The sequence below is a fragment of the Polypterus senegalus genome, chromosome 6, assembly GCF_016835505.1.
Source record: "Polypterus senegalus isolate Bchr_013 chromosome 6, ASM1683550v1, whole genome shotgun sequence".
Taxonomy (NCBI): domain Eukaryota; kingdom Metazoa; phylum Chordata; class Cladistia; order Polypteriformes; family Polypteridae; genus Polypterus; species Polypterus senegalus.
Genome location: NC_053159.1, coordinates 116,210,707 through 116,271,654, shown reverse-complemented (window position 1 = coordinate 116,271,654; position 60,948 = coordinate 116,210,707). Strand labels below are relative to the sequence as shown.

The following is a 60,948-nucleotide window of genomic DNA, read 5'->3' as shown; positions in this document are numbered from 1 at the left end:
AACAGACCGGAGTACAGAGGGTGACAAGTCAGCCCCACACTGACACAGTAAAATATTTCAGGTTTTTGGTGCATAACAGCAAAAGGTCACTTAAAACTTACTTTATGTTTAACTCTTGGGATAACTAGAAAGCCGCTACTAGAACATCAAAGATTACAACTTAGGGGTCTTGTTCAGAAAGCGGATGCCACTTGAGACGACCTTCCCCTCGCCCAAACATTAACCTTAAGGTCAATGAAATAGGTCCCTGATGTTAAAGCACTATTTTAGGACTAAAATGTTAACAAAAATGTGAAACCTACTTATATACCCAATCTTAATTATTGTGAAACAACCAAGTGGCTTCTGCTTTCTGAACAAGAGCCCTATTTAAGGTTTTACATGCCTTTTGTAGAAAGACCGACCCAAGGGCATATGACGCCCCTAGGCAGGGTGGCACAAAGGGTTTCCCGCTTGAAGGTATTAGTGTTGACTAATTGAAAAATATAGCTTATCTATTAGCTAAATCCCTTCAAATTTAAAGGGTTTGTCATTCTGCCTCGTGCATGAGCAGCTCATTTGTGATTTAGAATAAACACTTCAAGCAGTTTTCTACTTCGAATTCGAACCATATAATAATTAGTTGTCACATGAACTGTTACGAACGACGTCGAGAAAAGAAAAGTCGCATATTTTAATTGCAAAATTCCACTATGCCCTTCTTAAAATAAAGCCACAATAGATGTTTGAAATCAAACGTCGATAGATATATCGACAACTCCGCTAAGTTGGCAACACAAACACGCTGGTCGGCCCGGAATTCACATTAATATTCTTCTTCTGATTCTTCTTTCGGCTGCTCCCGTTAGGGGTTGCCACAGCGGATCATCCAAAATTGTTGTCCGCATGTTGATTTGGCAAAATTTTACATCGGATGCCCTTCCTGACGTAACCCTCCCCATTTATCCAGGCTTAAGACCGGCACGAAAAAACACACTGGTTTGTGCTTCCCTTGTCGTTCAATAAAGTTACATTCAAAACATTAGGAAGTGCACCAACACACCCATCCGTCTAAAATAGTTGCCTGAATACTTTGTTCCGCCTAGTATCTAAACATGGCGGGACCCATGCCTATCTCATCGCTGTTACTTTCGGAACTGAAAGAGGACCCCTTGTACAGGGAAGAAGGTCTTTGTGTGCTGGGAATTTTCGGGAAGAGCACTCTGCAGGCGGACGCCGCAAAAGAACGCTTGGTCGCTTCACTAACGGAGCGGCATGTATTCCCCTTGCTTGGGCCGGAGGATTCTCCTGCTGATGATGGGCTTATTCAGGCTTATTACCAGGCTGAGAACCGGGTCCTGTATCTTATGCTCAACTCTGTGTGCGACGGACAGCAGCTTCTACTAGCATGCGAGGCCCTGGAAGCAGGTTGTGGACATGCTGAAGCACATGAACGTTGGAAGTCGGCCGAAAGACGGCTATGCCTGCGGCTTCTCTACCTCTTTTCGTTGTGCCACATTCTGCTACTTGTCCACCCAAGTTGCGGATTCGATGTCACCTATGACCGACTGTTCCGAGCCCTCGATGCTTTACGCCAGAAGCTGCTGCCTCTGCTACGTGCAGCAATCAAAGACTGTCCGGTGTCCAAGGAATGGCGGCTCAATTGCAGACCCTGCCCGCCTCGCCTTCTCTTCGTCTTTCAGTTGAACGGTGTCTTGCGAGTCAGTGGTGCAGGATCATCTGCACCTGCAGATGTCACAGGGAATAACCCTGAGAAGCCCAAAAAGCACTCCCCGCGGAGGCGACTCCAGCACGCACTTGAAGACCAAATATACCGCATTTTTCGCAAGAGCCGCGTCCTCACCAACCAGAGTATCAACTGTCTCTTCACAGTACCGGCCAACCAGGCCTTCGTGTACGTGCTGCCTGGACCAGAGGAAGACCCGGTGAGCGCTTTATTGGGTCAGCTGCGATCGCAATGTTCCTTAAGAGAGAGCGAGACACTAACGGGCCCCAGACGCTACCAGCAGCTGCGCCATTTAGCTCGCCAACCGTCCTTCAGCGTGGAGAGCAGCCCTGGATCACCAGGCAGCGGTCAGTTGGTGGACTGCACCCTCAGGGAGTTCCTTTGGCAACATATTGATCTTGTTCTGACTAAGAAGGGCTTTGATGACAGCGTTGGTCGCAACCCACAACCCTCTCATTTCGAGCTACCCACTTACAGTAAGTGGGCACAGGTGGCACTGCGGCTCTACCATGTGCTACTGGATGACAAGGATGAAGAACTGGCTGAGCTGGCACACAAAGTTCAGGGGCAGTTAAAGGTGCTGGAAAGTTTTCTGGATGCTGATGCTAAGTTTTCAGAGAATCGGTGCCAGAAAGCCTTACCGCTAGCCCACAGTGCCTATCAGTCCAATTTACCCCACAACTATACTACCACGGTGCATAAAAACCAGTTGTCCCAGGCCCTGCGGATATACAGTCAACATGCCCGTGGGGTGGCTTTCCAGAGGTATGCCATGCAACTTCATGAAGACTGTTACAAGTTTTGGAGTAATGGACACCAGCTCTGCGAAGAACGCAGCCTTACTGACCAGCACTGCGTGCACAAGTTTCACCTTCTTCCCAAGCCAGGTCAGAAAGTGGCGTATCAGCGCACTTCCATCCTGATTATATGTGTGTGTATATAAAAAAAAATATATATATTTTTTTTGTAAGCCTTCCTTGGTAGTGTGGGAGTAAAAGATGTGCATTGATTATTCCCTTAAACTTTATGGAAAGTCTGTTTGGATTGAACTTGTGGTGGCAGGGAGTTACAGAAGTTTAAGGCAATTTGTCTTTTTTTGTATAGTTATACATTTTTCATAAGTAGACAAATATGTAGTAGAAATTACTAGGCTGGCATGTGGTTGGCAATGGTGTTAATTGCCCCATATTGACAAAGAGCAGGTGAAATACCATAGAGACAGAGAGTGGGAGCCATACTGGTTGTCAGAGAATGTACCCAAACATAAGACATCTGAGAAACAAGAGGAGACCATTCAGCCCTTTTAACTCATTTGTCTAATAGCTAAGCTATAACAATATATCATCCAGATACATCTTAAAGGTTGTTAAGGTTTCTGCTTCATTTACATGGATTGGTGGTTTTATTCCAGTTTCCCACACCTCTTTGCATAAGGAAGTGCTTTCTGGCCTCAGTCCTAAATGCACTCACCCTTAATTCTGTTTGGGACTAAGTGGGTATAATTCTCTTGAGTTTGTCAGAGTGCAGCATGTCCTTAAGTCTGATAATGTACTTGGTTGCTCTTCTCTTAACAGCTTCAAGTGCTGCTATGTCTTTTTTGTGCCAGATCTGCATACATTACTCCAGATGCAACTAGTGCATTATGTAGTCCAAGTATAATGTCCCTCAATTTATAGTCAAAAAGCTTTTATGATTTAACCAAACATTTCATTTGCCTTTTTGATTGCTTCTGCACATTGCTTACATGATGAAAATGGTGTGTCAACATGAGCCCCTAAATCCTTTTCAGAGTATGCTTTCTTTAGGGCATTGTCTTCCATCTTGTATTCATAATTGATGTTCTTTTTGCCCACATGTAGCACATCGCACTTATCTACATTAATCTGCATTTTCCAAGTGTTCACCCAGTTTTAACGCTTGTTCAGTTTTTTACCACCACAGTGTCTGCAGTTCCTTCAACTTTCATGTTATCTGCAAATTTCACATATTTACTAACCATATATACCAAAATCAATGTCGGTAACATAAATCAGAAAAAGTAATGGTCCAAGGACAGACCCCTGAAAGACTCTGCTGATAACCTCACTCCACATGGAGCATTCGCCTCTTATCTGTACCCTTTGTATCCTGCTGATTAACCAACTTGAGATCTAGTTTTGTAGGTTACCTCTAATACCTACAGCTTTTAGTTTCAGCATTAATCTTCTGTGTTGGACTGTGTCAAAGGCTTTTTGAAAGCCTAATTAAATGATGTCATATGCTTTGTTTTTGTCAACTGCTATAGTTGCCTGTTCAAAAAAATCTAAAAGATTTGTTTGGTAGAATTTTCCTCTCATTAACCCATATTGGCTGTTATTTAGTTTATTATGTTCATATTGGTACTTTTCTAACTTGTTTCTTATTACAGTTTCCACAATTTTGTTTGGTAAATACTAATGTGAACAAACGGCACAAGTTAAAATTGTAATTACAGTGGGGGACCAGAAAGTGTTCTTACAATTGCAATGATGTAAAGTGACAGGAAGGACTTGTGCAACCAAGGCAACTAACACAGGCCATTAGAAAGAAATATAAAATTTCTGATTGGGACGCATGCATTGTTCACAGAACTCTTCCTTTATTATTTCCTTCATGCATTTGTCACCATACACTTTTGTCCTGCACACTGTCTGCCTATTTTATCCCTTCAATTTTCTTTAATTGCTAAACAAGTATAGCATGTTTTAAAATTCTGTTTGTGCCTTTTTTTTGAAGGAGAAAAGCCAGAGATGGACCATAACCCACCCATTCTCTTCCACAACAGCCGAGGAAGATCAACTAGTGCTTGCAACTGTGGTCGCAAACAAGCGCCAAGGGAAGACCCATTTGATATTAAGGCAGCCAATTATGACTTTTATCAGGTCAGCTGGCTGGGGAAATTCTTTAACTGGTTTTCTTTTAAAAGTTGCACAGGGTTTTAATTTGTAAGAATTTTAAACTTCAAAGTATTTATGCCTTTTTTTTTTTTTTTTTTAACTTATTTGTTACGTCAGAATATTTCACACAAGGTACAATAAATACACAAATAAATGAATGTATTATCAAATGTGACAATAAATAACACAACAATATGTGAACATAAATAATTAACTTTTGGAAAATGTTTTTGTTGCTTATTTATTTATTTATTTATTTATAAACTAATTATTTCTTCATTTATTTGTTTCAGTAGCATCACGCACAATATGAAATACAAAATTAAATGAAAGCTGTCATTTTCACCCATCAAAGTTAGCAAGTACTGTTTCTTGACCTGTGAATTCCTGGTACTCAAAGTGGGGACTGTGTGTGTCCATAATAGATATGAGTGCAGGAAAAACATTGCCCAGAATTACTGTGTGAACTGTCTACTTTAATTCAGGATGCTCGGGAGTATGCTTCTGAAGTATTTGCTTATAAATGTGGCACTTGATGAACGAAGATTTACAGGCATTCTATTGACAATTCACCTGTCAGAACACAGTGCTCACTAGATGCCACAATCTTAGATTTCACACTCGAAAATAACAGTTTTCATTTCTTTTCATGTTGCATGTGGTGTCACTGAAATAAATGAAGAAATAAATACATAAATAATTAAACCACAAAAAGCATATTTTAGTGAGGCATTTAATTATTTGTATTCATACATCATTGTGTTTTTATTGTCATATTTCAAAAAGAATTTATTCATGTGCTTGTTTGTTTATTTAATTTTGTCAAAAATATTCCCCCATAATGTGTTACCTAGCTTAATGTGGTTAACTTATTTTGCCATTGAATTACCAGAGAAGATTTTTTTTCCTTTAAGATTTCGTTATGAACAAATTAAAATTACGATCGTAGATGTTTTCAATCTGTTAAGGCAATGATGCAGTAAACATTGATTGGAAATCACTATAGTGTTTCATATCTGAACTACCCATATAAAGTAACTTTTATCCTATGTTGAAATTTTATTTCTGAATGAGATTTGGCAAATAGGTGCAATTTGCAATGCATCTTAATGTCGTATTTATCCATCCATGCATATTCTGTCCACACATATCTCATTGAGACTTGTGGGTTGTGTGCATAAGTGTGTCTTGTGATAAACTACCACTCTGTGTATTATTGATTCCCATCTTGTGCCAGGAAAAGCTTCAGCAGCTGTAAATCCCAATGAGATTCCTAATTTAATGATATTTAGGATTATGAAAATGAAATTAAGCAGAACACATACATTTAATCAGAAAAGTGAAGTAAGTATTTCACTGTACTCTGTACATGTGACTATAACTTTAAACTGTAACTTAAATTTCTGTTACTACAGTCTTTGCAAAATGTCCTGGAAAATCTGACTGTAGGAACACTTATATGATCATATCAATTTACTATTGCTTTTGTCTTAACAAAAAATCAAAAACACAGTTCACCAATAAAATCACAGAAAAATTAGTTGTGTATTTTGGGTTTATGTGATCAATTTTGTCACATGTACCGAGTACAGTGAACATGTTACTTGCATGTGCTAATAAACATGCAACACATTGCCACTTTCATTGTGTATAGCAACCATAGCACAAAACCTCTGCCTTCCCTACCTGAAATATCTCAGAACACACTTACTGCACTAGCTATTAGTTCAAATTAGTCCAACTAACTGACAGTCATACTAACATTTTGTAATTGTGACCTCTTATTTATATTATACTTAGGCTGTATTATTCTAATAGCAGGTTTTTTTTAAAAAAAAAAAAAAAAGGTACATTTTTGCAGTGTGTGAACACTTTCAAAATGACTATTGTGGTGCTGCAGTAACTGGTTTTGGCAAAAAAGTAAAGATTATGGGTAAATATTTTATGCAAGAATCTGGAACAAATTAGCATCATGCATGGTATGTAATATTTGACTGATGCCTTTATCAAATGTGATGTACTATGCAAATATCTACTGTATGGTATAGCCAGTGTTCAAGTAATGCCTGCTTTAACATTCTGCCCCATAGTGATAAAACAACAGAAACAGAGCCATCGTTTTGGTTCTTGATGTTGGTGGAAAACAGGCATTAGTAGTCTTCTACTGATTCTGTGGTAGTACTATACTGTTTTATGCACAGTGCAGCTGGACTTGAGTTTCCATGCAGGTGTCCCAGTCATCTGAATTATTTTTTTCTTCCCTGTGTGATTGTGTTACAATGGAAGCGTATTAGGGCCATGAAGAAGGAAAAAAAAAATATGGACACCGTGGAAAAAAAAAACGGTGTATGTTGAGAATAAAGTGAACATGTCAATTTTATTTTCAACATACATTTTTTTTTCACTGTGTCCGTATTTGTTTTCCTCCATGGCCCTAATACGCTTTTGTAGTGAGACCAGCATTGACCAGAAAAGCAGGAGACAGAACTGGAGGTAGCTGGGTTAAAAATGCTAAGATTTGCATTGGGTGTGATGAGGATGGATAGGATTAGAAATGAATACATTAGAGGGTCAGCTCAGGTTGGATGGTTGGGATACAAAGTTAGAGAGGCGAGATTGCGTTGGTTTGGACATGTGCAGAGGAGAGATGCTGGGTATATTGGGAGAAGGATGTTAAAGATAGAGCTGTCAGGGAAGAGAAAAAGAGGGAGGCCTAAGAGAAGGTTTATGGATGTGGTGAGAGAAGACACGCAGGTGATGAGTATAACAGAAGAAGATGCAGAGGACAGAAAGATATGGAAGAAGATGATCCGCTGTGGCAACTGGAGCAGCCGAAAAAGAAGAAGACCCTAATATGCTTCTGTGTGTTGCAGTGTGAAGGTTTTTTCCACAATTCTTCAGGTCCTAGTCATTGCATTTTGAATCAACTTAAAATAAAAGATAAATGAAGATTAGAAATAACACAGACAAGCTGTCTCAAAATAATGCTTGGAAACAGTCCCCCTCATAATCTCTATATTTTTCTCTTCACTTAAAAATAGTTAAATAAGTATGCATTGCTATCCTTGTGAGATGGCAAATGTTGTAATACAGCTTACGTTAATAAAACTGACCAACATCTATGTTTAGCATTTATTTATATTTCTCCATATAAAACTGGTAATTAAACAATACATTTTCCTTAGAGGAGATATGTTAACATTAGCCTATGATGTGTGCTGCAGATCATATTATTTGATTTTTAAAAGATGTCTCATGACTTAAGTCATGTCCAGTTTAATGTAAATGTAGAATAAAATATATAGGCAATAAAAAGAAAGATCTTTGTGTATTTTATATGAAATAAGTTTTTATTCTGCGCAGTTTATGAGTGAAAAAATGTGTTTGTTTTTGACAAGTGAAATGTGAACATTTTAAATTTACTGTAATATGTGTTCTGATATGTGCTGTGGCCGTTGTTGCAATAATTCATCTCCAAAAGTCTTTCAGTGCTGGTTAATTCTGTACATTTTTTGATTAGTTTTAATGAAGGTGATCCACACACACTGTAGTGTGTGCCTCTGTAGACCATGCTATATCTTATTTGTCTTTTTTTTTTTTTTTTACTTTTTAGATGTTAGAAGAGAAGTGTTGTTGGAAGCTTGAGCATATACACTTTCCGATATTCCAGTCAAGCACTTTGGATCCAGAGCCTGTTCATAATGAGGTTTCCCCAACTATAGAGCCTGAAGCTGAAGGGGAGCCTGAGAAGATCAAGGACAAAGAAGCTACAGGTCACTCTCCAGGAGAGGGAACTAACCTAAGTTTGGCACTAAGTTTGGGCCAGTCTGCTGACAGCTTAGGACCATATGGAGGGGTTGAGGGTTCAGAAGGTCAAGAGAAGAGACCTGGTTTAGTAGACAGACAGCCTTCCACAGTTGAATATCTTCCAGGCATGATAAACTCAGGGTGCCCAAAAGGACTGCTTCCCAAATTCTCTAGTTGGTCTTTAGTTAAGCTTGGTCCTGCCAAAGCCTACAATTTCCACACTGGTTTGGATCAACCTGGCTTTTTGCCTAATTCTGCTTTTCTTCTGCCATGGGACATAATGATTCGGCGTTCTGAGGAGGACATGGGACAAGCTGAGCAATTTGACAGTGGGCCTTGCTCCTGGCCTGCACCAAATAAGACACTGCAAGGAAAACGTGGAGGCTTAGGCCTGGGAAGAGGGCGTCGCCGTGATGATGTAGCAAGAGCTTTTGTCGGGTTTGAATATGAAGATGGTCGAGGCCGCCGTTTTATGAGCTCAGGGCCTGACAAGGTGATGAAAGTTTTGGGCCCTGGTGGACCCAAAGAGCCAGCTGCTCGTGTCCTTAGCTCCGACATGCCTCTATACATTCCTTCTCCATCTCAAGGCCGTGGTCTTAAGCCACACTACTCACAGCTTGCCCGGCTGTTCATTGTGGTTCCAGATGCACCTTTAGAAGTCGTCCTTACACCACAGGTAGTAAACAAGACAGATTTTGAACTCTAAAAGCTTTTTTCTTTATGTATGAGGTCTGCTTGAAACGTTTAGAGATTACACCAGTCTTTTTTTTTTTTTTTTTCCTACTATACGCTTCTTTCGGCACTCCTAAAACCTTTGGAAGAAATGTAGAATCAGATTTTTTTACATTGTCTTAAAGAGAGTGGTCATAGGTGTTATCACCTTTCTATCATATGAAAATTTCCTTAACTGAAAATTATTTTGGAGTTTAGGAAATGCCACATCAGCTGAAGGCTGCTGCCCTTCTGTTGTCCTTCTTACTGCTCCTTATGCCTTTTATTTCTTTGCTGTATGGTCGAAGAAACATCATTTGGAGCTACATGGCAAAATGGGGTTTAAACCATTGGGCATGATAACTCAAGGACTATACACAAATTAGTTGTGCTCTTGGAGTGTAGTCACACACATATGAAGTACACGTAGTCTCAAAACTTTTTACTCAGTCCTCATAATAGATTTATCGCTTTTGGAGAGTTTGTAACGGTTGTTTATTTATTGGCTAATTATTATTGTAGGTACTGTATTGGCAATGCTCTAAATTGTCAAGTAGTATTTCCCTTGTTAGTGGTCTGACAAAGCATATATCGATATATATGGTTCAGTATATCTGACATGTTGTGTAAGGAAATAAGGGTAAAATATACTTCCACAAATGATTTGAATATATTTACGTACAGCCATTTATCATGAATCTCCAGGAAGCCACTGTTCTGTATCCATGATGTTGACTTCACTTTAATGAATCAATTATTTTCTCAGTGATGATGTGAGGAAAGGGAATCCCAACAGGTAACAATGCTTTGCAAAAGTATTCAGTTTTCTTTACTGAATAACATGAAATTTGTTTCTCTGTGATATTTATTTCAAAGTGCTAAAAGTCATTTTTTTGCTCATATATTTAATTTTAGAAAAAAAAAATTAAGAAGTGGGAAAAGGGATTATACTGTTTTCATAAATCTGAAATGTCCATATTAGAGAGCAGCAATAACAACTAAGTATTTTAGAGTTAGAATGTAGCAGATTTGCTCCAGATTGTTCAAGTTAGTCAATCACACTTACGCACCACAGTTTTTTTAGATACGTAGTGTCCAAATCATAGAGAGCAGGGTTTTGAACAGACTGTTGTAGGATTTTCAAATATTTGTCCTTCAGAGTTACCTTGAGCTTATGTTAGAGGTCACTGTCCTACCGAAAGATTAACTTTCACCCAAGCTTCATTTTTCAGCATGCTAAAACAGATTCTTTTACAGTATTCACTTATATTTTCAACCATCCATTCTTTCTTCTGTTGTATACTGATGGCCAGTGTCTCCTGATTAAAGGAGCTTAATATTTTCACCTCCTCCACCATAATTTACTGTAGGCATGGTATGAACAGTGTTACATTTGTGCTCCATACATCTCTTTGGACTGTGGCAAACATTTTGGTCTTGTTTGATCTTGCAGCTAGGTATAGAAGTATTTGGACAGTGATACAATTTTCATAATTTTGGTTTTGTGTGCCACCACAATGGATTTGAAATGAAGAGATCAAGATGTGATTGAAATGTAGACTTTCAGCTTTAATTTAAGGCATTTAACAAAAACATTGTAGGAGCTATTTATAAAGGACAGTCAATTTTTATACATGGTCCCCTCAGAAGTGTTTGAAGAAACTAATGTAATCATAAATATTGCAATCATTTTCAATATTTGGTTGAACATCCCTTGTAGTCAATGACTGCTTGAAGTCTGGAACCCATGGTCTTCTCCAAGTGCTGGGTTTCCATCCTACTGATGCTTTGCCAGGCCTTCACTGCAACAGTCTCCAGTTGCTGCTTGCTCGTTGGACTTTCTGCCTTCAGTTTTGTTTTCAGCAATTGAAATGCATGTCCAGTTGGGTTGAGGTCAGCTAATTGACTTGGTCATTGAAGAATATTCTATTTGTTTGCCTTGAAAAACACTTGGTTTGCCTTTGCAGTATATTTTGGCTAATTGTCAATCTGTAGTGTGAAGTGTTGTCAGTTTTGCATCATTTGTCTGAATATAAGCAGACTGTACAATCCTGTATACTTCAGAAATCATCCTGCAACTATTGTCAGCAGTCATATCATCAATAAAAACCAGTGACCTACTTTCGTAGGCAGTCACGCATGCCCATGCCATTCCACTGCCTCCACCATTTTTCAGAAAAGATGTGGTATGCTACAGATCATGAACCGTTTCTTCTCCATACTCTTCTCTATACATCATTCTGGTACATATTGATCTTAATTTTATTTATCCGAAGAAAACTGTTCTAAAACTGGACTGTTTTAAAATAATTTCTGGCAAAGTCTAATCTGGCCTTCCTATGCTTGTGGATTACCAATGCTTTGCACCTTGTGGTATACCCTCTGTATTTACCTTAATGAAGTCTTCTCTTGATTGTAGACTTTGGCAATGAAAGGCCTACTTCTCAGAGTGTTTTCTTGGTTTGGCTAAATGTTGTGTAGGGCTTTTTCTTCACCAAGGAAAGAATTCTGCGAACATTGAGCACAGTTGTCTTCCGTAGCTGACCAGGCCTTATGGTGTTGCTGAGATCACCAGTTCCTTCTCTTTAAGAATATGTCAGCAACACTTCAATCATGTAATTATGCCTTCATTTCAAATACATTGTGGTGGCATGTATACAGCCAAAATTATGAAAATTGTGTCACTGTCCAAATACTTACAGATCTAACTGTATATCCTTTTTCCACATATCAGCTGGGTCACTGTCATGCTTTTGTCAAACTCCAGACATGCTTTCACATGTTTCTGTTTAAGTAATGGCTTCTTTTGTGCCACCCTCCCATGCAGAGCCCTTGATATGTTTGATTGGTGCACCTTTACACCGGGTCTCTGCTATTGAATTCTGTTGCTTGTCTAAGGTGATTGTCTCTCTGTGTCTTCTGTCATTATCTCCTACTTGTTTGTAACAAAGGTTTTGAGGGATTACTTTTTCCAAGATAATGTCTCTGCTTTTTAAATATTGAACCAACAGTACTGACTGGGATATTAAAATATTTGGATAATATTTTTTACTCTTTTTCTAAATTATACATTTTGTTATTTTATGTCTAATGTCTTTTGCTTGCACTTTAATTGTCTTTTTCACAGTTGTCCTTCAGATACACAACCTAAATAATGATTCTTTTAGTTTGTGGGTTTTACTCTGAAAATGTGACCGTTATTATAATGGTTCACTAGGAAGGCCAATTGTTTAGGCAGTTTTTTCTAAGCTGTGTAAACTTCTGCAACAGTGATTGAATGCTTGTGCAAAACCCTTTGAAATAGAGGTAGTCATGCAAAAAGCAAGTTGATATTTTTCTTAGGATTTTTTTCTAACATAAAACAAGGTCATATCAGAAACAATTTTAAGTTTCAGTGCTTTAAAATACAAATTATCACAGAGGACAAAATATTGGTGCTGAATTTGTTATTAAGTAAAATTAAAGAATTGGTAAAGAGACTGAATAATTTTGATAGATAATGTATTTCAGAATTGTTAAGATGTCAGAGTCGTGTTTAAAGTTCAAGAAAAATCTCCTCATACATCAATAATTATGGACTGTAGATATAATGTATTCTGTAATTTTAGGTGTATTTTAATTCTCTTTTCTCTAATGCAGGTCCAGCCAGGGCCACCTCCATGTCCTGTGTTTCATCCTGAACAGCCAGAGATCATCTTGCCCCCAGATGGTCTGTGGGTCCTACGATTCCCTTATGCCTATGTAACAGATCGTGGCCCATGCTACCCTCCAAAAGAGAGTCAACCTTTGTCCAGCTATCGGGTCTTGAAGGGCATATTACGAGCCAACACCAGCAGCACACCACCACAGTGAGCACCTAACAGAACAGGAGAGACAGAGCCTTTTCTTACCAGGATTAATGTGTGTTGCTAACTGAATGACACAAAGATAACAATTTATACTTGATGCAGATAGCACCAGCTAACCACTTTTGAGGAAGAATGTTTTGCACTTGACTAGTTCTAGCCTCATGAGTTGGCTTTGGTTTTCACCTTTCTTTGAAGTGTACTAGTAAGTGCTGACTCTGTTTTCCTCACATTTGTTTGCATATCTGAAGTTCCAGTTATAAACTGGCATATAGAGTCCTCTAAAACAACAGGAGAGGAGACAAATTGTTTGATATAGTGTAGATAGGTGAATTAAGCTCTGAATGATGTAATACTATGTTATTGAATCTTTAAAGACCAGCTACTGTTCAAAAGAAAGAAGTGAACCTCTTACAAATTAATTGAGTAATGGCAACACACCACATTTATAGGAGGTATGCATGACTTATGAAGGCAGGTACTTCTAATTTGTGCTCTTTAGAAAGAAAGTCAGATCAAATAAAGGTTCCAGTTTACACATTTATCATAGAATGGTTGATAAATTGAGATTGAAAGAGAGAATAAGACAGCAATGTGCTCACTTAATGACCATTCAAGAGTTTGCTGTTAAAGTGCAAGTGATATAAACCAAAATTTACCTTGTTTAATGTGTGTTTGTCATGCATTATATTAAATTGTAGTAGTCTACCTACTGTTTAAAAATTGGGGAAATTGGCTATTTTGGAAGTAGTGTAAGGATTTATGAATGGGAGTTTTCAGGACTGAAGTTGGTAAAGCCTGTTCTTGGGGTCATGAAAAAGCTTATGGATCTTGTCAAACATTACATTTATATGTCAGCAAATGTGTGTGCCATGGTTTTTGGCTGAATGCAAGACATTTTGAAATATTCCACTTCTGTTTATTTGGAATATTAGAGGCACTAAATAAACATATATGGTGCTGTTGCTTCTGTTTTTTGCCAGTGGTTTCTTTTCTTTGGTGTCACAGGCAGTACAATTTGACTTGTATGTAGATCTTGCGTAACATAATGCCAAGTACTGCTTGTTGTCATTAACCTCTTGCTGTGTTAATGTCACAATACTATTTTATAGTTTGTAGCTTTGTAATAAAGCATTTTCAGGCATTATAAATAGATTTGTGTTTTACTACTTAGAAGAAATACTGTATATCTGGTTCAGTTACATTTTAGATGCAAAGCATCATTCAGTGAGATTGTCTTAAAATATTAAGAGAGAGAGGAAATTGCTAACTCTAGTACCCAGAGTTAAAATCTAAACCTTTCCTATCCTTGGTTAATCCTACACCTCTGTCTGTGTTCCTCATATCACCTAAGCAGTTGAACTTCTCAGCTTTCTCCCAAAACAACATCATTGAGGATACCTAAACTTACACTTGTTATATCAGTGTTCTACATACCTCTCTTTACAGGTGTACAGTTTTTATGCCCCTAATTGTGACAACAAAATTGCCATGCACCCACCTCTTACTTATTTCTTGCCCCTTCCCTTACAACCATCACCTTGATATTTCCTGCATTTAGTTTGAAGCTTTTCATTTCATGGCTATCTTTTTTCAATTCTCTTTCACTCTTTTCCATAAGTATGACATCAGATTGGATATAAACATCACATACTCAATGTTTTTCATACTCAAAAGCTGTATTAGTTGTTTTAAGACAACATACTAATTAATGTGTGTATAAAAGTAAAACAATTTTAAAAAGTGTTTTAGTTTAGGCTTTATGTAATGTTATGTAGTGTAGGGAAACTATAAGCCACAAGGGTGCCACCTCAGTCTCTACTTTTTATTCATTATGAGGCTATGTATGAACAAGTCACTTTACCTTTTTAGGACAACAGTTTCCAACATATAGATACAACTGTAATACTTTGTAAACAGTCTTGAGGATCATCTTAAATATAAAATGAGGTATGTTTGTGTTAGTGCTTTGTACAAAGTAAAGATTCAGTTGAAAAAATATAAGTAATCTTATGCTCCAGTTACAAAGAAATATTTGTAACTTCACTACTTTTGCACTTTACTCACAGTGCCTGTAGGCTAATTGCTCTGTATTGCTATGACATACAGTATAACGTCATTTATGTCTATTATTTACTTGACTAAAGGGATGTGTTATGGACAGAAGAACTGTAAGGAGATCACTCTTCACTCTCTGGTTTACTAATTGTCCCTAGTAAAATGAAAACATTAAAGATAAAATAGATGCATGTTTAAATAACATAGAATCAATAATGCATATAAAGGTAAAAGTATCTTTAAAAAATACATATTCAACTTATGTACTTTATACAATGTTTATATAGGAAGGTTTTGTGAAATGATATAGTGTTTGTGTAAGAAACCAAAAACTCTTTTGTAAAAATAAAAAAGCCTTTTTATAGTGGTCTTCCCCATTTACAAGAAACATAAGGTGCAAGCTGGAAGCAAACCCAGTCTAGTACCTGCAACCAATTAATGTTACATGAATTACTTTGGTATGTGGGAGGAAAACACATGAAAGACGAGAACATGCAAACCCTATACAGAGCAATTTCATTCCAGAACTTCTAAGCTATGAAGCTGCAGCACTAACCACTATGCCACCCATTCGAGTTGTTCCGCTCCTAATAGTAATTTATATTTGCACTTGTATAACTCCTTTCAAAAGGGAACACAATTTCAAGACACAATTCCAATATACAAGTACAGTGCTGTGTTTTGACAGGCATCATTTTGGAAGCACCAATAGTTTAAGCCGCTTGCTCGCACACTATCACACAGTGACTCAATGGTAAATAGTGATCCACGTTACTTGAATTAATATTGTGAACACCATTTTAAAACACTTTAGCAAGATTTATACGTTTAGAATGACCTTGCAGTCAATACTTGCATATGTTGCCTTACGTGAACTCTGCAATGTTTGAAGACAATTTGTCACCATTTTTGAGCCTAGAATTACTGAACTCAATATACATTTTTTTAATATTTAACAAAGCAATAAATTATATAACATTAACTAAACAGTTATGCTTCTTCCATAAATTCAGGCTGAGCAACGATGGGCTGCAGCAGCTTTTTTTTTAATCACGCATCTATTCGACACTTGGCAGGCTATCGAATAGGATGCTGCAGCCGTTGATCATTGTGGGCTTCAGGAGATTGGTCGTTTCTAACGGCACGGTTCAAGCACACTAAGGTCTGCGCGAACGCATTCGATTGGACAATACGCTGTGCGTCCCGCCTCTTTTTAATTTGCGCCTGCGCTATATCTTAGTGTCCTGTCAACTGGAGCTCGGAAGGCCGTCCGATCAACAAGAATCGGTACCGCAGCGCGGGTCGGGCTGCGGGCGGCCTCGTCCGGCACAGCGGCACCACGTTGCAATACTGGGAAAAATTTTTCGTGCAGAAGTTGTCTGACAGTTGACCCAGAGGCAAGATTTGGCGGTACCGGCTTTTTTATGATGTGCGTCGCCATGTACGTGTTATCCACCCTCGGAGGCTACGTCCTCGCCTCGGTGCTTCTACTCAAGTGCCCATTACTCCTACATCGAAGGAAACGACAGGCATTCCTCAGTCGTCATATCTCCCACCGAGGCGGTGAGTGCCCATTAAAGTGTTGACGTGAGGGGACATGTTATGCCACAAAGACCAGACTGCGGTAGGGTTTGTTTATCAAAGGCTGTACAAATCAGCCGGCGAGTCCAACAATGAACACTGTCGAATTTATATACTGATGTGCTATTCAGGACCACCCAGAAAGTCACTTAGTTAGGGAACGTGCGTTTTCATTTTGTGCACCGCGTACCTGCGGGTTGACGAGAAATAGTCCATCTGTAACAATGCCTGCAATTGTGTATATACTGTATGTGTTAGATGACCGATGTAAGTGGCGCGTCCATTAGCATGTTGGAGACATTAGACATTCAGTGGGTTATTAGGTTAATTAGACTTTTAAGGAGCACGCCTTTGTTACAGTAATTGCAGTTAAAGTAACGTATCAGATCGGTGAGGACATAATTGTCTTCCAGCAGAACAGAGATGCATCGACAGGAAATCAGTATCATCTTTCCACGTTTAAAAATGAAGTGAATGCCAAACTCATTACGTTTCAATTAATTAGGTACAGGGCACGCAAAACTTAACTTAATAAAAGATGTGGTAATGTGTAGTGTCCAGTGGGCACTACACTTAGCCCAACTAGTGTTTCCTTGCTGTAGACCTTGTACAGAATAAATGTACGTCTTTAGTACTTTAAGCTTTGAAAGCTGTCTCAGAGTGCTGACTCTATAAAGTATGTATGAAAGACACAGTAACTTAAATGGTGAGTGCAGACTCTTTTTAAATACTAATGTCAATACATTTTCTGCCAATGTATTTTTTTAAAAATGTTATGTTTAATACATTTCATACAGTTGTGGTCTGTTGTGACATATTTACAATATAATTGACTTTCTTATTAGTTCTATATAGGTTAGTTATAAAAATACTTTTTCTTCCCATTTTTGAATTGTTTTGCTATTACTCTGTATGGATAATGTGCATATCTGAATATTATATAAAGTATTGACAGATGCAAGCATATACTCTTGTCTCACATAATGTTTTTAACTAAACACAAGGTGAATACATACGTGTCTAAAGCATAGATGGTTTGTTAGTAACTTCATCTTTTAATAGGTCTTTACAGTTTGTTATTTGAGACATAATCTTTCTTTCTGCCTGCACAGGACAATTTACGTTAACCTCGGAAGCATATATTGTGAAGTTAAGGTGTTTCATAGACAATAGTAAAAGTGAATCAGTACCCTAAATTTGTAGTTCTCCTGAAAACTTAGTTGTTTTGAAGTCTGATGCTTTATCTTCTTGTTAACACTGCATGTGAACAGCCCAAAGGACAAATTGGCTCATTGGTCTGTTTGGTAAATGTCACATATGGACTGTATCTTGGCTTCCTATGTATTTTGCTCCTGGTGGTCTGAGGCCTACCCAAATAGTCAGATGTGGAATACTCAGTTATCATATGAACACCATTGTATTTGTGTTTCTCTAATTCAGAAACAGAACATGACTCAGCTGTTCACCTGGATTTGCAAAAATGATCATTTCATATACTTTCCCTGCAGGTGCTGGTGAGAACCTGGAGAATACAATGGCAGCATTTAGACAGTAAGTAAGAGGAATTGTACTGTTCTATGGTTCTTCCTGGAAAGGGCAAGAGGTTTTATTCTGCTATTCTTAAATAGAGTTTATGTTAATGTTTTTGATTGGCACAGCATATAGATCTAGCAAATTATTAATATAAAGCATACAGATTAAGGTAAATATTGTAGTTTGATTAGACTACAATGTTTTCAATTTCCTACTGGTTTTAGTTCAGTATATTCATACTCCATTTTAATTATTCATTTTTAGGCATTAAGAATCTAATGTGTACTGTATATATATACTGATGGATAAAAGAAATCCAATGCTACTGGTTGGCTTGACATTTCAGCCTTCATAGCTAAAATGACAACAAACAAATGAGAATAATATTTGAAAGTAAAATAGTACAACAATAAAAAAATAGTCATTTTTCAGTCTATAGCAGTTGGATGTGGACTGGTAGTGCCCTGCTAATGTGCTTGTCTTGAACAAATGGCCTCTAACAGGTCACTTTGCTCTAAAGTTGGCAGCATAGATCCAGTCTATCACTCTCATATAAATGATACAGATATTTCTTCCAGCAATTTCAGCAACAGTATGAATAGCAGATCTGAATAAATATCCCCAGATGGACCAGTCATTGTTAATCTGGCTCTGGTGTGCTCATCAGTAATGCCTTGTTGTGCAAGCTGTATTGCTTCTTCAAAGGGTTGAAAGAAGATAACTAATTGTTTGTTGTGTTTCATTCTCCATTAATATATTAAGGGACTGTAAAGCAAAAAGTATGCTTCTGTTTACACATCAGATGGTGTCTTGTTCAGCATTCTATTATTGTGTTTTTCTGCATCTTACTTTGTTTTACTTTACAGTATCTGTAAATGCTTATAGTTCTTTAGGCTAATAAAAGGGAATTGTGTACTGTATAAACAGACAGCATTTCCATTAAAGTGGTCACAATTTTCATTCATAGAAGGACATAAAATTAATACAAAAAACAACTCTTTACTTTACAGTTCAAGTACTTTGTACTAAAGTTGACTTTATATGGATATTTCTGGGTCAGTTTTGGGCAGCTGGAGTCCCCCATATGTTTTCAATTAGGCTTGGCCCAGATCAGATATACTGCCTCTACTTCAGTTCAGCTATGCAGAGGTGAAGCCCTGTGCTTTGCCATTTGAAGTAGGTTTAGCATGACTCTCTGTTCCAATTTCAATTACAGTATTGCTATATTGTTAAATTAGACACTATATGTGCCATTTTTTGCTAAAAGTCATTCTTATTGGGCCTTCCTGGACTGATATCTGTTCCTGCCAATGTATACTGCTGAGTGGCATTTAAGCCTCAGAACAGACCTCCAAACGTTTCTTGAGCGGCTTAGAAATATGTGACATAGCAGCAGATCTTTTACTAGTGTTGCCCAGCAACACATTTAAAGCCAATCACAATACTAGCCTTGTTTTTCTGGGTCCTTTCAAAAGAGAACTGAAAGGTCTCCCTCGGAGGATCACAAGGGAGTTCAGGATGTTTGGAGGTTGAAAGAAGGGGGGTTGTTGTTAGAGAAACGATATAGTGATATGACCAGATCAGAGTGAGGAAAAAGTAAATTGCTTTGTGAATTGTGTGAGAGGCCTGCTTCCTCTCCTTACTTTTTTATATACACCCTTGTAAAAACCTGCTAAATGAAAATGTTTTTGGTCTCACCAAATACACTATTTTTATTAGTTTTTTCTTTAGTGTCAACTATTCAAAAATCAGTTATACCAAGGAAATGTTCTAGATGGCCATGCTGGATGGTTAAAATCTGACTTGCATTTTGGGAATATTATATATACCAGTTGGTTATTATGTTCAATGCTGGGAGCTCACTGTGATGGCCGGTTTTCTCCCCAACTGTATTTTGCTTTTCTTTTTTGCATAATCTATTGAGTAGATATCTATTTGTATGCTTCCATCATACAAAACATGCATTTTGGCAAAAATTTTGTAAACCAATTATAGACCATCCTCTCTTTTTGATGACTGGGGAGTGCACTCAACCAAGAATGATCTATTGAATTCGAGACCTGCCTCCCCTCAGTAGAAGCCTATTTTGTCAGTAACTTTATCTCCATTCTCTATAAAAACATGAGATAAAAATGTTTGGGGCAATTACTGCAAACATCACGGGGTACATAACACATAAAAAATATAATTTATGGTTGAAGTATTCCTTTAATTAAGCAAGATGCTTTTTCTAGTTTCTGTTGTGAATTCTCCTTACATTAGCTTCTTTAACAATTGACAGTGCAGTAAAACTGGGTACAGACATGCTGGAGCTGGACTGTCACTTGACCAAAGACGAGCAAGTTGTGGTGTTACATGATGGTAATCTGAAGAGGTCAACAGGGGTCAGCGCCAATATTTCAGAAATGAACTACACAGTGAGTTTGTATACTGTTTTTGATCTTGACAACCCAAGATTTTTTTTTTTTTTAATGTGGTGGGAGAAATGAAGATGTTCTTTTTGTAGATTTTTCTGTACTGTTGCCTTACTGGATTTATCCAGCTCATGTGACTTATTTTCTAATATCCGACAAACTGCCCATTATGTATTTCCACAGGAACTTCCTCCATATTTGTGCAAGCTTGATGTCTCCTTCCAGCGAGGTGAGTGTCTGGGAAAGGAGATTCTAGAGGTCAGACCATTAAAAACCTTTGTTCAGTTGTTTGGAGATTATATGTGGCTAAGCAGTTGAGGGTAGGGTGTGTTTTTGGGTATCCTACTCAACCTGGGGTCAACTGTACAGGCATGACCAGTTTGTGTAGCTAGAATCCTCTATGCTTTGGAAGAGAGGGGAGGATAGGAAGTGCTTGTCTGATACTGCCTCACTCCATCTTCACGGTAGCATTGATGATCATTACATGGGGCTGCTGGAGCTGGCAGGTGGCCATCTTGGCTGGGGGGCATTGTAACTGGCATTCTGTCCCTCCAGAGTGCTGCTGTGTGGGAGGAGAGGACAGACGTGTCCCGCTGCTGAGTGATGTCTTCCAGGCTTTTCCTAACACCCCTGTGAACATTGACATCAAGGTCAACAATGACACACTTATCAGGAAGGTATGTGACACATAAACATACATCTCTGGCAAAGATCGGATGGAGATGGCTTTGTCTAATGTTGACACAGAACCAAGTTTGAGAATAAAAGCTCTTCAGGGAGAAATGTGAAGCACAGTTAGTGATAAATGCGCATGGACAGTTTTATGATTTCTCTTTGACACACATGGGTAATGTGTTCTTACTGATAAATGCACACACACAGTCTCATTTTCTCACTGAAACATAGTAATGGTGTTTAACAAACTCTATTATGCTAAGATGCAGGCAACAGCTTGTGGACAGTTACTGACAAACATCCTGATTCATTATGCACACAGACATATTTACCATCTCATGTTCATACTGATGAACGTACTCTGTCACATGCTCCTATTAATGTACACACACACTCTGACATGGATGTTCATACTGACACATATTACATCAGACTTTCCATTGACAGACACAATATCACACAATTACTTTTGCTTGCACTCCCATAATTTCTTGTCAGCATGTTTTCTCTTGCTATAAACTGCAGGTGTCTGAATTGGTGATGCAGTACAAGAGGGAGCACTTGACTGTCTGGGGCAATGCCAGCAGTACCATTGTAGACAAATGCTACAAAGAGGTATAGTCAACATTACTTTTTATAGTCTAAATGTGTTTATGAAAGGTTTTACAAACAAAGGATTCTTAAAAATGCTTCATTGTGTATTTAACCAATATATGAAGCGAGAATTGAATGCTTACTTAAAGCATAGAGCAGAACTGTGGAACTTTTTATGTTGTTCTGTCCATGGCAGTTTTTGCTCATTGGAATTCAGAGGTACTTTTGTAAAGAGTTCCTTATCTTTTGTCAAAAGCAAAACGTGTATCCTTGTACTTTTGACAGCCCTTGTTGTCTAGAAAAACATGTGTAATATCGGTGTCTCCCAGAACTCGCAGATTCCACTTCTGTTCAGCCTGCATCGGGTTCTACTTCTGGTTGGCCTCTTTTACACTGGTTTGCTGCCCTTTGTGCCCCTGAGAGAGCAGTTTCTGGAGATACCCATGCCTTCCATCATCAACAAGTAAGTGTGGGTAGACTGATCCTAACAGGTATGCACATATCGTTGTTTGAGAGAGAGAAAACATGATATTATATACGTCAGTGTGTGACACCAAAGAGAGAGTGTGTGTTTATTTGTGAGTGGGCACATGGGTGCCTATACTTATACACAAGCATAAAAGCATGTATCTACGATAAAATTAGTGTGGTAAAATTAGGGCTGTAATGTTATAGAATTTTTTTTACTGATTTTTTTATGGTTTCTGCCTTATTTCTTGAGAGAAATGTCACTCAGATCATTAGATTGTCCAGTCATTTTCTAACCTGCTTAATTGAGACCAGGATTGTTGGAGTGGGGTGGGGACAGGAGAATACCTCAGCTAGCACAGAGCTAAAGGCAGAAGCAAACACCAGACAAGGCACCACTCCTTCGCAGTGTGAAACGCACACCAAGACCAATTTAGTGTTGCCAGTTCACCTAACCTGTATGTCTTTGGACACTGGGAAGAAACTGGAGCACCCAAAGGAAACTGACCCAGACATAGGAAGAACAAGCAAACTCTATGTAGGGAGGACCCAAAACGTGAATCCTTGTCTCTGTACTGCTAGGCAGCAGCGCTACCACTGTGCTATCCTTATTAGATTTGGATTTCATTTTTTTCTATATTCGTTTTCCTAGTGACATTTTCAGTGGTAACAGGTTGAGTAGGGCAGACCAGCCTATCATAATATTAGAAGTCATCTTTGAAATTTCCAGATGCTTCCAGAAGCTGTTTAACAAGTATATTCCAGACTGTGTTCATAGTACACCTTCCATGGCATGTATCCTTGGGCATCATCTTTTGATACTTTGAGTCACTAAATTTTTCGTTATCTGGACATTTTATTACACTGCTTTATGGTGCTCATGGACAGAAAAATTCATCAGCCCGCTGTACAGTGTAAAGCATAAACCGTTTACCTTGTGGAATAATTTGATTTCAGTCACTTCCACAAACAGTTTAATTTTTTTGTTTTTCAATCATTTCCGTATGATCCTGAACAAAGTAGAAAATAAAGACTTGGACCTTTAAAACAGACATTCCATTTAAAGAAACCTCAGCCACTGTTTATTATAGGATCTGCAGAACTGCTGCATCTTATTAAACATGCAGTTGAAATATTCAAGGTCAAGGAAGGTAAACATATTTGAACCCATAGATTTATTAACTGATGGGATCTCTTTTAGCAGCAATAATCTAAACCAAACAATTCCTGTGGATGTTAATCAGACCTGCACAGTGTTTAGGATTTATTTAGTCCACCCCTCTTTACAAAACTGTTTTCCACAGCCGGATTTTGACTGACAAAACATTTTCATAGAAGTGAGGTCAGGACTCTTTACTTGACAGATTTGAAACATAGATTTTTTTTTTCTGATTATTAAGCCACTCCAATATTGATTTTTGTTTTTCCCTGTGCTTGCTGTAAGTGTTATATTATGCTACACAAACCATTATTTGAGCCACAACTTCCAATGAATGTAAGTCATCCAGTAATAATGTAGCATGAGACCGTATCCATATTTAAGGCAATATCAGGCCATTAAAAAAAAAAAAAAAGGTTGTGTCTCTAGGAGTCCATAAAAGGAACAGTTATTTTATTGGGCATGGTTGAAGATGTTTTATTGGTTTTAATACAAGGGGTGTTGTCAGCAGAACTAAACTGTAGCATCAGTGATGGTGTTTGTCTAGCACTGAAAAGCAGGGAGCCAACCCTAGAGAGGGCATCTTACTGTTGTATGGAATGCTCACATACTTTCATATGGATGTAATTTAGAGTTGTCCACTAACTGTATCAGCATTTTTTTATGTCTGCGTGGGTTATCCCTCTCACATGTGGAGTACATACAAACTCTACATCGGTAGGGCTTGGCCTAGGATTTGAACCCAGGACTTCGGAACTGTGAGGTAGCAACTTTATAAACTACTGTGCCTCAGTAACACCCTGGTCTTTTTTTCATCTCATTATTAAGCTATTAACGTAGGTTAATAGGATACAACTGTTCAAATGTGTATTTTCCAGGGGAAATATTACTACACACTTGGATATCTTGCACTTTCTCCCCTTCATAAAATTAATTTGGGATGTACAGAACTCTAAGTTTTGGGACATTGTAATCAACACTGCTATTGCTATTTGCTGTATTCATTCGCTGTTTTGATTTGAGGTAAACAGATGAATTTTTGATTACATTCCTTGTTTCTTGTTCAAATTTCAGTTGCAGTTAGTTAAAATTTTCAAGCTTACTATTTAATTACTTTAAAAGTGCAGAGCTATTTATTATTTCATTCAATGTTTCAAAGCAGAAAGCTTTAGTCTCAGTTTAAAAGGTTGCTTAATTTAAACTACAGACCATGGAAGAGGAACATATTCCTTTGGTTTTGCATACATTGTGCACATCAACCTTTAGAGATTTTCTCAATCTTTACAGCTCCACTCTTTTGCTTGACTTTGCTCTTTGCCTTTGATGTCTGCATTTGGAGTCAGTAAGCCAAAGCAAACAAACACTGAAGTTTTCACAGAAAAAAGTAAATAATTTCACTGCTAAAGGTAATAAAAATTCAGTCAGAGCCATAATATATAAACTGAGCTAAGCAAAAGCTGTTTGAGCCAAAAAAGCAGACATTTGTACTCCAGTATCTAAAAACATACACATCACCTGTAAAGCATTAAACCAAATTTTAGGAACTCCAGATAGTGTTTAGATCAGTTTTTAATACTGTTCAGCCTGTCTCTAAGGGTTCGTTTATACTTCACACACAGAACGCGTACGCGCCAGCATCATGGCTGCTACGCGTTTCCAGTGTTAATTTGATGCGTCCTCTGAGCAGGATCTCAGAAATTAATGTGACGCATTCACAAGTTGCACTACCAACAAAAAGTCGGGGGGTGCAGTGTGCTAAAAGTTGGAATGTGACGTCAGAGTCTCTGGTTACTATCTACATGTGACAGAAAGTCGCTTTGCAGATCCAATGAGATCGGTGTGCACGTTTCGATGTTTGAATGGTTCGAAGTGGTGAAGCAAAATGGCAACATACAGAAGCATTCATGGTGCTTTTATGTTCAAGCATCGCATATTCCAGATTGTAATGACACGATACATTTTAAAAGTCTCACATACCGTCTTCCATCAACCCCCTTTGGATGAGCTGATGCCTTGTGCATAATGCTAGCTGAAATGGACAAATCCCTGTACTGATGGATTTAATCATTAAACATCCTTTTCAGAGATATTGCGGTAAGATGTCATTGGAATTTAATGCAATCACAACACAGCAAAGCTGAACCTGTTCTCACCGTGATAATATCTTGCACTGCCACCTGGTGGATTCCTCCAGATTTACATAAAGTACTTGCACAAGTATAAACAGTACAACGCTTGCATAGCAGGAGCATCCGCTGCAGCATGCGTCGCATTGCGTGAAGTATAACTCCGGCCTAAGGCTTCAGAAAGTGCCACAGCTGTGGAAAACATCCTGCATTGTTCATGTACCAAAAAGACGGGCACCTCTTCACCTAATGACTACAGACCAGTGGCACTTGTGTCTCACATCATGAAGACCTTCGAGACTGGTCCTGCCCTATACGAGTCCTCTTGTAGCAGACCACCTGGACCCACTGTAGTTTGCCTATTGGACAAAGATTGGAGTGGAAGATGCAGTTACCAGTCTGCTCCACAAGGGTTATTCTCACGTGGACAAAGCTGGCAGCAACTTGAGGATTATGTTATTTGATTTCTCCAGAACCTTCAATACTATCCAGCCGTCCTTGTTAAGGGGTAGGCTCAGAGATATGCAAGTGGATGAGCTTATGGTGTATTAAATAATGGACTGTTTATCAGGCAGACAGACTACAGTTTGTGAGACTCAAGGACTGTATTTCTAAGATGGATGTGAGCAACACTGGTGCACCACTAGGAACAGTGCTGTTCCCTTTTCTCTTCACTCTGTACACCTCCAACTACAAATATATCACCAAGTCTCGTCACCTGCAGAAATCCTCAGATGACTGTGTACTTATGGGTGTATTTATAATTGGGTTGAGACAGGCGAGAAGAGACAGATGAATGACTTTGTTTCTTTGTGCAAAGAGGTTTTTTTGTTTGTTTGTTTGTTTGTTTGTTTTTTTTTTTTTTGTAACTTAAAATTGGCAAAACCAAGGAACTGGTCATTGACTTTCAACGCACCAAAAAGCCTCTACGTCCGGTCACTTTTCAAGGAGTGGATATAGAAATGGTCCATTCCTACAAGTTCTTGGGGTCCACATTAATGATTGGTTGGACTGGTCTCATAACACAGACGAACTATATAAGAAAGGGTAGAGCAGGCTGTTTTTCCTTAGGAGACTGTGATCCTTTAATAACTCTGATGGCCAGTGTGATTATTTTTCAACACTGTGGTGTGCTGGGCTGGTAGCATCACTACACGAGAGGCCCACCAAATCAATAAGCTAATTAAAAGGACCAGGTCAGTTGCATGATGCACTTTAGAGTCTCTGGAGGTCATAGCACAGGAGAGAATTAAAACAAAACTTAGATCCATTGCGAACAATGCTGCACATCCACTCTGTAACGCACTAACACTGAGTATTTTTAGCCAACAAATTTATTCAGCAGAAGTGTGTCAAGAAACACTATCAGGGCTCCTTTATAACAACAGCAATCTTCTCCTCCTCCTCCTCCTTCTTTCAGCTGCTCCTATTAGGGGTTGCCACAGCGGATCATCTTCTTCCATATCTTTCTGTCCTCTGCATCTGTTCTGTTATTTATACCAACAGCAGTACTTCTGCATAATGCCGGGTTTATACTTCATGCAACACGTGCTCCAGCTGACGCTCCTACTACGCAAATGTTTTACTGTTTATACTTGTGCACGTACTTTACGTAAATCTGGAGGAATCCACCAGGTGGCGGTGCGAGATATTATCACAGTGAAAACAGGTACACTCTGTTGTGAATTGCATGGAACACCCATTAAATTCCGATGACACCTTACCGCAGTATCTCAGAAAAGGATGTTTATGATTGATTCCATCACAAGGCAGAAACAATCCCTGGATGAGGCATCAGCTATTCGCAAAGTGAATATAAGCACTCGCATACACTAGTGACATTTTAGTGTCACCAAATCTGCTTATCATTGGAAGGAAACTGGAGCACACTGTGGAAGCCCAGCAGGAAAACATGTAAACTCCACGCAGGGAATATCAGCAACGTGACTCCCTGCAAGACAGCAGCGCTAACGCTCCTCAACCATGTCACCCCCATGTGTGTAATTATTAACAGTGTTCATTATAATGTAAATGAAATTAATGATTTATCTGTAAAATGTAATATACATACTTTAATGCATTTCATCATGAAAGTAATATCAAGTATAAATCTCATATTTATATCATACATTCAATGTGTTCAGTATGGTGATATATTGCTGTTTCCCACTGCTGTCCGGTCAGGAGGAAGCCCCAGGAAAAAAAAGACAGCACAAAAGGTGGCATGTTAGACTTTTAAAATGTAAGTGTCATTACGATCGGGAATATGTGATGCTTGAATATAAAAGCACCACAAATGCATCTGTATGTCGGCATTTTGCTTCACCACATTGAAGCAGGTACATTGAACCTACCTGCTCGGAGGACGCGTCAAATGAAAGCTGTGAACGTGTGGCAGCCATGATGGGTGCGCGTACGCATTCTGAGCGTGAAGTATAAACGAGCCCGAACTGTGGCTGTGACTGCCAAGTCAGAACTTTTCTTTCTTTTTGATTTTTTTGCTTTTTAGTCCTTCGGTGTGGGTGCATACCAAAGTATGTTTATTTATTTATTTGTTTGTTTGTTTGTTTGTTTGTTTGTTTGCCTATCTATGTATTTTATTTATTTAAAGAGCTTCTGTAAAAAGCCAAATTTTCCCTTGGGGATAAACAAAGGTCTATCTATCTATGAATTATATTAGATTACTACATCATTGTTTACTGTGATCAGCAAAGTCTATTCACTTTATATTCCTATTCGCAGTTTTTGATTATACTTTCATAATAATTACTGGGTGAATAATATTCAGTTTCTCACAGTCTACATACACTTTTTCAGAATGTAAGTGGTAAGATTGATAATTATCAGTACAATTAGTAATAATTCATATGATGTAAATCCTTTATAATAAAGTAACAGAATGTTAATTGATAGGATCTAACTCAGCTACAATATAACCGCTTGAAAATTTTACATCTGTTTTAACGTAAGCTTGTCTCAGTTATAATAGTAAACTCTTTGTTATGTTCTGTCTCTTCCTAAATTTGGTACTAAGGCTTAAAGACCCTGAGAAGATGTCCAGAAGTCAGCGTTTTCTTGTATGGCTTGCGGACACGTAAGTCTCTAAATTTTAAAATTCCATTATCATATACATATTACAAAGCAGTAAATTTAGAAGTGTTATAATTAAGACTATCTAAAAGCTATATTCAAATGTTCCTTCACTGACCCAGCAAGAGAGAGGAAAAAATTAACTGTGCTAGTCCATTGTAGGCTTTACTTACCCTCATCTCCACACTCACTCACTCGTTCTTATCCAGTTTAGAATCACCTCAGATATATATCTTTGGAATTTGGGAAGACAGAGTAACTGAATAATAAAACACACATAGACAAGGGGTGACAGTACAGACTCTACACAGGTGGTGACTAAACTAGCTTTCAAACCTACTTTCCAAATGTGCCACTACATCACCCATGATTTAGTATATAACAACCCTGGCATTCATTTGCCTAGTAGAGCTCAGTGCTTGTAACCTCAATAAGCACAAATATATACCAAAAATAGAAAAAGAAACACAGTTGTTTATGATCTGTCTATGTGCTTACAGCATGCTCATGAGGAAGGCTTTATTTGACCACTTAATAGCACGTGGAATCCAGGTCTACCTATGGGTTCTGAATGATGAAGATGATTTCCAACGAGCATTTGACCTAGGAGCTACTGGTGTGATGACAGATTATCCAACCAAACTCAAGGCATTCATGGAGCAAAGATTCCCCAATTAAGAGTTGCCCATCCAAGTCTCCTGTGTCGAGGGCTGGCAGTGAGACATAAGCATGCACAGTTATTTGCCACACTGCCATCTACATCTTCATTTGAATTCTGAATGCAGCACTTAATGAAGCAGACCAGTCAATTTGAGATATAATTTTCCAGTTGAATGCCACCTGAAACACAGATCTTCTGCTTCTTTAGAGATATTTTATTCTTTCATTTTTATTTTTCTTGGCTGGCCAGAAATGTTCAGTTTGACATATCAAGTTGCAGACCATTTTAATGGCTTGGTTCCACCAAAGTGAATGTCATCTGTCCTTGAGGGATTCGTGGTGAGCTAAAGTAATGGACAGTTACTGGACATCTTGTGAAGGAATGAATCACTAATGCCTTCCTTGGTGTGTCCAAAATGTTATAGCCATTTCCTCATTTTCACATGAGTAATGTGGTGGTCTGGTCTTCAGTTCCAGACTGTTAAATGGTTTTCTCTGAGTGCACTCAGTGGTCAATATCACCATCTTGTTTTATTTTATACATCAGTTAATTCTCAGCCTTTATGTAGCTGTAATCTTAAAAATTATGTGGTGTTAATGAAGTACTGTAATGCATAATGAAGTGGAGAATGTTCAGAAGCCTCTCATATTTTTCGGATTGCTGCTAGAAGGAGTCTATAGTCCATATGAGCAGTATGGATTAGTGCTCATTTCATACAACCTGCTGATTTTTTTTTTTTTTTTTCTTCACAAATGAAGTCCACTTTAACTTGCAAAATAAGGTCATACACTGATGTGCCTTCCAGGAGGAAGGTCAGTCTCTACTTTATTGATCCCAGTTATTCCTGCTGTCAGGTTGAGCTACCATCTGTGTAAAGTATTGAATGGGGAAGGCCCTGTCTAACCCAGTGGGTGTGATGCGAGGGGTGAATTTTTTTTGCAGACATCAGTGGTGCTTTTTAACAGTTTCTTTGACTCTGAAGATGTTTGACTAAACCTGGCTATTATAATAAAAATACTGTAAATGTTAAAGTGAAGAAGGTGTATTAAAAGATGCTGTTGGCCGTAAGGACCCGCTGGACGGCTCTTGTTAGATATAACATCGAATTTTTGTGTGGTGTGTGTTTTTTTTTTTTTTTTAATTTGTGTATAAAAAATGACTGTATTGTATTAAGAACCAGCTCACTGATTGCTTTCATGAATTTTATTTTTTATAGAATTGTGATTGTACTGTTTGGAAATCTGTGAGTTTGTTTTAATTTGTCAACAATCTGTAACAAATGTTAGATTAACTGACACTACACATCAATCCCCTTCTCTAGATACTCCGTAGATGAAGACTCATAGATTCTAAAATATTTGAATGTGTAAAATTTGATAAAATGGTAACTTTTAGAAATGAAGGGTTTTAGAAATGTTATACATAATACCAGAAAAAAGATAATGTGAAATCAAATACTGTAAGTGTAACAGGGTATTGCTAAGATGTGCTTTAAGTTTCATATCCAAAATAAACATATACTGTTCTTTCTGACTAGTCGACTCACATGAGTGTCTTTTTCTGAAGCTGATCCTTAGAAGATAAGTTCCCATTACTAGCCTGCATTCTGGTACTGATGCATGTAAAAACAACCTATAGCAACTTATAACAGAAGGAATTTGATAAATGAGAAGAGACCATGCAGCCCCTCAAGCTTATTTGTTTAGCTGATTGTGAAGCCATCCCAATAACTCATGCAGATACTTAGTTTGTCAAGGTTTCTGCTTCAACTACATGGCTTGGTAGCTTGTTCCAGGTTCCCACAACTGTTTGAGTGAAGATGTGCTCCCTGATCTCGGTGTTAAATGCTCATGCCCTTAATGTCTGCTGGTGTCCCTGAGTATGTGAAGCACTCTTAAGCTGATATAATTCTGATGGATCCACTTTATCAATGTGTTTGAGAATTTTGAAGACCTAGATTAGGCCTCCATGCAGTCTCCTTAGCTAAAGGCTAAACCGGTTTAATTACAGATTGTATTTTTCCTTATTCCAACTTTGTACAGTATATGGCCCTAGATGTACAATTCATGTCTTCTCCATTTAGTACACCTTCTAAAAAGCAAGTTGACACAACATTTGATTTCCAAGCTGGTTGAATTCATTCGGATTTGGATCCTATGACTTGTCTAAAGTGATGGTTCTGGGATGCTGGCTGTCATAGCTATTACCAGTTACTCAGTGGTAGGTCTATAATCTACATAGGTCATGACATCTAATCTCACAGATGTTTGATTAGGTTTAAATCTAGTGACTGTGAAAGACTGTTAAACACTAAATTCTCTTCCATGCACCTGCCATCATTCCAGTATATTCCCAGCCTTGTAGTATGGAACATTAACCAAGTTAATTTAGAGGTGTGCACACTATTGACATGCACAATGTTGAGAAATCCTGTAGCATGCAAATGTTTACTTCTATCAATGGATCTAGGCCTGTTGTTATCATAATTTTATGAGACTGCAATCATTTTACATAATTGTCAGAATTCAATACAGTATTTTAAATGTAATTGTCGCAAATCAATTTACAGCTTCCTCTGAATCTGCAGTGCTGCTGCTTCTTCCAGTGGGAGGGGAGGTGGGGAGAGTGCATGCTGTACCTTTTACAACTACACTTCCCAAAGTCCATCAACCAGGTACCCCTGCATATTTTACAAAGAGTCTCCTCTTTCAATATGCTGTGTTTCAGCCGTGTGCCTTATCTGTTGTACCAATGAACCTTAAAGCTGGATCATTTTAGCAACTATAATGGAAGTTTTAAACTTGAGTTGGTGACTCATACATATTCATGAACTTGGCTGATTTTTAAGCACACTTAAGTACTAATTGCTGGTATTTGCTGTTTTCACTTACTGTTGGGTCATTACTGAAATGTTCAGTGTCTACTCAGAATTTCAAAATGTTTCAATTTGTTACCTGGTGGTCTGACCGTGATTTTTCATCATAGCAGTTGTGCTCCTCTGTATTCGTGATCCCTTTCTATAACCCAGTTCTGTACTAAAGAACCACAATTGGCTGGTTATTGTTTTTAGGCGCAGATCCATTTTTGAAATGCCAGTGACAGCATTGAATAAAAGCCTCTTGAATCTTCAGTTTTTACCATTGCACGTGCATTGTTTGTTGGTCTTTTGGTGTATTTCTATGCATTTCTATCTACTTTAAAGAGTTTTGTCTGCAGTGTAAGGTAGACAGTGTTCATTCAATTCATTTACAAGTTTTGTTTGTAAATACCCAATTGAATAGACATGATAACATATCTACAGTGGTCTGAAAAGGCATTTTAACTTCCATGGCTTAAAGTTGAATAAAAATGCGAAAAATGTTTTTATGGAACCATGAGCTGTGTAGTTGCAGCCTTGTTTCATACCAAAGTGGCAAGGCTGTCCTGAAAATTTCTTAGATTGCAATATTCATGTTAGCCCACTTCAGATAAAATTTTACTGTTGGGGCATTTGCAGATAACACCAACTGATGCTGAAACATCCAAAAGAATTTAATGTCATTTTGGCTGTGAAAAACGTGAGTACTTTGCACATTTCAATGAAAAAATGGCTGTTGAGGCAACAATTTAAAGTTAACAGAGGGTTTTGTTTTTTGAGAACATCTGTTAAATTAATTTGCTTACAAAAATAGCTTTACAGTGTATAGCCCATCACAAACCTTTACTGTTGATGTTTCCATTGTAAAACATACAGGGCAAAAGCTTTATGAGAGGACCTGTTGATATGGAAGATAGACAGTTAATAACTCAGATCATGATATGACATTCTCAAACCTCCTTAATCCAAAGCAGAGTTGTACGAGTCCAGGTCCTAACACAGCATTCGCTATCTGACTGAGCATCTAAATAAATAAGTAAAGTAAATTGACATAACTGTTTTTAATTGGAAGTGTAAACATGCCATGCCAGAACATAGTTGCAGTGTTTTAATCTGTAGTATATACATAGACAACAATACTTAAGTAAAATGCATTTGCTGTTGTTATGCCATATAGTGATGCGGTAGTCAAAATGACAGAAAGATATCATGGCAACAAAAGCACTTTCAAATATATGGGGCTAAGTGTGTCTTTCTCTTCCATTGAGGCTCTCATTACATTGTACAAGTTAATCATTAAGTGTCAGTTACCTTGTGAATCCAGCAGGGGGTGTACACTGCCTGGGAATACAATCATGGACAAAATTATCAGCACCCCAGAAAATGCACCATTTCTCCCAGAAAATTGTTGCAATTATACATTTTTTGGTATACACATGTTTATTTCCTTTATGTGTATTGGAACAACACAAAAAAACAGAGAACAAAAGGCCAAATCTGACATCATGTCACACAGAACTCCAAAAATGGGCCGGACAAAATTATTGACACCTTTTCAAAATTGTGGGTAAATCATTTTATTTTAAGCATATGATGCTCATTTGAACTCACCTGTGACAAGAAACAGGTGCTGGCAATATAGCAATCGCACCTGAAGCCAGTTAAAATGGAGAAAAGTTGACTCAACCTTTCTGTTGTGTGTCTAAGTGTGCCACACTAAGCATGGAGAACAGAAAGAAGAGCAGAGAATTATCTAAGGACTTGAGAACAAAAATTGTTGAAAAATATCAACAATCTCAAGGTTACAAGTCCATCTCCATGGATTTTCATGTTCCTTTGTCCACTGCGCAACATAATCAAGAAGTTCACAGCACATGGCACTGTAGCTAATCTCCCTGGACGTGGATGGAAGAGAAAAATTGATAAAAGACTGCAACGAAGGATAGTCTGAATGGTGAATAAACAGCCCCAATCAACTTCAAAAATCTATCCAAGCTGTTCTGCAGACTCGGGGTGCAACAGTGTCAGTTTGAACTATCCATTGACATCTGAACGAAATGAAACACTATGGCAAGGAGAGCCAGGAGGACTCCGCTGCTGACACACAAACATAAAAAAAACAGACTGGATTTTGCCAAAATGTACTTGAGGAAGCCAAAATCCTTCTGGGTGAACGTCTTGTGGACAGATGAGACCAAGGTATAGCTTTTTCGTAAAGCTCATCATTCTACTGTTTACAGAAAACGGAATGAGGCCTACGAAGAAAAGAACACAATACCTACAGTCAAACATGGTGGAGGCTCTAAGATGTTTTGGGGATGTTTTGCTGCCTCTGGCACTGGATGCCTTGACTATGTGCAAGGCATCATGAAATCTGAAGACTACCAAAAGATATTGGGGCGCAGAGTAGGGCCCAGTGTCAGAAATCTGGGTCTGCGTCAGAACTCATGGGTATTCCAGCAGGACAATGACCCCAAACATACCTCTAAAAGCACCCAAAAATGGTTGAAGACAAAGCGCTGGAGAGTTCTGAAGTGGCCAGCAATGAGTCTGGATCTAAATCCAATTGAACACTTATAGAGAGATCTCAAAATTGCTGTTGGGAGAAGGCGCCCTTCAAATCTGAGAGACCTTGAGCAGTTTGCAAAAGAAGAGTGGTCGTAAATTCCAGTTGAGAGGTGTAACAAGCTTGTTGATGGTTATAGGAAGCGCTTGATTTCAGTTATTTTTTCCAAAGGACATGCAACCAAATACTGTGTTAAGTTGAGGGTGCCAATAATTTTGTCCAGCCCGGTTTTTGAGTTTTGTGTGAAGTGATGTCAGATTTGGCTTTTTTCTCTGTTTTTTGTGTTGTTCCAATGCACATAAAGGAAATAAATATGTGTATACCAAAACATTTGTAACTGCAACAATTTTTTGTGAGAAATGGTGCATTTTCTGGGAAAATTCCAGGGGTGCCGATAATTTCAGCCATGACTGTGTGTTTGGTAGAGGTTGCAGCTTCAACTAAAAAAAACATTTTATATACCTGTATATATATATATATTGCTCAAAAATTAAGGGAACATTTAATTAACACAGTCTAACACCAAGTGAATTACGCTTCAGGAATATTAAGCTGTCTAGTTAAGAAGCATAAATGATTGTGAACGAACAGGTCCACTTGTCGGGTAACATCAAGACAGCCTCCAAAAGGGGAATGGTTTTGCAGGTAGTGGCCACAAACAATTGCTATCTCCTTGTCCTTCCTGATTAATTCTCTAGTTTTGTGTTTTGCTAGTGGCCTTGGGCCTCATGTATAACGTTGTGCGTAGAATTCATACTAAAACATGCTGTTCAGAAATGTGCGTACATATAAAAAAAAATTCAGATGCATAAAACTTTGTGTAAGCAAATTTCCACACACTTCCCATTTATAAATGCCAACCAATGTGAATTTTAACACACATGCATTTACCTATAACCCAACCTCACCCTGACTCATTCCAGAATTTTGCATATTTGAATGTGCAAATCACTATAAATAGCCCTTTCCATTCAATATTTTGTTAAAAGACAATGGTAAAAGCACATGTAAAAAAGAAGAATTTCACCAAATGCAAAGAGGAGATCCTACTCAGTGGAGGAAAGGAAAAACATACAATTTGATAGCTTAAGCAGTGGTATAACTGAGTAAGAAAAGGAAATTGACAGAATAGAGCTTAAAAGTTCAAGTTTAGAAAGTCACACAGTGCCCGAAATGAAAAGGGAGTGGGCAGATGTCAATATAAACGTGAAAAGGCAAGGGGCTGGGTGTCATATGGAAGTGTATAAGGGCCACAGAGAAAATGAAAGGAACACAGTGAAGAAATAAAGGTTTATGTCAAGATTGAAGTCGAAATGAAAGGAGTGTTATGTATCAATGCATCCAATGCCACCAAGCAACACCACAGACTGTTCAGAAGCTCACTGATGCCCTGATCTAGGTCTGGGAGCAGATCCCCCAGGTCACCATCCACCATCTCATCAGGAGCATGCCCAGATATTGCCTGAAGTGCATACAAGCTAATTCACATTATGAGTTGCCGTAATTGAAATTCACACAACCTACGATTTCAATTTTTGGCTTTAATCTTTGGGGTGATATTGAGGCCATCCCTCAATGTGTTGGAGATTTTGGTTTTCATTAACCGTTGTTACATCATTTTATTCTCAACGAATTACAGAGTAAAGATTTTCTGCTTGAATATTTCATTCATCAAGATCCAATGTGTGATTTAAGTGTGTATGTGTATCATGCATGGCAATTGAACCTTACTTTATTTTTTGTTAATTAGTACTGCCTAATTTTTAGATTTTTTCTTTTTTCTTTCTTCATCTTGTAAAACACTTTGTGCTACATCATTTGTATGAAGACGTGCTATATAAATTAATGTTGTTGTTGATGTTATGGACATAGCTTTTGCAGTGGCACATTTTATCGCTATCCACTACAAGCATTTAGCGAGTTTTCCACAGATGTGTGTTCTCTTTTTTCAAAAAACCTAAAAGGCAATTACTTTAAAGCTTCTAGTCGCAATCAGAACTTGGGCTTAATATGATGGACAAAGTAACACACCTATAAGCAGATGTAGGATCTATAACTTGGAGTGACCTTAACTCAATCACAGGAGGCTCCATTTTCTCCTCACACTTAGGTGCATGTATTTCTTTATTCTTCCTGGACCAGGAATGTGACCCACCATCATGGAATCAAGAAAGCAGTTTTGTTGATTCTATTAGCTACTCCATATAGAGCCTTGGGACTGGATACCCTGATCTAGCTCTAAGATCTATTAATCCAAACTTAAGTTGTGTGTGAGTACATGGCAAAGAGTGTTTAACAGTGGGATAAGGAAGACAGTACTGTACCGAGGACACAAAGGGCTATGTGTCAAAGACAAAGAGTGTGTTCCACTGCAAGAAAAGTTCATCACCTTTGAACCAGAGGCAATAATATGGAATACTACATAACATTGGACATCATTCTTAAAGGACTGATACTATAAAACTATTCATCTGTGCCAAGATATATTAGAACCTTATGTAGCTAGTTGTTATGTTTCACCCAGGATTCCCCCACTGGTTGGGGTTCAAAGGTCTCTTTCATGTCTGTTTTGTTCATTTTGTATATTAACATTGCTGATCATTTAGTTGCTATATATCTATGTATATTTTTCTATGTACTAGGTGTTTTGTGGGTGGTCTACCAGAAGCCTGAGTCATCTTTCTAATAATGTCACTGTAATGCACTCAGTCCTATAAAAGCTGAGGAAAAGTCATAGTTCATTTCAGTTCATTGAATGTGCTAGGTGATTGGTGAGTTCTGCTGTGTTTTTTGCTTTTCTGAATATTTTTTTTCTGGATTTTTGTGACCGTTTGCTCTGTTTTTGTACCTTCATTTGGATTTCATATTGGAACTATGTTTGTTATTGGGATTGCCTATTTTAAAGTCATCACTTTTATTGGCTGTTGTTCTGCTTAGAGCTTCCTGTGCCTTAGAGCATTATTTTAAAAAATAATTGTTTTTATTTATAAAGACCCTGTGCTATGCCCATTTTGTGACCAGCTAAGGTTTGATAGTTTCCTCCTTGTAGGGGGCATTTTGAGTCATTTTTGGAACTTCTTGTGCTCACGAACTCCAAGTTAATGACACTAGTAAATAGCCAGCTAAGGACCCGATTTTTCATGTTTTATTATTATTGTGTAACAATTTGATGATTGACTATGTAAGGTAAACATCTAGTTTTTACAAGCTTTTAACTAATTTGGGGAAAAGAAGCTATGAATCACAACATAACTGGCTGATTATTTATCATGTCAGCTGTGCATTATAGTTAGTGCAAGCTGTGAAGTCATAATAAAATTAAAATCTAAAATACTATGTAAAAAAGTCTGAAATCAAATAACTTTAGAAAACATACTAAGACTAAGAACATCTGGCCTCTTCGGCATTATGCCAGAGTGGATTTGGCAGAAGAAAAATAGTAAGAAAATGATTAAGATATGTTAGACAGCTTGTGGCCAAAAATATACAAAAGGGTCACTGCCAAAAGGTTAAAAGGAACTGAAAAATCAAAGCCAAAATGTTATTCCTAACTCACAGTGAAAGAAACATGCACACTCCTGACTCCCTTGGTAGATTTTTCTACTAGCGTATACTGTGACAAGATTTTTGAAAGAGTTCAGAGTTCGTGGACATTAGAGCCAGCCATCTTATATATGCCCAACCACTGACATCACATGATAGCACTTCCTGTAGTCTCATGGCCAACATAGTTAATGACAAGTTTGGTCTGATGTTTTTCAGGTAAGGTAGATAGAAATCTCAAAGTAAGGTAAGTTATAACAACAACAACATTTATTTATATAGCACATTTTCATGCAAATGATATAGCTCAAAGTGCATATATTATATAGCTCATAATGCAGAAAGAGAAAAAGGACAAAATAAATAAGAAAATATCATTTGGGAACACTAATTAACATAGAGTAAAAGTAAGGTCCAAAGGCCAGAGAGGACAGAAAAAAACAAAAAAAAAATAATCTGCAGGGGTTCCTAGGCCACGAGACCACCCAGCCCCCTCTAGGCATTCTACCTAACATAAATGACCTCACAATCAGTCCTCATTGTATTCAGAGTTCACATGGAAGAACTTGATGATAGTCATGCGTACTTCTGGCCTTTAATCCATCAATGTAGGGACATCATGGTGCATGTGTTGATTAGCGCATACAGGTGACAATTTCACTATACTCTCGGAGACCCAGACTTACAAGAGACTTTCAAGACTCTAGGTTGGGGTTCCTTGTTCCAAAAGAGGATTGTTCTGTTTCCAGAAGTGATGCACATCCGGTACTCATTCATTGGTTAAGTGTCCTGTCTTTAAATTGAAAGTGCACTCCTGCATGTGTGGGCTTTTTGTTTGTGGACTATTTTTTATTTTTCTGAGGTATTTATTTAAAAATACGTGCATTTTGTGCATTGTGAGCATATGACTGGATGATTTGATATGTGGATTATGCAACACAAATAATGTGAGACTTTTCATTGGATGTTTTTGGTATTTTATGTTGTATTTAGCATTTGTCACCATCAGAGGTGGGTAGTAACGAGTTACATTTACTCTGTTACATTTACTTGAGTAACTTTTTTAAAAAATTGTACTTCTGAGAGTATTTTTACTGCACCATACTTTTTACTTTTACTAGAGTACATTTGTGAAGAAGAAACGCTACTCTTACTCCACTACATTGGGCAACACTTGAATCGTTAATTTTTTTCCATTAGATACACTATACTGTATACTTTTTGCCAGAGAGAAGCCGCCAGTGGATCTACTGCATGACTGTTTCACTAATCAGATGTAGCAATAATAATCACAAGACTCCATTTCACCAATCAGACGTAGCAACAATAATCACAAGACTTCGTTTCATCAATCAGATGTAGCAACAATAATCACATGGCTCCGTTTCACAAATTAGACGTAACCATGCAGTCACATGACCACACACAAACTGTGATGGCATAACGGCAAAACTCCTCACACACCGCGGACAGGGAAAGAAAGGATACAAGTGGAACCTCGGTTTGTGAGCATAATTCGCTCCGGAAACGTGCTCGCAATCCAAAGCACTCGTATATCAAAGCAAATTTCCCCATAAGAAGTAATAGAAACTCATATGATTCATTCCACAACCCAAAACATTTCATATAAAAATTATTAATACAAAATATAAAGTAAAAAACAATTTAATCTGCACTTTACCTTTGAAAAGAATCATTGCTGGTGTGAGTGAGTTTCTAAACTCTTGTGGGATTTCACCCAACGGGGCGGCACACCGAAGAGTGTCCCGAAGCGACCGCAGGCTGTAGCAGTTTGCCGTAAAAGCGAATCCGAAAAGATCGCAGTCATGCTATAAGGACCTGCCATTGATGGGTGATAAAAGGAACAAGAAACATTATAAATGCGCCGGGCACAGTATTACTTGGCCACTAACCTGGGCATGACCCTGCCTGACTGCTGTGTCTGTGTATAGGAGAGTGGCAGATCCCGCTACAATAAATAACCGCACTGTTTCTGTTTCAAGCTGAATAAAGATGGTGTCGCTAAAGTATTGAGACTCAGCTTCGTTTTTTGGGGTGCAAGATGGGGACTCACATGTCACAGCACACACACGTGGTCACAATGCTGTAGAAAACAGTATACGCTTGTACGGATGTTGACTATATGAGTGAGGCACGCCGACTGACTGCCCCCAATCCCGCAGCAAGAGAGAGAACCATCAGCTCAGTTGTGATCATGTGATGCTCAGCAGACAAAGCGTATACGGACTACTCGTATTGCAAGACCTCACTTGTTTATCAAGTCAATATTTATTCAAAATTTTAGCTTGTCTTACAAAACACTTGCAAACCAAGTTACTTGCAATCCAAGGTTCCACTTGTACATGAAAAATGAGAGCCCACTCCTTCTGAAGCTTAACCATCACTCCACTGAGTGAAGAACAAACATGTTTTAACCAAACATGCACAGACACAGACAGTCAAGGTAAAGTGAGACTTCTTGTACGTGCACAAGCTGCCTTGTTCTAATGTTATTTTCTATCAGTAAGTGAATATGCAGTATTATACTGTCAGTGTACAGTATATCTTGTCACTGTAAGTAGTTTGCACTGTTCAAACATACATGTTACCTACTGCAGGTATCGGCTTCAAAAGCTTTGTTGTGAAAAACTGAGATTTGGAACTTTGTGTTATTTGTGCATCTTTATTTTGTAAAGATGTTATTTATTTTTACTCATTTTTTATTTTATTATTTGGAAATAGCAGAATTTGCATATTATTTTATATTTTTGTCTTTCTTATAACAACATTTTTAAAAAAGATATCCTTTATTATGATCAAACAGTTACTCAGTACTTGAGTAGTCTTTTCACCAAATACTTTTTTACTCTTACTGTACTTAAGTAATTTTTCAGATGACTACTTTTTACTTCTACTTGAGTAATATTATTTTGTAGTAATACTACTCTTACTAGAGTACAATTTTTGGCTACTTTACCCACCTGTGGTCACCATAGACTCCAGTTCCATCAAATACATTATCTCCATGAAAACGAAATTAAAATGTTTTCTCAGCCATCACTACAAACCGCATGGGTATGTAATATATAAGAAATAAAATTATTCTGGGGGGTATTCCTTTATTACCATGGCAGCTAATACAAATAGACTCAGATAATTTCTTGGAAGTATTTGTAGGCTAGATATTTAAATGAGATCATTTAAAATTAAGAATGATGCAGGGATTGTGAAAGTAGCTAGAATAAAATCCTTAAGATATTGGGGTCCCCCAGAGCTGAACCCAAAAACCACTAATCAAGAAGGTAAGAATACCTGCACATTTCAAAGATGGGCTTATTCTTACCTTCAGTACCCCAACTCCCAGCCTCTCTGTGAGTTCTATTCTGCAGTGATAACTACAGACATCATCCGTAATGTTTGGGACAAAGGTGCATTTTTCTTTGATTTACCCCTCTTCTCCAAAGTTTAAAATTACAAGTCAAACAGTTCAGGTGCAATTAAAGTGCACAACAAAGACTTGGAGTATTTGCATACATTTTGGTCACACCATATTGAATTTACAACATGTTTTATACATGGGCACCGTAATGTTTGTGATAATTAGTGTCACATGTGTTTGTGATTACTTAGGTGTGTTTTATTGCTTCATTAGTGCAGGCATAAGATACCTCGGCTTGCTTCTTAACTTTGGAGTCTGTAGTTGCCATTGTTCTGCATGAGGACAAGAGCTGTGCTAATCAAACTCAAAGAAGCCATCATGAGGCTGAAAAACAAGAATAGAACCATCAGAGACATTGGTAAAACCTTAGGATTACCTAAATCAACTGTCTGCAATATCTTTAAGAAAAAAGAACGCACTGGTGTGCTCAGTAATCAAAAAGGGACTGGTAAGCCAAGGAAGCTGATGACAGAAGAAGCCTCACCATGGTAAGAAAATGCCTCAAATGCCTGTGTGACAGATCAGAAACAGTCTTCAGAAGGCAGATGTGTGTGTGCCAGAGACTACTATCTTACTATCAGAATACTTCATGAACAGAATTAGAGAGGCCACACTGCAAGATGTAAACCACTAGTTAGCCACATAAACAAGATGACCGGATTAGTTTGCAAAAAAAGTACTTAGTGTTCTAGAAAAAGGTCTTGTGGACTGATGAGACAAAGATGAACTTGTATCAGAGTGATGGCAAGAGCAAAGTGTAGAGATGAAAAGAAACTGCCCAAGATCCAAAGCATACCACCTCATCAATCACACATATTGTGTATTGGTGTTCTGACTTGGGCATGTAGAGCGGCCACAGGTACTGGCACACTTATCTTCCTTGATGATGTAACTGTTGACAGAAGTCGTACAATGAATAGTGCATAGAAACATCCACTCAAGTTCCAATAAATGCCTCCAAACTCATTGGATGGTACTTTAACCTACAAGAAGATGATGATCACGAATGTACTGCTAAGTCAACACAGGAGTTTTCAACACTAAAAAACTGAAGACTCTTGAATGACTAAACTAGTCCCCCAGTTGAAATTCAATTGATCAGACCTTCTGTATGCTGAAGACAAAACTTAAGGAGATAAACCCCTGAAATAAGCAGGAGTTGAAGATCACAGCATTAGAGGCTTGGCAGAACAACATCACCAGAGAAGATGCCCAGCACCTGGATATTTCTGTGAATTGCAGAATTCAAGCAGTCCTTGCATGCCAGGGATATGAAACAAAGTACTAAATACGACTGTTTTAATATACCTGCCATTGCTATGTTCCAAAGATTATGGTGCCCTGAAATGCGGGGACCATGTAGAAAAAGTGTTGTCATTTCTACATGGTATGACAGAAATGTATGCAAATACCCTTAAATTAAAGTCTTCAATCTGAAGATTAATTACATCTGAATTTTTTGATTTGTAATTTTAAACAGTGGAGCGGCAAGATAAATCAAGGAAAAAATTTGTTTTTGTCCCAATCGTTATTGAGAGCATTGTACATTGAAAGAAGTCACTAATCCTAATATAAGCTCAATAAGACCTTCTACCAAGGACAGCCTTTCTTAGAATGTATTTTGTAACATTTTGTCACTTTTAATTCAGGCCACGATATTGCAGTGTATATGAATATATACAGTATTTGTGTCAGACAAGAAGAAATTACCAACAGTACATATGCAATGTAGCGTTATTTACACTGCATTGCCTGTTCTGGGATTGAGGCATATCCATCATGAATAAACAGTTGCTCTCCATAAGAGGCAACACTTATGCAATCATTTTGTATTCCATTCAAGTGACATAGTGGCTCAAAAGCTTGTCATGATCTATCACTGAAAACTGGATACCAGTACTTACACTATGCTTCTGTTAATGTTTTAAGTGTTCTCCACGTTTTAAATCTAGACAAAAATATGCCATCAAAGACCTAGCTGAATGTTCTAAGTCTCCATTCTGTCACCCAGTCACAAACATCTGCGTACTGATTGCTGTCGATATGTTTAAATCTATTGAGTCATTTTGACATTTTAGTTTTAGCTCTCTTGCAGAATTACCACTCTGCCATAATCTGTCACACAGAAATCTCCTGCCAGAGAGCAAAACCCTTGTTTCAGAAGAAAAACTTTTAATAATACATCCATTTTAGTTACCTGCTTTCTCCAAGTCTAACCAGGCAGCACTGGATTGGAAAGCAGGAACTGTCCAGTCATGGGACACCAGTCAACTGATGGGCACATTCTCAGAAATATTCATAGGGAACCTATTTGCAGACACCAGTTAATATAAAATGCAAGTATATGGAGTGTGGGAGGAAATGACAGAACCTGAGAAGATCTCAAAACAACACAAGGAAGATGTGTAACCTCTTTACAGAAAGTGACCAGGCTGGTAACCATTTTATCGCTTAGAAGAATGGTTTGCCTTTATAACCTGCAGAAAGCAGGATGTGTCTCTAAAGCTAAAATTCTTTGGCAAAGTAATTTTCAAAGACACATTTTAATAGTGATTTTTGTTATGAAAATAAATTCTTGTCCAAAGTTCTTCTCATCAAAAAGAACAGAGGCACTTCTACTTAATTAGATTTGAGGAGTTTATTTACCTTTTTTAAAGTTGTTGGTGCAGTGGCAATTGTTAGAGCTACTGCCTCACAGCCACAAAGCCAAAAAGGCTTCCATTTCTGCCCAGACATTCCTTGTGCTGTATTAATTTATACTTTGCATTTGTTCCTCCCAATCTAAAAACATGAAGGTTAGATGAATTGGCAACAAGTTGAACACACTTACGTGTGTGTGCCCTACAATGAACTGGCACTCTGTCCAGGTTGGTTCCTCCTTGCAAGCAATACTACTGGTATAGACACTGGCTACATGAAACCCTGAACCCTGGTTTAGATAACCAAAAAAGTATTTATGAAAGTTCTGTTTTGCCTTGTGTTATTTCCTTTCACATATTTATTTAATAAGATAGCTATTTTGCTAGAGTATTTTTTCTCTTGATGTCTAGATATTGATTTGTAGTAGTGTATAATATTTGGAAGTGTTCTTCATTTCTTGATTTTGTTCTTGATCATATGACTATATCAACACAAAGTTTGCCATTTTGACACACTCTTGTCAATGTTCATACACTAATTAAAAAGATGACCACTGCATATTAATCTCTTATCATTCAAACAAAACTATTGTAAGTCCACTTAACGAACTGTAACTTGCCCCATATGTTCTAAACTGCATAACTTTTCATGGTTATGGACTCAAATTTAATTTAAAAAATTGTTTGTTAATTCATGTATGGCTTGCTTTAAATTATTTAAATAATTTATTTTTTTTATAAATATTTATCTAAAACAACTCAATATACTAGGTTCCATCTTCCCTGTTACCCTGCCTTTGATAAGCAGGTTAAGATGATACTGTAGATAGATGGATGGGTGGATGAATGAAAGTGTATGGTTGAACATCAACTACTTTTTTCTTGAAAAATTAATTTTCTGTTTTGTACACTGTTCTTGTTTAATCTTACTCTCAAAAACGGTAGTTTGCAGTTTGCAGTAGGGAACACTATACTAATACTGGGTATGACCTGCTTTTGTTCTCAAAAGAGCCTCAGTTCTTCATGGCATGGATTCCAAATGATATTGAAAACATTCCTTTGAGATTCTGGTCCATGTTGACATGATTGTATATCACAATTTCTGCTGCACATTCATGTGGTGAATCTCCTGTTCTACCACATCCCAAAGCTGTTATACTGGATTCAGGAGTGTAGACTGGGAAGGCCAATGAAGAACAGTAATGCCTATCACATTAGTAGTTGAGGGGACGCTGGCATACGCAAGTTGCTGCCGCTCCTCCCTGTTAACAACACTTTTCACAAAATTCGCCTTAATTCTACACTTTTTCACGCTTGTTTTATTTCTTTCATTGTACGTATAGTTCGTGGATACAGCCGACTTGAATTGAATGGATTTGGCTTAATATTTACAGATTTTATGGATTCTACTTTGACTGGGAACAGCTGAGTCTGTGGATCACGGGACGAGACATACGAACATTTCTTTGTAACTGGCGATCTAGGACCTTGGGATGATCTGTCTCTGTGATTATATTTGCTATGCTGATCTGCTCCAATTTCATCTTACAATACTCTACGACTGGGAACTGATCTGATGTTCATACTAACCTGGCTTATGGCTCCGGGGCAATCATTTCTGGAATTACAAAGCGTTACTGTTTGTGGCTGTGTTTTGGAACCTCCAAATCCTGCTACCTCCTCCTGTTATGCTTTCTGCTGCTTTGCTATCACTGCTCTCCTCATCTATGCTACCACACCCACCTGTCCTACCAGTCCCGCTGTGCTGTGCTGCTTCTCCACTACTTTTCAGATAAGTATTGCCCAGTATCATGCTAAATTACTCTCATGACAAACTCCTTCTTATTAAACAGTTTTGTCCAGAGCAAATGGTCTGACTGGAACATCCTAAAAGACGCTGGTATTTTGCAGCGCCCGAAATATGTACATCGCGGGTCAGGCCGCCCCACCGCCAGGCTGTGAATGAAAAGACAACCGGCAGCATTTGCTCAGGAGTAACCCGCCCTTCTCATGGCCCTGGAAATCGAAGTGTCAGTGTGCCAAATTTACATTATGTGGAAATAAAACCTGATTACGGCTCTGTGCAAAAAGAAGTCTCATTAACTGATATTGCACTGTTTAACTCGAGATCTCTTAATGGCAAAGCATTTGTGCTGTCAGAACTCACCACTGACTCCAAACTTGATATACTGTGTCTAACAGAGACTTGGCAAAAACCGAACGAATTTACGTCTCTCATGGAGACAACTCCACCTGGTTTCACTTTCCATACAGAGCCTTGCAGCTCATGACAAGGCGGTGGACTTGCAGTAATTATCAGAGCAGACTTACTGTAAATATCAAACGAATCCCAATTGACTGTCCACTGTCTTTTGAGTGCCTGGCTCTTAAACTAATAATGGAATCAGGTCCTGTCTCACTCATTGTTCTTTATCATCCCCCAAAATACAATGCATCCTTCTTATCTGATCTGATTGAACTTTTAACCCACCTAAGCTCTTATTCTCAGAGAATTATCCTTGTTGGTGATTTCAACATCCATATTGATACTATATCTAAATGAGAAATGAATTCCTATCCTTACTGGACTGTTTTGACTTGACACAAAATATTGATTTTCCCACCCAACTGTGGTCATATACTGGATCTGATGTGCACTTCTGGACTATCTGTTGCCAACATCTACAGCACTGATTTGGGACTCTCTGACCATAAAGCAGTATTTTCACTGTCTCACTGCCTTTCCCTCCTCTTACCTGTAAACAACAAATTTCTTACAGAAACCTTAAAATATCTGTCCCTCTATCCTTTCTGGATCCATTTCTGATCTTTTACTGTCTGCACCTATTCTGTCAACACTAGATAGTCTTGTTGACCACTATAACTCAGCCCTTCATTCAGCATTAGATAAAACAGCTCCTTTAAAACATAAGGAAGTTTCCTTTAAGCGTTCAGCTCCTTGGTATAATTCAGAATTGCGATCTATGAAAGCAGCTGGCTGACTCCTTGAGAGAATGTCACGTTAAGACTGGCCTCACCGTGCACATCCAGGCTTTCTCTGACCACCAAAGAGCTTACAGAGAAGCACTAACTGCTGCTAAGAACACCCACTATGGCAGAATAATAGAAAGTGGCCACAATAACCCAAGGGTTTTGTTCTCTGTAGTTAATAAACTACTCAACCACATCTGGCCCAACTACCTCTTCTACTGAAGTTGTGAGGAATTCCTCCACTTTTTCCATAACAAAATTAAAGATCTAAATAATTCAACTAACATAAATACATCATCTGTTTATATCTCTCCCTGTTTTCCCACTCCATCCAACTCCTTCTCTAAGTTCTCACCAGTCACATCTGTGTTTGTTAGTAACCTGCTTTGCCAGAGGAGGTCAACTACTTTTGTACTGGACCCCATCCCCAGCACACTACTTAAATCCTGCCTTCATGCCATAATCCCGACTGCTACAACAATAATAACCTCATCCCTTGACACTGGCTCTGTGCCGCTCACTTTCAAAATCGCTTCTGTAACCCCAATGTTAAAAAAGTCTGGTCTTGATGCTGACAATATTAACAATTTACGGCCTACTTCCCACTTACCTTTTTTGTCAAAAGCTCTTGAGCATGTTGTAGCCTCCCAGCTCACCAATTACTTAACCAGTAATAATTTGATGGAACCCTTTCAGTCTGGTTTCAGGGCGTGGCACAGCTGTGAAACTGCTCTGCTACAGGTAACCAATGATTTGCTTATGGCAGCAGACTCTGGACAAACCAGCATATTAATTCTATTAGACCTCAGTGCAGCATTTGACACTGTCAGACATGACATTCTACTGTCCAGAATGGAGAACATGCTGGGTATCTCTGGCACTACCCTACAGTGGTTCAGAAACCTATCTGACTGATAGACAAGAGTTTGTTAGTCTTGGCAACAGCAGATCCAGCTCAGCGTCAGTCACACAAGGAGTTCCTCAGGGCTCTGCCCTTGGCCCTCTTCTCTTCTGTATTTATATGCTTCCCCTTGGCCATATTATTCGTAGCTATGGACTGGGCTATCATTTTATGCAGATGATACTCAACTCTACTTCAATGTTAAAAGTGGAACTTCATCAGAGCTTTCTCAGCTCACAACCTGCCTTAGTGAAATTACAACCTGGATTGATCAGAACTCTTTAAAATTAAATTGCAACAAAACTGAACTCCTGCAAATTGGGACTAAAGTGCAACTTGAGCTCCTTCCCAGTTCATCTTGGTGGTGATCTCATCAGACCTGCCTCTACTGCAAAGAATCTTGGTGTCATTTTTGATTTCTCCCTCTCTTATTCCGCCCACATAAATCACATTAAGAAACTTCCTTACTTTCACCTCCGTAACATATCCTGTGTTCGCTCCTTCCTCTCATTTTGTAATGCTGAGAAACTTGTCCATGCTTTTATCACATCCCGCATCGATTATTGTAACTCGCTGCTGGCAGGTGCCCCTTCTAATCTTATATCACAGCTCCAGCTTATTCAAAACTCAGCTGCAAGAGTCCTTACTCGAACCAGAAGCAGTGAGCTCATCACACCAATCATGCTCCGTCTTCACTGACTCCCTGTGTCTTACAGAATCAGATATAAAATCCTACTAATAACCTACAAAGCCTTAAATAACCTTGCACCAAACGACATCAGTGACCTTCTCCATCACTATGTGCCTGCCCACCCACTAAGTTCCTCTGACTCTGGCAATCTTGTTGTGCCCCACACTAATCTACACTCCGTGGGTGACAGGGCCTTCATCTGTAAAGCGCCCAAATTCTGGAATGACCTACCGAAATTAATCAGGTCAGCTGACTCCAAGAATTCTTTTAACAAACAACTCAAAACTCATCTGTTCAGGAAGGCTTTTAGCTCTACTTGACTTTATTACCCTTCTCTCAGTTTACCTCTCTGTCAAGATGCTCATGTAACCGGTAGGCTGTGTTTGTGTGCTAGACCATCAATTATGTTGTCTGTTAGGCTTTTCTCTGAATTTACTGTCTTAATCTTCTTTATTTATTTATTTGGTTTAGTACAATGCTATATACTGTATACCCTGCCGTTCTTTCTTATATTCTGTAAGTGCCTTGAGCATGGGGAAAGGCGCTATATAAATAAAATGTATTATTATTATTATTAACTCATCATTATGTTCATGAAACCAGTTTGCAGCTTCTACTTTGTGACATGGTATATTAAGGTGGGTAAACTTTGGCTATGAAAGAATATACAGCAGCAATACTCAAATAGGCTGTGGCATTCAAGTGATGATTGATCAGTATTAACAGGCCAAAAATGTGCCAAGAAATCAGTCCTCGCATTCTTACACCACCATCCACCTGGACTATTGAAAAGAGGCAGGTTGAGTGCATGGATTCATACAGATAGCACCAAATTCTTCCCCACAATTTGAGTTCTTTAGCAGAAGTCAAGATTCATCAGACCAGGCTGTGTTTGTTCAGTCTTTAGTGGTCCAGTTTTGGTGAATCTGTAAACACTGCAGCCTCAGCTTTCTTTTGTTGGCTGACAGAAGTAGAACCCAATGTGGTCATCTGCTGTAATAGCCTATCTGCCTCAAGGTAGACATGTTGTGTGTTTGAAGATGCTTTTCTGCTCACAATAGTTGTACAGAGTGGTTATCTGGGTTACTGTAGCTGTTCTGATCAGTCTGGCCATCTTCTTCTGGCCTCTCTCATTAACAAGGTTTTTCCATCCACAGAACTGCAGCTCAATTAATGTTTTTTGTTTTTCACTCAACTCTGAGTAAAATCTAAAAAACTGGAATGTGAAAATTCCAGGAGAATAGCAATTATGGAAATGCTCAATTCAACCCATCTCACATCACTATCATGCAACTGTTGAAATCACTGAAATCATATTTTTACTTGCCGATTTTAGTTTTGATTTAAACATTTAATGAAGCCCCTTACCTGTATCTGCATAATTTTATGCAATGAGCAAAAAAAGTGCACATTATTGAAAACTGAAAAATAATGTCTTTTTTGAGAGTTAAAAAAAGCTATCTTACTTATTTGGCTGACACCTTTATCTAAGGCAACTTCCAACATTTATGATACAATTGGTTGCACTTCTTTTGGTTTTCCAATTGGAGTACGGGCAAGTGACTTGCTCAGGGTCATACAGTGTCAGTAGCAGAATTTTGATCCCCAGAACCTCTGGGTTTGAAGTTCAAAGCCTTACCCATTATCACACCACACTTCCTGTTTTCAGCTAATAAGTAATAGGTTAGCAACTTGTATCTTTTATGTAGCAATGGTGCTTACTCTCATAATCTTGTCTTCTGATTCTGTTGTAACTTTGGGTTGGGCAGACTTGTCTTCTCTCAGAGTTTCCTCCAGTTTCCAAGTTCTTTTGCTGGTGTAGGAAACTGTACTCACTAACACCTTGGCTTTCTGTGCAATTTCTGTAATGAAAACACCTACACTTTTCAGGGTTATAATATTAAGTCTGTCTTCTTTTCTTGCCATGACGATAGCAATATACACTGTAGTATTGTCCTAATAATGCTTCAGAAGGTGTAGCAGTGCACTTTGTTTCACCACTGCTTTTTTATAGGGGTTGTAATCAGGAAATGTTTGCTACCAGTAGGACTTGTTTGCATTAACTATCATGACTTAATTAACTGCCACTACTGCAGAAAAGCTGTAAATTTTTAACCCAATACATGTTCCCTGAAAAAGACATTTTCTGCTTACTGCTGAAATATACAGGCCAAGACATAAAAAGATTCAGTCCACAGCCATCATAACTATAAATCATCACCTTCTGAAAACACCAAGCAGATGCATACCAATGAATCAAGGAAACATTCTTTTATATTTAAGACATCTAGCACAGTGATTCTTTATTTTAGTTCTGCAGATTTTTATTCCCACCAGTTTTTTTTTCAGTGAAACACTTTATCTCTGCATTATTTCATTGTTTAATTAGCAGGTCTTTTTCTCTACTCTTATTCCACATTCATAAATCAGTGAATTGTACATTTATAGGAACTTTACAGATTTTGAACAAGTTTTCTATAGTTTCAATTTTTTTAATTTTGTCATTTTCCATATTCACTTTTCTGTGGAGTTTGCTCCCTTAATTGTTTCCTAATAATAATTTTTAACAATGGAAAGACAACCAGACAAATGATACAGAAAGCTGAAATACTGCAACTACTTTAGTGTTATACCCACTAGTGTTCTCATGAATAAATAACAGCTTAAATAACCAGAAATTAACAATTATTATGATAACATTTGAAAACCAAGATAAACACTAAATTATCATCATGTAATGTGGATGGGACCGTGGTTCAATTGCTGGGAGGAGGAAAGACCAGAGAATTGTAAATAAAAGGTAATGGAGGTTTGAAAGGAGTCCTCCCACTATATAGATGGAGGATTTGACCTGGTGTAAAGGAAGCCCCAGGAAAGCGTCAGGGTTTTCTTCTCTTTTGTTTATTTGCACAGTTGTGTTGCTACTTCTGTTTAGTCATCCCTTAAGTACTTACATTATAATAAAAATCCTCTTTTTACATTACTTTCATTTCTTTGGCATTTCTTCTGTGTTAAGGGACAGAGTACCGCCATCTTCCAGAACAGACAGAGTGAATACATTAGTGAATACATGAGCAATGCAAATATTATCTTTTTGCCATTTCTTAAAAAAGTGCCAATTGAATCATAGGAAACAGTGCATAGAATAATAATATATACCACCAAACAATTTCTGTTTTTGTTAAGTAAATATGTATATTTATAGCAAGAACAAATTAAAACAATTTATCTAATGAAAACTTTAAATGAGCACATTAAATGAAACACCAAACTTACCTGTCTTTACACTTCCATATTTTCCCTGAAATTAGTAACATCATAGTTAATTCTTAATGCGGTACTGCTGATGTTTAACTTTCATGTGCTACATATAAGTATCTCTGTACCTATCTACTCTCTAGCTCCCTCCTCTGAGCCTGTGTTTTCAATGTACTTGTTAGTTGTGGGCTGAGAGGCAAGAAGCTGCTTTGGATGGGCCTCCATTTCATCAACAGGCACATTCACATATGCACACACTTTTAAACGTGATAGATAGATAGATAGATAGATAGATAGATAGATAGATAGATAGATAGATAGATAGATAGATAGATAGATAGATAGATAGATAGATAGATAGATGTGTGTGACAAGATCGGTCCAGCCTGTCATTTGATGTGAACCCCCAGGTACTTGTATTGATGAACCACCTTTACATCCACTCCTTGAATTGTGACCTAGTGTAGATCCCTTGATTTTACTGATTTTAAGTTATAGGTAATGTGTTCTTCCACATGAAACAAAGTTCTCCACTTAACTCCTATACTCTGTCTCATCTCCTTCATCAATATATTCTGTAAGTGCAGAATCATCAAAAAATACTTGGGCATCTTCACATTGCAAGTTAACCTAACTGCAATGGTCTTGAACTTTAAGCTGGATTTGTTCTGGCACCACCCCCAAAACCCTGAAATGGATAGGTAGGCATTGAAAATTAACAAACAAATGAACAGTTAATGTAGCATCCATTTCTTTGCAATATGAAAACAACAACAACAACATTTATTTATATAGCACAGTTTCAGACAAATGATGTAGCTCAAAGTGCTTTACAAGATGAAGAAAGAAAAGTTTATAAAAAAAACAAATATAAGATTAGACAGTACAAAGTAACAAAGAGTACAGTAAGGTCAGATGTCCAGGAGGATAGAAAAAAAAAACTCCAGATAGACCGGAGAAAAAAGAGCAAAATCTGTAGGGGTTCCAAAACCACAAGACCACCGAGCTTCCACTGGGTATTCTACCTAACATAAATGATCTCAATCACTCCTCATGGTTTTCAGGTTTTATGTGAAAGAGTTTGATGATGGTGGTCACGTGAAGATCTGGGGTGCTTCTTCCAATCCATCAACGTAGGAACTGCAAGGTGCCTTGATCAGGTGGTGGTGGCACAGATCGGCAACACAGAAAAAACAGAAAAAGAACAGCAGAGAAAAGTAGGGATTAGTATGGATTGCGGAGCCATGAAGAAAATCATAATTCAATGCATATAACGTTTATCAGGGGTACACTAAAATGTAGCTATGAGAAAGCCATATTAACATAATGGGTTTTTAGCAGTTTTTTTAAGTGCTCCACCATAATAGCCTGGTGAATTTCTATCGGTAAACTATTCCAGATTTTAGGTGCATAACAGCAGAAGGCTGCCTTACCACTTCTTTTAAATTTAGCTCTTGGAATTATAAGCAGATTCTCATTTGAAGATCTAAGGTTACGATTTGGAGTGTAAGGTGACAGGTATTCCAAAATATAGGACAGAACGAGATTATTTTAGGCTTTGTAAACCATAAGCAGTATTTTAAACTCAATTCTGAATGGCACAGGTAACCAATGTAATGACATCAAAACTGGATTTTCTTTTCCTAGTTAAGATTCTGACAGCTCCATTCTGCACTAACTGCAACCGATTGATGTCTTTCTTGGGTAATCCTTAGAGGAGTGTGTTACAGTAATCTAGTCAACTAAAAACAAAAGTGTGAACTAATTTTTCAGCATCTTGCAAAATTATAAGGGATCAAACTTTTGCTAAATTGCTTAAGTGAAAAAATGCTGTACTTGTAATCAGATTATTATGCGATTTAAAATTTAGTTCAGTCAATAATAACCCCTAAATTCTTTACTTCTGTCTTGACTTTTAAGCCTAATGGATCAAGTTTATTTCTAATACTCTTACTATATACATTTTTGCCAACAAGTAATATTTCTGTTTTCTCCTTATTTAGTTTGAGAAAATTATTACTCATCCACTCAGAAACACAAGCAAGACACTGGGTCAATGAACTAAGAGAGCCAGGGTCATCAGGCGCTATTGATAAATACAATTGTGTGTCATCAGCATAGCTGTAGTAAGCATATGTTATGCCTTGAGATAATCTAACCTAATGGAAGCATGTAGATTGAAAAGAGCAGTGGACCCAAAATAAGATGGAACACCATACAGAATATCATGTGTCTTCGAAGTATAATTACCATAACTAACAAAGAATTTTCAACCTGTTAAGTAAGACTCAAAGCAATATAGGACATTGCCAGACAGGCCCAACCACTGAGTAAGGCAATTTATAAGAATATTGTGATCAGTGATATCAAATGATGCACTAAGATCTAAGAGGATGGTCTCTGTCCACATTTACCTGCAAGTCATTTACTACTTTATTTTTTTTAATTAATTTTATTGTAATCATTCCATACAAATCAATCAATTTTTACAAAAAGTAGGATTGAGAACAAGTCAACCCCCACCCCAGAGACAGAGTGAGTGCATGGTCAACGGAGTAAAACTTAAGGCTTGTAAACATACCTAAATTGATTAGTTTGATAAGCCAATAGAGATGAATGGAGAAGAAAAAGAAATGCAGAAATAATTGCTTCCTCTGTGCTTTAAGAGCTTATTCTAAAATATTACTTATTAGATCCTGCCATGTTTTGAAAAAAATCTGTACAGATCCTATAACTGAGTATTTGATTTTTTCCAATTTCAAATAGTATAAAACATCGGTTTCAAACTGACTTAAAAGAGGAGAGTTAGGGTTCTTCCAGTTTAGCAAAATCAGTCTGCGTGCCAAAAGTGTAGTGAATGCAATCACAGTTTGTTTGTCCTTCTCCACTTTAAACCTGGAAGAACACCAAACACAGCTGTTAGAAGATTAGGAGCGATTGTGACACCATGGCTGTCTGAAAGGTAATTAAAAATTTTGGTCCAGAATGATGTTAATTTGGTGCAGGACCAAAACATGTGATCCAGTGAGGCTGGGACTTGATTGCAGCGTTCGCAGGTTGGATCTTGCCCTGGAAACATTTTGGAGAGTTTTAGGTGAGACAGATGTGCTCAATATATAATTTTGAGTTGAATAATTGTATGTTTTGCACATATGGAGCATGAGTGAATTCTCGGCATTGCTATTTTCCACTCCTTTTCTGATATATTGATTAAGAGATCATTTCCCAAGTGTTCTCTTGGATCTTTGAAAGGGAGGGACTGTAAAATAATTTTATATATTGCAGAGATGGTGTCTGAGTCCTTGAAACTGAGCAATATTTTTTTCCAGCATGGACGAGAGCACAAGATGAGGAAAATCGGGCAGGTTCTGTTTAACAAAGTTCCTAATTTGAAGATAGTGAAAGAACTGTGTAGCTGGAATGTTAAATTTGGAATGTAATTGTTCATAGGATGCAAAGATGTTGTCTATATAAAGATCTCTAAGCAAGTTAATCCCAAATTTTTTCCAGATATTAAAAACTGCTTATGTTTGCGAAGGTTGAAAGAGGTGGTTCTCTTGCAGAGGTGCCACAGATAAAAGCTTCTCCATCTTAAAATGCTTTCTACATTGGTTCCATATTCTGAGTGAGTGAAGCACAATTGGGTTATTAGTATATTGCCGATAACTTGCATTTATTGGGGCAGAGCAGGGAATATGAAGAAGTACTGCAGGATTTTAGTTCTAATGCGGACCAGGCCTGTGTATGTTCATCTATTTGTGTCCAGGTTTTTATAGCTTGTATGTTTGCTGCCCAGTAATAAAACTGAAAGTTAGGTAGAGCCATGACACCTTCTGCCTTTTGTCTTTGTAGGGTCGCTCTTTGGATATGTGGATGTTTTGAATTCGAAACAAATGAGGTTATTGTTGAATCTAATTGCTTAAAAAATGATTTATTGATGCATATTGGAATGTTTTGAAATAAAAAAGAAGCTTAGGAAGAATATTCATCTTAACAGTGTTAATTCTTTCAGCTAGAGTGAGATGAAGGGTTGACCATCTATGCAAGTCTTGCTTAATTTTTTCCATGCAGACGGCGAAATTTTGTTGATAAAGAGCTCTATGTTTACTTGTGATGTTTACCCCGAGGTATTTAAACTGTTCTGCACTGTGTGAACGGTACCCGGGCACAGACAGGCGGACATGTTGTTTTGACACCACCACACGTTTATTTACAAATTATTTACAATAATATTTGGTCACCAAGACCCCAGTTCATTGGTCACAAAGACCTAATCACGTGCACAAACCCCAAACTCCCAATGTCCTGGCCACAATGCCTTTCTTCGGGCCGCCTCCACTCTTCACAGCTTCGTCCTACCTCCACCCGACTCCAGCCCTGAATGACGGGAGACGGCCCCCTTTTATGAAGGACCCGGATGAGCCCCAGGTGCTCCCGGCAATCTTCTGGCCACGCCCCAGCGTGGCGGAAGTGTCGGCTGTCCTCCCGGCTGCTCCCCGGGCACCGTCTCAAGTCTTCCCCCCAGCACTTCCTGGTGTGGCAGGAGTGCTGGGGAAACAAATCCCAAGGCATTGGGGCGCCTCCTGGCGGTGGCCACGGGCCCCTACAGGGAAGAGCTTCCAAGCCCTTGACCCGTGGCTCCCAAAACAACCCGGAAGGCGCACCCCGTGATCCAGGCCGGGCTCTGACCCTCTTCCGGTCCCTCCTGGCGTCCCGGCCGGGTCATAGCCCCTGGCATCCCTGACAGTGCCCCACAGCCAGCGAAGACCACTCGTGGGTAAGAGCGACCCGTCCCGCGAGGGCAGCAGAGCTCCGAAACGGGTCCCACTCGAGGATAGCCGGGGTCCGGCCCCGCACTCCTAGCAGGGACAGGGCGGAGACACAATCCGACACCAACCCATGGTGCATCCCTGTGCCGCACAGGTTGTGCTCCCCTTTACCGGCACCCGGGGCCTCCTCGGTAGGCACCCCCTCCGGGACCTCCACGCCTTTGTTCTGAGCCACTCGTTCCCCGTTGGCTCCTCTAGCTGCGAGCGCACCTGCGCACCGACAGAGAGATCCTTCTGCAGGCGGCCCGACATCAGAGGGCTGTTCCGCCGAAGGGTTCCTTCAACTCGCCGGGGTCCGTCCCTACAAAGAGAACACAGGGGCAGAACGCTGCCAAAGCACCCAGCTCGTGCCACGCACGGGCAGCGTTCCCCCCTCCAACCGGCACCCGGCACTTGCCTGATCGGCACCCTCTCCGCGGCTTCCGTGTCCTCTCGACGATGGAGTCGCCGGCACCGCCCGCTCTCTCTCGCCCGCCTCAGGGATTCCCTCTGCTCTCCCAGAGGGCAGCCAGCCACACGCGCGTGCACCCAGCAACGCGTCTCACCTTATCGGAGGAATCGGCACCCAGCCCTTTATTCCTCCCTTCACTCTGGGACGCCCTGACGGTTTGAGACTCCTTATGGAATAAAAGGCGCCTCTGTCCTGTCTGCGTCCCTATAGTGCGGCGCAAGACCGCAGCCAACTCGGGGCGGAGGGCGCTAGGACCCGGGGCACTTAGCAGCCCGTGTCCCGTCAGCGCCCTCACGGACTCCCCTCGCCAGCGCATGCAGTCAGCGGCGCCGCACTCCTGTCGGAGGGCTGCTTACTCGAACTGATCATTGTCTTCACAGCCTTTTCAGCAGCCCTCCCATATGCTTTACGGAGTCGGCTGTACTCACCGTCTCCGCTGTACCTCTCGGCTGGAGATTCCAGCGTCGCGCCGCCCGTTGTCGATAGTAACGTTCTCAGCGCCGCGAGCGCCTTCTTCTCCAGTACCAGCACCTCAGCCCGGAGGGCACATAGCACCTGTAACACACGCTGCCCGGCGGGCTGAAGGGACGCCCCCAGCTCCGCCAAAGCAGCCGGCAAAGACAGGAAGATAAACGACGCGAGCCTACCTGACTGTCGGCCTCCGACGCCGCCACTTCCTGTGGGCCTTCTCCTCCGCCCAATCGGGTCTCCCCTGCCCGTGATGGACATTCCCTGGTCCCGCCTCTCTACAGTCATCGGCGGGCACGCAAGACACACCGCCCAATCGCGTGCCTGTCAGGGGGAGGGACTTCCGGTCCGCGGCCATCTTGGCTACCTTTCTGCGGCGGCGCGTGCTTGCCGGCAGCCTTGCTGTTGCCAGCGCCTCTCGAGCTGCAGCGTCTCCTCCTTCGCAGCCCTCGCGGCTGCCGCTGTGCTGCCGGAACCCGCAAACCAGCATGCGCCCGCCACTGACGCGGATCCTGGAGGTCCCTGCCTGGAAAACAAAACACACGCCCGGCCCCCAAGGGCCGGCTGCCGATAGGCAGGAACTCACCTCCCAGGTCCCGTCATACCGAGGAAACGTCCTCGGCGTGGCTCTCCGGACGCCATGCCGCCCCGGCGCCTCCAGCAACGGCGCTTCGTTGGAGACCGCTGCACTCTTCCAATGCGCCGCCCGCCCGCTTCAGGGAATAACGGCCCTCCTGCGGACCCCTGGCGGTCCGTGGGGTTCCTGTACCCCGCGGGGCTGTGTGCACGCAGCACCCGCGGTACGTGGGTGGGGTCCCCTGCTGCACCGGGCCGTCCACAACAATATTTTTTTGTACAGGTCTCCGCCTTGTAACAGGCGGAGCATCCTGCCGGCTACGCCAGATGTGAACGGTACCCGGGCACAGACAGGCGGACATGTTGTTTTGACACCACCACACGTTTATTTACAAATTATTTACAATAATATTTGGTCACCAAGACCCCAGTTCATTGGTCACAAAGACCTAATCACGTGCACAAACCCCAAACTCCCAATGTCCTGGCCACAATGCCTTTCTTCGGGCCGCCTCCACTCTTCACAGCTTCGTCCTACCTCCACCCGACTCCAGCCCTGAATGACGGGAGACGGCCCCCTTTTATGAAGGACCCGGATGAGCCCCAGGTGCTCCCGGCAATCTTCTGGCCACGCCCCAGCGTGGCGGAAGTGTCGGCTGTCCTCCCGGCTGCTCCCCGGGCACCGTCTCAAGTCTTCCCCCCAGCACTTCCTGGTGTGGCAGGAGTGCTGGGGAAACAAATCCCAAGGCATTGGGGCCTCCTGGCGGTGGCCACGGGCCCCTACAGGGAAGAGCTTCCAAGCCCTTGACCCGTGGCTCCCAAAACAACCGGAAGCACCCCACGTGATCCAGGCCGGGCTCTGACCCTCTTCCGGTCCCTCCTGGCGTCCCGGCCGGGTCATAGCCCCTGGCATCCCTGACAACTGATAAAAGGTAAGGTGTCTAATCTAATATTATATGCTTGAGAATTCACTGGAAAGAGTACACTTTTATTCAGATTAATTCTGAGACCAGAGATCTTTTGAAATTCTGTAAGTGCTGTTAAGACTGCATGCACAGAATTTTGCGGGTCCGATATATAAAGTACCATATCATCTGCATAGAGAGAAATTTTCTGTTCCAGTCCTTCTATGATAATCCCCTTTATCTGATCTGTATTATCACAGTGACAATGACACTGACAGTGGTTCAATGGCGATTGCAAACAGCAGCGGTGACAAGGGGCATCCTTGTTCTGTACCACATTCTAGTTTAAAGTAGTCTGAGCAAATGTTGTTAATGCAAACTGAAGCTTCTGGGTTAGTATAAAGTAATTTAATTCATGCACAAATGTTTGGGCCAAACCCAAATTTCTCCAATGTAGTAAAAAGGTATTTCCATTCAATCATGTCAAATGCTTTTTCTGCATCCAATGATAATAATATTTCTGGGGTGTTTGACTTAGTTGGTGAGTATATTACATTAAACAGGTGTCGAAGATTGGAAGATAAGTGTTGACCCTTGATAAATCCAGTTTGATCTTGTGATATTACCGAAGGGAGCACTTTCTCCATCCTTCCAGCTATGATTTTTGAGAGTATCTTAATATTCAAAATTGAAATTGGTCTGTATGATGCACATTGTAATAAGTCTTTATTTTGTTTAGGAAAAACGGTGATTAATGCTTGGCGCATTTACTACTTTAACCAGAGCAGTTTCTGTACTGTGATATGTTCTAAAACCCGACTGAAACTTGTCAAGAATAGCATATTTATTTAAGTGATCATTTAGCTGTGTAATGGCTGCCTTTAAGAAAGGCAGATTATAAATAGGTCTCAAATTGTCAAAAACAGAAGAGTCGAAATTATTTTTCTTGAGCAGGGGTTTAACAACAGTAGTCTTAAGACAGTCTTGGAAGACCCCAGTATCTAATGACGAATTTACTATATCAAGCACACTATCAATTACATTGGATACTTTGAAAAAGCTTGTTGGTATTGGGTCAAGGACACAAGTAGAGGGTTTCAGATGAGAATTTGTTTCTATATAGATCAAATAAATATATCCTTATTTTAATAAATTAATTCACGCTTTTGTTTTCAGTAGACTAGATTACTGTAACGCACTCCTCTCAGGACTACCCAAAAAAGACATAAATCATTTGCAACAAGTGCAGAATGCAGCTGCTAGAATCCTAACTGGGAAAAGAAAATCCGAACACATTTCTCCAGTTTTGATGTCACTACACTGGTTGCCTGTGTCATTCAGGATTGACTTTAAAATACTGCTTATGGTTTATAAAGCCTTAAATAATCTCGCTCCATCTTATATATCGGAATGTCCGACCCCAATATCCCAAATCGTAAGCTTAGATCCTCAAATGAGTGTCTCCTTATAA

The 60,948-nt window shown here is 39.1% G+C and overlaps 2 protein-coding genes across 3 annotated transcripts; both read left to right on the top strand.

The window, feature by feature from the left end:
• The first annotated feature begins 1,062 nt into the window (after window positions 1–1,062).
• Window positions 1,063–13,970, top strand: smg8 (SMG8 nonsense mediated mRNA decay factor). The gene is made up of 4 exons (XM_039756867.1): window positions 1,063–2,613; window positions 4,481–4,626; window positions 8,255–9,124; window positions 12,799–13,970. Exons 1-4 carry the CDS (start codon window positions 1,095–1,097, stop codon window positions 13,009–13,011), a joined length of 2,748 nt encoding a protein of 915 aa, XP_039612801.1. The 5' UTR covers window positions 1,063–1,094; the 3' UTR covers window positions 13,012–13,970.
• Window positions 13,971–16,284: 2,314 nt separating this feature from the next.
• gdpd1 (glycerophosphodiester phosphodiesterase domain containing 1) lies at window positions 16,285–30,896 on the top strand. 2 transcript variants are annotated; one of them, XM_039756865.1, is made up of 9 exons: window positions 16,285–16,625; window positions 18,152–18,194; window positions 20,458–20,593; window positions 20,774–20,819; window positions 21,146–21,267; window positions 21,791–21,880; window positions 22,189–22,322; window positions 28,647–28,706; window positions 29,203–30,896. In XM_039756865.1, exons 1-9 carry the CDS (start codon window positions 16,487–16,489, stop codon window positions 29,378–29,380), a joined length of 948 nt encoding a protein of 315 aa, XP_039612799.1. In that variant the 5' UTR covers window positions 16,285–16,486; the 3' UTR covers window positions 29,381–30,896. The 2 variants fall into 2 exon arrangements, with proteins under 2 accessions (XP_039612799.1, XP_039612800.1); XM_039756866.1 differs by lacking the exon at window positions 16,285–16,625 and adding an exon at window positions 17,288–17,349.
• The last annotated feature ends 30,052 nt before the right edge of the window (window positions 30,897–60,948 follow it).

What these genes read in the sequence shown, in the direction of transcription:
- smg8 (XM_039756867.1), top strand. Translation starts at nt 1,095, where the DNA reads ATGGCGGGACCCATGCCTATCTCATCGCTGTTACTTTCGGAACTGAAA. An exon ending in CCAATTATGACTTTTATCAG is followed by an intron (nt 4,627 to 8,254) that starts GTCAGCTGGCTG and finishes TTTACTTTTTAG; the next exon opens with ATGTTAGAAGAGAAGTGTTG. An exon ending in AAGTCGTCCTTACACCACAG is followed by an intron (nt 9,125 to 12,798) that starts GTAGTAAACAAG and finishes TCTCTAATGCAG; the next exon opens with GTCCAGCCAGGGCCACCTCC.
- gdpd1 (XM_039756865.1), top strand. Translation starts at nt 16,487, where the DNA reads ATGATGTGCGTCGCCATGTACGTGTTATCCACCCTCGGAGGCTACGTC. An exon ending in TCATATCTCCCACCGAGGCG is followed by an intron (nt 16,626 to 18,151) that starts GTGAGTGCCCAT and finishes CTTTCCCTGCAG; the next exon opens with GTGCTGGTGAGAACCTGGAG. An exon ending in ATGCCTTCCATCATCAACAA is followed by an intron (nt 22,323 to 28,646) that starts GTAAGTGTGGGT and finishes TTTGGTACTAAG; the next exon opens with GCTTAAAGACCCTGAGAAGA.